Genomic DNA, 72089 nt, shown 5'->3' with positions numbered 1-72089 from the left:
AGGATTATGAAAATGGCTTTTATTGTCCGGAGAGAGCAAAACTGTGTGCTTTTCATAGAATCATAGAATCACCAGGTTGGAGAAGACCCATTGGATCATCGAGTCCAACCATACCTATCAGTCACTAAGCCATGCCTCTTAGCACCTCATCTACCATTATCATTACCATTTTGGCTGCCATTATCAGCCAAAACTATTTGCAAGTTGGTAAATATAGTGGATTTTTAAAATCCGAACTGCCTAAATTAAAACATTTGTGGCAGGAATAGAGGGGTAAGCTATCTTTAAAGGCATTAGTTCCAGTGTAAGAATATCTGTGTGACCATTGGGAGACAAAGAGATTAGGAATTTATTTTATTCAAATGTCCTTGACTGGTTTTAAGTTCCAGTGCTGCACACATGTTCTGAATCTGGAGTTTAACAGTTGTAAATAGCCTTGAACTCAGTTGATTTAGTTGTTTTATGCCAAATGGCTCTTAGAAATGTCTCTGCTTGACAGCAGGGTTAGCTGTCTTACTGTTCAGAAAATTTTCAGACTTGTAGCCCAAATAAATTTTTGAGTTATATGGCATGCTTAGTGAAAAGCAGGGAGTTGATTGGAGCAAGCAGTCTGTGAAAGTAGTTTTCTGCATGCATGAGGGAGAGATTTATGGTTCCTGTGGTATATTTTGTGTGTTTGTAAACTGGAGGGCAGCACCTTGCTGCATTAGAATGTAGGAATGAAAGAACCTTTGAGGTGATGAAATAAAAAAACCAAATAACTTCCTTGTCCAAACTTTTTGGGTTCGGATCCTGGCGCCACTGTATTTCATGGAAGTAGTAGGAGATGGTTTAAAACTGACAGTCATTTTCATCGTGACTCATTATGCACAGCAGTATATTACATACTAAGTTGTTTGGAACCAATACAGCTTTTGAGCTTTTCATTTTTATCTGCATTTTGGCCCCTAAAAACTATGGACTTAACAGTATTAGTTTAAAAGTCTTTCTTTCTGGAAACCTGCAGGACTACTAGAACTACCCTGACAGTTTTAGTCCACAAGATGCAATCCTTACCAGTTCCTGTAATGTCACAGTGGCATAAAACTAGACAATCTGACACAGTGCTTTGGAAGTGTGAAATATACAGCAGACTTATTTTGTTTCTTTTTTTTGACTGGATTTCCAAGGAGAAATAAAAATCAGTAATGGATTCAATGAGATGGATTGTAAAATCTAACAGTCTTTGATAGAATTGTGTGCATGTATGCTTAATAATTATCTAAACAAAGGTTGGAGGCCAGGGGGAAATCCAGTAAATGCAATTTAAACACTACTGTCTGACCCTTATTTGAACTGCAGGGTCAGATCCATCACGACAGAATTGGTTTATCCTCTTGCATCTAAGATGCTGTATAGTAAACCGAGTATTTTTATATCCTAGAGAGCTTATATTAAAAGTGAAAACTTTTCTGAGTCTACTAGATATGATTAATACACGTTAAACAATGTGTGTGGCCAAAGATGCTCTGTTAGCATTTTGGAAAGTCATGCTAGATCCCTGTGTAAAATAAACCCTTGTTTGAAGTGCAGGGTCAGAGCAATCACAGTCTAATTGGTTTATCCTCGTATGTCTAAGGTGCTCTGTAGTAAACAGAGTATTCTTATGTCCTGGAAAGCTTAAATCTGGCCACTTCTATTTTTGGATTCTTGTAATGGGAAGCATAGTAAATACTCATTCCATGTTAACATTGAATGTGCAAGTAATATTCTACATCTTTAGGAAAATTTTCTGGGGCTGGAAAAGGCTGTTCAATTATATGTAATCATCTTTGGTCATCCAAGTAGCCATCATTTGTACCTTTGTTAGCTCTACTATATCTGTTCTGCAAAGGAGGAATAGTTTTTTTTTAATCTGGTGTAATTGCAAAATACAGTCACTCTAGTGTTAATCTACTAGCAAGTAAGATACCTAAGTTGAATCAATTCATTTTTATTATTAGGATATGATTTTTAAAAAGCCAGTTCAGTAGTACAGACAACTGAACTTAAATTTCAGTGAAACCACTTGCTTGGTGTTTTAGTGTGAAGCATGGATCCTGTCTTTGAAAACTTTTTGCGGGGTGAGGTGCTAACAGAAGGCTAAACTCTGAAGTAATGTATGCCTCGAGTTAACTCTTCTGCTGCTGCTTCCCCAGCTCCCAGATGCCTGCACACCTGAGGCTAGGCTTGGGAATCTATCTAAACATTTATACAAGATGTTCTGGGAATCCAGTTCTATTGATACATTTAACACATATGAAAAACCCAGTGAACTTGGCAGGGGGAACACCTCACCAGCAATAAAGGCTTTCTGAGTGGTTTTGTGGTTAGTTTTTTTTGTTTGTTTCTGGTTTTTTTTTTTTTAATTTTTGGGTTTTTTTGTGTGTGTGCATTTTAATAAACAACAAGATTTAACAGAATCTTCAAATTAGCTTGAAATACACCGTTAAGCTTCCTGTCAGTAAATGCTTCTGAATACAAAGGAAAGAGTCGTGTATTTCAGATTTAGTTGTAGGCATCACTTGGGACAGCGTAAAAGATTGTTATGGATGCGCTGGTGACAGCAGTTTTGTCATGCCCTCTCAAATTAGCTTTGTTCATTACTTTTCTTGCCTATGCACTGCACTGGGGGAGGAGAACAGCCTTAAAATTCTTCATATATGAGTACTGTAACGGAAGATAGAGGAGTTGGTCTTCCTACAGCTACTCTAGAAGCAGGGGAAGCTGTATAGACAACTAGATAATCAAGAGCACAGTCTGTGATTGCAGAGTTGTTTCACATTCAACTTACACTTTCTATCTTTATTATATGGTTATGTTATATTGTACTCATCTTAAAATTATGCAATTTGTCTCTGAATGCTGGAAAGTGAACAGTGAGGATTTTGTTCAAGTATATAGCATATATAAACAGCAGGATCTAACTGTAACGGAAGATGACACACACTAACTATGTGCTAGACATTGATGTGTTGAGGGGGAGTTGTGTTTCTATTGAAGGTGATGAACACTTCCAAGTAAGGAGAACTGAATATAACTTTGTAGTTTAACTTTAAATATAAGTGTTCCTAATAGAGTTCTAAAGCTTTTGTCTGGCGAAATCAATTTCTGTCCCTTTCTCCTTGCTTCATTTAAGACAATGGATATCTCATATTGTCAGAGTCGGATTCCCAGAGGGACATATAATGTCCCTCACACTCCTTTTGTCACAAGTAATGCACATGTGCATGCACAAATAATGTTGTGATAAAGATAGTGGAGAGCTAACCAGCATCTTCTCTGTTCTGAAGTTCTCTGCAGCCCCAGTTATGCTCTGTTTTGGAATGAGTGAGACTTCACAAAGGATTCATGGACTTCATTTATCTTTCTAGAAAGTTACTGGGTGTGTTTGAAGTTGGTTAGCTGGGGTATCTCTTTAATTGGTTTAAGGATAGACAGCCCCAGAGTGATGATTGTTTAAGAGAGGAAGAGTTCTCATCTGTGAGAGGTTCTTATTTATTATTAGCCAGATTTAATAATTCTACTTTATGTGTTCATATCCAGATCTGTTGGTAGAAATGACTAGGAAATTACGTTATGCAGAACATAGTGAAATTACACTACTATTACAGATCTGTATTTGTGTTTAATGATGGGAAGCATAACGGCACTTTGTTCTGGGAAATACATATATCTAAGACTTGTATAATTTAACTAAAGTCATTGTCCTCAGAGAGAGGCAATAGCTTTGCTGTAGTACTTGCAGAATATTTCTTCAGTGGTATTGTGCATGTCTACAATGTACATGTATAATTTTGATGCATTTAAAGAAACTTGCCTCTTGGGAAAATTTTCAAAATGATTGCAATTAGATTCCTTATAAGCTAAGCTCACAAAGATCAAAATCAGTTTTCACATATAGCCAGTAACCTCTTCTTTTGGCCAAGAAACTTAATTGGTTTCTATTCTTACCTAAATCTGCTGCTTCTTCGGCAGCACCCAGCAGCAGGACGGTGAGTTCTGTGGTGGGGTGGACTCTTTGAGGCGGTGGGAGCTTCCCTGAGCAGGGAAAATACCAGAAAAAAACAGGCGGGGGCGGGGGTCCTGACAGCCCCCACACGCTGGTCCCGCGTGGTGCCTGACAGGAGGGGGCGGTCCCAGCCGCTACCGCGGGAGATTTAAACAGTCCCCCTGGGAGCACCGCGAAGAGGTGTGGGGCAGTTTGAGTGGCAGTTTGAGCGGGCAGGGTGCAGAGAGGACCTAGAGACTAGACAGAAGACACTGAGGACCATGGTGGCCACCTGGCAGAAGATTAAAGCTGCTCTGTGTGCTGCAGCAGGCAGGATGGATGCTGCCACCCAGACAGAGCCACAGTGGGTGCATGCAGCTACCCAGACCCTGGGCTGCAGGCAGTGCCCCCCTCCCACACCGGCTCGTGCCTCTGGTCCTGGCCCCACTTGTGAAAGCTGCGCTCGAGTGGGGGAACTCCTTCTCATGGTGAAGGAGCTAAGAGAGGAGGTGAAGAGACTGAGGACCATCAGGGAGTGTGAGAGGGAGATAGACCAGTGGAGTAGTGCCCTCTCACTAGCTCAGCAGCCTGCTGGAGCTGGTGTGTCCAAACACCATCCACCTGCAAACTGCAAGGTTGGGGTTACAAGAGATGGGGAATGGCAGCAAGTTCCTGCCAGACGAAAGAAACCTGCTCCCCTCACCCAGACACCAAAACCCCAGATCCCCCTGGTGAACGAGTACTGGGTGCTGCAGGTGGAATCCAATCCTGAGGATGAGGATGATGGCTCCCACAGCCTAGAATCCTTTCCTAGGCCGCACCATCCTCAGAAAAAGATAAAAACATCCTCCATCAAGAAGAAGAGGAGGGTGATTGTTGTAGGGGACTCCCTCCTAAAAGGAATGGAGGGACCCATTTGCAGATGGAACCCGCTCCACAGAGAGGTCTGCTGCTTACCGGGGACATCAGTGAAGGAGGTAGCTAGAAAACTTCCTTCCCTGGTCCACGAGACAGACTACTATCCTCTGATAGTAGTCCAAACTGGTAACGACGATCTAGTAAACAAAAAGACCAAAACCATCAAGAATGACTTCAGGGCCATTGGGAAAATGATGGAGGGCTCTGGGGCACAAATAGTATTCTGCTCCATCCCAAGGCTAAATAGAGAGGAGCAGGAAGTCAGGAAGAAGAATTCAATTAATGCCTGGCTCCGAGCCTGGTGTGAGGAGAGGGGCTTTGGCTTCTTTGATCATGGGGTGGCTCACACACCCTCAAGCTTTCTTGCTAAGGATGGGACACGTGTGTCTCCTAGGGGGACTAAAGCCCTTGCTAAAAACCTAGCTAAGCTCATAAATTGAGCTTTAAACTAGATGTGAAGGGGGAGGGGGTTGAGCTCAGGCTAGACAGGAATGAGCCTGGACGTGGGGCAGTGGTGATTGGGAGAGGGTGTGCTGGTGTGGACCACCAGTACCTCACCACACAGAAAGTGGGGGAGAACACACCTGAGGGTGCTAAGGGAGATACAGGCACTCTGGAGCTAGCTACTCCAGTTACCAGGCAATTGGGAGTGGACTCTGTTCCCTCTAAGAGGGCTGAAGGCTTGGCAGCTCAGCTGAAGTGCATTTACACCAATGCACGCAGCATGGGAAATAAGAAGGAAGAGCTGGAAGCTGTCATAGGGCAAGGAGCCTATGATGTCGTTGCCATCATGGAAACTTGGTGGGACAACTCATATAACTGGAGTACAGCTATGGTGGGGTACAAACTCTTCAGGCGGGATAGGAAGGGTGGGAGAGGAGGTGGGGTAGCCCTCTTTGTAAGGGAGGACTTGGACACCATTGAGATGGATTGTGGCGATGAGGAGGTTGAGTACCAGTGGGTTAAAATCAGAGGAGCCCACCAGAAGGTAGATTTTGTGATGGGAGTCTGTTACAGACCACCCAGCCAAGGAGAAGCAGCTGATGAGGTCTTCTATAAACAGCTGGGGTTAATCTCTAGATCAATGCCTCTCGTTCTTGTGGGAGACTTCAATCTTCCTGATATCTGCTGGAAGTATAATAGAGCAGAAAGGAAGCAGTCTAGGAGGTTCCTGGAGTGCGTGGGAGACAACTTCCTTGCACAGCTGGTGGATGAGCCAACAAAGGAGGGTTCCCTCCTGGACTTGCTGTTTGTGAACAGAGAAGGCCTTGTGGGGGATGTGGCAGTAGGTGGACGCCTAGGACAAAGTGATCATGAGATGGTAGGGTTTTCTGTTCTAGGTGAAGTGAAGAGGGTGGTTAGTAGGACAGTAGCATTAAATTTCCAGAGGGCAGACTTTGAACTCTTCAGAAGGCTGGTTGGCAAAGTCTCATGGGAGACAGTACTTAAGGGCAAGGGAGCCCATGAGGGCTGGGAGCTCTTCAAAAAGGAAATCCTAGCAGCCTAGGAGAAAGCCATCCCCATGTTCCGGAAAAAAATCCAGCAGGGGAGAAAACCAGCTTGATTGAACAGAGAGATCTTGAGTGATATCAAGAAGAAGAGAAATGTTTATGGGCTCTGGAAGAGGGGACAGGCCTCTTGGGTGGACTACAGGAGGGAAGTGAGATTGTGTAGAGAAAAAATCAGAAGGGCTAAGGCTCAGCTAGAAATCAGATTGGCAAAGTCTGTGAAAGATAACAAAAAATCCTTCTATAAATATATAAATAATAAAAGGAGGACTAGGGAGACCATACAGTCCCTGTTGGATGCAGAAGGAACGAGTGACACGGGATGAGGAAAAGGCTGAGGTACTTAATGCCTTCTTTGCCTCAGTCTTTAATTGTAAAGAAAGTCATTCCATCTGTGTACAAACCCAGGAGCTAGAGGAGCAAAATGAGGCTCCCATGATCCAAGAGGAGGTGGTCAGAGCTTTGCTAGCCTGACTAGACACCCACAAGTCTCTGGGGTCGGATGGGATTCATCCAAGGGTATTGAAGGAGCTGGCGGATGTGCTGGCCAAACCCCTTTCCATCATCTTCCAACAGTCCTGGAAGACTGGGGAAGTTCCACTGGACTGGAGGCTGGCTGATGTTGTGCCCATCTACAAGAAGGGTCGCAGGGAGGACCCAGGGAACTACAGGCCTGTCAGTCTGACCTCAGTGCCAGGGAAAGTCATGGAGCAGGTGATCTTGAGCGCTATCATGAAGCACATGCAAGAGAACCGGGTGATCAGGCCCAGTCAACATGGGTTCACAAAAGGCAGGCCTTGCCAAACTAACCTGATCGCCTTCTATGACAAAGTGACTCAGCTGCTGGATGAGGGAAAGGCTGTGGATGTGGTCTTCCTGGACTTCAGTAAAGCCTTTGACACAGATTCTCACAGCATTCTGCTTCAGAAATTGTCAGCCTCTGGCCTGGACAGGCGCACACTCTCCTGGGTGGAAAACTGGTTGGATGGCCGGGCCCAGAGAGTGGTGGTAAACGGTGTGAAATCCAGCTGGAGGCCAGTGACAAGTGGGGTTCCCCAGGGCTCAGTGCTGGGTCCAGCCCTGTTCAATGTCTTTATCAATGACCTGGATGAAGGCATTGAGTGCACCCTTAGCAAGTTTGCGGACGACACTAATCTGGGTGGAAGTGTTGATCTGCTGGAGGGTCGGGAGGCTCTGCAAAGGGATCTGAACAGGCTGGACTGCTGGGCAGAGTCCAATGGCATGAGGTTTAACAAGGCCGAATGCTGGGTCCTGCACTTGGGGCACAACAACCCTATGCAGTGCTGCAGACTAGGAGAAGTCTGTCTAGAAAGCTGCCTGGAGGAGAGGGACCTGGGGGTGTTGGTTGACAGCCGACGGAACATGAGGCAGCAGTGTGCCCAGATGGCCAAGAAGGCCAATGGCATCTTGGCTTGTATCAGAAACGGTGTGACCAGCAGGTCCAGGGAGGTTATTCTCCCTCTGTACTTGGCACTGGTGAGACCGCTCCTTGAATACTGTGTTCATTTCTGGGCCCCTCACCACAAGAAGGATGTTGAGGCTCTGGAGCATGTCCAGAGAAGAGCAACGAAGCTGGTGAAGGGGCTGGAGAACAAGTCTTATGAGGAGCGGCTGAGAGAGCTGGGGTTGTTTAGCCTGGAGAAGAGGAGGCTGAGGGGAGACCTCATTGCTCTCTATAACTACCTGAAAGGAGGTTGTAGAGAGGAGGGTGCTGGCCTCTTCTCCCAAGTGACGGGGGAAGGGACAAGAGGGAATGGCCTCAAGCTCCGCCAGGGGAGATTTGGGCTGGACATTAGGAAAAAATTCTTCACAGAAAGGGTCATTGGGCACTGGCAGAGGCTGCCCAGGGAGGTGGTTGAGTCACCTTCCCTGGAGGTGTTTAAGGTGCAGGTGGACGAGGTGCTAACGGGGCATGATTTAGTGTTTGATAGGAATAGTTGGACTCGATGATCCGGTGGGTCTCTTCCAACCTGGTTATTCTATGATTCTATGAAAAATAGGTAAGCATATTGGACTGTGTTCATAAAGAAATGACACAAATACTGCAGGCTTACCATAAGATCCTGTTATTTTTTTTTATATTTGCAGATATCCTGTTTTCATCATGATTTACAAGGAAAACTCAGTGTTGAGCCAACTGAAGACTGGGATGTGCTGGGCTTATACAAATTTAACTGAAGCCAAGAATGCCCCTGGTTTGGCTCTGAAAATAGTACTAAGCAGCCAAGCGTATTTGGAAGGCTGTATCCAAGCAAATATGGTGAGCTTCCTATATTGGACTACCTACAGTAGTAATTATATATGTAAATTCTGTTCCATCTATCCTGTTTTAACAGAGGTTAGTCTGCATTTTAAGTACCAGAGCAGGGAACTTGATATATTCTGATATATATATATATATATATACACACACCCACCCCTAAAATGTTGAGGTTTTGTTAACAGGTCTGTCTATCATTTATTTTTCTTGTAAAATGCCACAGCATCCTTTCTATACTTAGTATCCAAGAAAAGTTGAGACATGTTGAAAGATCTCATTAGAACCTAATTTTTATAGAAAATCACTGGTTTGATCACGATTTTTTTTGTGTATATATATAAAGGTTTTTACCTCCTTTGGAGAGTTAGCATTTCATTACACCTTTGAAAGGGAAGGAAAATTAGATTTTATGGAATTTCAAAGCCTGAAATTGAGAAAATGAAAAATTGGAAGTATTTTTAATGATTACAATTGGAATTACCATACTGCCCTCCTTGCATGCATTTTGCCAGCAAATCCTGAAGGGCCAAACGCACACATAAAAAGATGAAGGTTATGTACAGTAGATGAGAAAAACACATGCAATGTTAGCATGCATTAGCAGACCATTCTTCACTCAGCTGCAGCAGAAAACCCTGCAGAAATTTTGCATGTTACTACATGCTAGGAAGAAAATTCTGTGCTACCAAAACAAGATATGACTGAAGGAAAATGAATGCTAGTACTGCAGTCTAGCGAAGGGTCACCCCATTTATTCGTTATTTCTTGCCACTCTGTGTTGTGACCTGCCCAGAAAGAAGGGCAAAGAGTGTAGACTAAAGTATGAGCTTATCATAGGTCTAGTGTTACCACTTTAAAGTGGATTGTGCAAATGAGTAACCTCAGACTTTTGACACAGTTTGCAACAGTAAGGTGTCAATTCAAGTTAGTGCAAATGTTCTTCAAGCTAGAACAGTTGCTGTTGCAAAAATGAAATGGGTAAAACCAGGTATGAATGATAGACTTGAGGACTTTGCAGTTCATTTGCTGAATACCACCTGCTCAAATGAAAGGGAAATTGTTTTTCAGAAGTTACGTAGTTACTGATTCAGGCAGAGAGCCATTTAAGAATAATGGACAGTGATTTTGAAAATGTGGCTCTGTCTTTGCAAGTTTCCTCTGATTGTGCTAATGGACTGGAATGCAACTGCAGAACTGATTTTCCTGCACGTTTTGGGACAGCTTCACTGCAGCCTGAACTTTACACATCAGATGTGGTGTGTAATTAGAGTATTCATTATAGAATGAAGAAATTATGAGCACTGTTGATTCATGAGCAATAACAAAAAAACCTGGTACGATCAGGATAAGTACCCGTTCACATCTCATCCACTCCTTTCAGTTCATACTGAACTACTGTGGAACTGTAGAACCAATAAATGTCTGTGGCTCTGCCAAGGAGTGGCTGGCTCAATTTCCACTGGAAATTCCAGTAAGCATTAGCACTTAATTACTGTACCCTACCTTAAAGGCAGAAATTAAGTGATGTGCAGCATAGCTATGGCTTTCTACTATTTTCTACATGTCTTAATGAGTTGCACTACGACTGAAGTCAGGACTAGAGCTGCTTCACTTATAATCTGTGCTTGGCAAGATCTGCAAGTACATAACAAATAGCTGTCTGCAGTTATGCAACATAAATTGCCCCTGTTTTCTCAAGGAATAGTTGCATATTAATACATACTCATTAACAATATTGTAGGTACTGAAAAACGACCTAATTTCCTTTGCTTCATTTATAAAGCTCAATTTAACTATTTTTTGACATATTCTGCATACACAGAAGCTTATTCTGCCTTCAGTTTTCATAAATGACATTGTAATTCTCTTACACAAAAGACATTAAATGTCTGTCTTACTTAAAACTTCAATCTAGTTCTTGAGCTCTGACCACATAAGAATACAGGGTCAGACCTCAGGATTTTGGTGCTCAGTATGGTGCTATGTAGTGAGCATTTGGGTCCTCAGTAAGATCATCTCTGTATTAGTTTTTTGCTCGTGTTTAAAATCAGCCAGGCAAATAGCTTCTGCCATTTGACTTCTTGTAGGCAGAGTTGCACTGCTTTTAGTTAGCTCTCTCCTCTTCTTGTTCGCCCACCCCCAAGTCTCCTGCAGACCAGGAATGGTGTAGTGAGTAACGGGAATTTTCAAATAGTACAATAGCAAATTGATTCCAGGCTCTGCAGCAGTGTAGCAAATTTTGCCATGATCTTTTATTTTAAGATACCTGGTGTATTTATTTTCTGTATCTTTGCTACTTTTCCTTTTAAAAATAAAGCTTGTTGACAATTTACTGGCTGTGTAGAAGGGTGAGGAAAGATTTTTTAATACTGGAGTGTTGCTTGCCTTTGTAAAATGTAATTGAAGGTAAGTTTGAGATGGTGAATTTTGACATATGAGGACAGGCTTGAGAGTTGGGGTTGTTCAGACTGGAGAAGAGAAGGCTCCAAGGATATCATATACCAACCTTCCAATACCTGAAGGGGGCCTACAAGAAAGCTGAGGAGGGACTGTTTACAAAGGCTTGTAGTGATAGGACTAGGGGCAATGGGTATAAAATGGAGAGGGGCAGATTTAGACTAGACATAAGGAAGAATTTCTTCACGATGAAAGTGGTGAGGCACAGGCACAGGTTGCCCAGGGAAGCTGTGGATGCCCCATCCCTGGAGGTGTTTAAGGCCAGGTTGGATGGGGCCTTGGGCAGCCTGATCTAGTGGGAGATGTCTCTGCCTGTGGCAGGGGGGTTGGAACTGGGTGGTCTTTAAGGTCTCTTCCAACCCAAACCATTCTATGATTTTCAAAGGGTTGTATATATAGACAGCTCCTGCAATTACTTTGCATGGGAACTGTACAGATTATCATCCTGTGATATGCAGTGATAAGAAATTCAAGTTGTGTTTTGTAGTGTGTGCTTATGCTTGTGTGTAAGCACAATATGCATACATGTGACCTGTTAGAAAACTGAAGTAATAGGTCCCCACTGTGAGATTTTATGCAATTTGCACTTAATACATGTAAATGGCTTGACAATCATGCCAGTCACCATGGTATAACATGCAATGAGTCAAAACCAATTTTGTGGTAGCTACAGCCAGTGGTGGTTTGATGAAAAGTCTTGGTAAGAAATTGCTTTCACGTCAGAAAATTCTGTATCATCAGAAATCCCTGAAATGTCAGAAAGGGTGTAGCGCTTAAAATCTTTGAATACTCCAGGGTTACTTTTCCTTATTTTTCTTTATATCTTCTTTTATCTCCTTTCATCAGCTATACAGTCAGCAAAATATGAGTATTGTGCTGACTTACATGTTTATGTCGAGTGAGAATTGCTCATTGCTCTACTTAGATTTGGTTTTCAGAGCAGTTAACTCCTTTCAGAAGTAAAGTTTTCAGTGCAGAACTGGCACTGTGAGGCACTTTCTAACAGCTGCCTTATACAGAACCTTGTCAGCCCTTTGTATGTAAGCAAATATATACAGTCAGTTCAGTTTTCTGATTTCATAGAAGAGCCCTAGGGAACTCCATGATTAGCTTCCTTGAAAAACAAAATGGAAAAATATAAGCAGAAAATAGATGAGGTGATTGATTTTTTTTTTCCTCCAAAATTATGGCTAGAAAGGGTAAAAAATCCACCTTTCCTTTTTTTTTTCCAACTGAAAGCAACAAGAACTTAGAAAAATACCTATTAATCATCTCAGTATTTAGAGGAAGCTTTTTCCCTTTTGGGGAGCTCCATGCACCACAGGGTAACAGCAGACTGAAGCATGGGGTAGGAGTTGGCCAAAGCACCCTGTAAAGGTTGCAGAGCAGGGGGGTGGCTGAGCGACAGTATGGTGTGAAACAGCTAGGCTTCCCTCTTTCCAGTGTGCCCAGTGAACGTTTCTGTTCTGAGTTGGTTCAGTGCTTGATTTGGGATGTGAAGGGGAAAAAGAAGGAAGAGGAGCTTTCTCCTAGTTTTTTTTTATCTTTCCTTGTGTTTCTGCACTCACTTGAAGGTGTCTTCCCCTGATTACGTGGCTGTTTCAGTGGGTATAGTCAAAGTGTATACTATTTTAAAATCTAAAGATGAAAAATGTATGAATTGTCTTTTATAATGGTATATTCCTTTTACATAATCAAGTATAATTCAAAGGTGGCTGTCTTTTTCTCTACGAGTCTGTCAAACTATTAGACTTCCTTTGTCACTATTTCTTACAAGGGTCTAATCAAATGTATGGTTTTGAAAAGAGATGGAGATGTTTTATGCTTTATGGCTCAGCATACAGCTGAACAATAAAACCAGAACAATGAAGCTCTATTTTGATGATCCAAGTCAGCATTTGTTATCATAGCAACATATGTTTTTGTGAATTTAAAAAAAAAAAGACAAACTCGTTTCCTTTCAGATGTTAAGTAGATGATATACAGCACTTTTTCCCCTCCTTTTCTTGTAGGGTTATACTTTAACATGAACATACTTTGCTTTTGCTTGTGCTATGTGGAAATTAAAAACTGACACCCTCTTATTCTGACTATGCTTTTACTGTCAATTGTAACCACTTAAAGCAGTAGTCTAGTAAATAATGTTGTCTGCCAAGGAGCTAGCTTAGTTGGAGTTTTTCAGAACCACTCCCCAGCACTGTGATGAACTCCTTAAACTTCTGGTATCTGTTGCTGACAGTTAAAAGAAAAAAAAAGAAAGGAATTTTCTGCCCTCACATTCTCATTGTATAGTAGTTCTTGAGAGTGTAATACTAAATTTTTAACGGTCTAATGTAGCAAACCTGAGCTTGGAGGCATCATTTTGGATACTGGTCATCTTAATGAGCTGTGGAGGGACAAAATTAGCATTATGCCCATATTCTAATATGTTTATGTATGTGTGTATAAAAGTACTTTCTCATATACGTGTCTTAAATAAGAATTAGAGGTATTGTCTTCTCTAATCCAGAAGTAGTATCTATATGACTTTTGGATTTATGTGTATTAATGATGCCTCAAAAATGATATTCTGCATATAGAACTAAAATAAATAATTGATTGTTTTGAAAGTGGTGTTTTCTGAAAATTCCTTCACCGTGTTGGTTGTACTTGTGATGGAGAGACGTCAGAGTTCAGTAAGACATTGAAAAAGTTTCATATGTGAAAATTTATTTTACTGCATGAGGAATCATATTGTTTCATAATGTTATGTGTATTATGTGTACATAAAAAGAGTACAAACCTCAAACAGAGGCTAGCTGTAACTGCCATCAAGTATAGCAAGGATTTAATGTCCATGCAAACCTCAAACTGAAACAAACCATTTAAACTACAAATTAGTGTCATTCATCCATGCCACTTTTAATCAGCGACTTAGAGTAAAACTGAGCAAGTTCAGCCAAACAGCATAGAATATTCACAGATTTTACTATTGGGGACAGGTATAAGAAGCTTTCTCGTCACGGAGTTCCTGCATAATAAGGTGGCCTCCAAAATACTCTGCAAATTTCAACCAGTTGCTACAAGATTACGAAAGCCCTAAGGCAGAGACCTAGTTATAAGTGAGCACTTTGTTACTCTTATGTGAATCCAGCTTGATTCACTCAAACCCTGTATTTAACTGCTAACTGCCTTGTCTGGAAAAGGATATCATGTTCTGTATATCCTGTGATAGCTCATCTATCATCAGCAGAAAGAGATTTAACAACACAGGGGAAAAAACTCCTATTTGACTAATGTGTTCATACGCAAGGAAAGGGGAGGAGATGGTTTTCAGTAAGATTCTCTTTCCATAGCCAAATAAATACATTTATTGTTTTTAATAAGAGGCAGCAGTTTTTATTTTGATTATGTTTTGTAAATTTTTGCATTTCATATATTGCATAGTAACCAACGGAACCTGCCATGTTCCAGGGTTTACTTTGTTCAAAACCTGAGTTCTCCTCTTTTTGGGAGTGCAATTGCATGAATGACCCTGAAGTGAGTAAGTGACTTTAAAGTTCCTAATTTAGTGCCTTTGTTCAGGAAGACTGATTGGTCTGTTAATAACAGGCAGTGGTGCAGATGGCCGATGAAATATTATTTGTTTTAGTCTTTTGTTGACCTATTACTAATCCTAAATCATCAAAGACAAAGAATGCAATGGCTGCTATCTAGAAAATACAAACTGCTGCAAATACAAGCTGAACTGCAAAGACAAGACAAAGGCATAGTTACCTAAACTATGGAAAATCTTATAATGGGAGAAGACATGTTTGCCTAACTGAAACTATCTCGTTTCAGCCAGTAGGTTTATATCAGCTAAAACATCACACATCCATTGCAAAGTTAGCAAGGTCAAATGTCTTCCTTCTGCCTTTGACAAAATTACTGTGACTGATGTGTATTATTGCTACAAAGTCTTAAGTCATGTCTCATGACCAAATCACACGAAAAAGAATATTCCCATTGATTAGTAATTGGTCTGATTGTCTAACTTGTACTAAGCATCAAAGGAATTGGCTTGAGGAGAATAATTCAGTTGTGGAATGAATGTTCCATGTTTGAGCCTTACTTTACCAAACATCATCTCTAGTGCAGCATATGGGAACTTAACACGTTGAATAAACCTGGACAGTATATTCTGGGAGAGGGAAAGGGGGTTCTTTGGATTTCACTAAATAATCCAGTTTTACACTCTGGCTGATGTGGTACGAAGATGACTTGATTTTACAAACTAGAAAGAATTAGTCTGTACTGAGTTAATTTCCTTAACTATTTTGAAATAGTAACAGAGAATCAAAAATTATTATGATTCAGTACAACCTACACATTTTGGGGAGATATGCCAAGTTCTATAGGACATCTGATTTCCTTTAGCTGGTCCTTTTGTTGTTTGTGCTTGTTTACATTTGATGTGCAAAGCCACAGATAAATATGGGTAGAAATGCCTGGTTTTGTTTGTCTTTTTAAGGTCTTTCAGTTAGTTGCTTTGCAGAGAAGGTAACTTTCTGCTTATGTATCTGAAGAACTATGTGCTGTTTGGAGTCTGCCTCTTAAAGGATATGTGTGACAGTTTAGAGTGAGAGTAAATAAGACAGAAATATATCAACAGGGAGATAAGGAAAAGCAGGTAAGAAGAGCAGTGCCAAGGCTGAATTTATAAGCCATTCATTACTGGTGTACAGACAACTGTCATTGCTGTGAAAGTACCCTGGAGGGTCAAGCAGCATGGGCAGAAAGCTTTGAGTTGGTCTGGGAGCACATGGGATAAATCATGCTATTTCTTTGTCTCCTTGGCACCCATTGCTGTGAGACTCTTTCCAGTCAGATGATTTCTGGAATTGCAGATATCTTCATGTGTAAAGCATGTTTGCTGATCACTGAGAAGCAGCACACAGATAAGGAATTGCCTGTCTACTGTTTCTGTGTAGTTTGTGCTGCGAAGTGTTTCACGTGAACACAGCAGGATAACACGTTCTCTGTCTGCTCTGAATACACACATATTATTTTGACTTGTTTTACTGTATACTGTATACTGTTTGACTTGTTTTACTGTATACTGTTTACCTGTATAAAGTAAGAAAACTCAACATATGTGGAAGTTACAGAAAGATAAAGCTAGACATCTGATTGTTTAGTGTCACAAATGCAATTTATGTGATACAAACTGATACAGATCCACCTTGAAAAGTCATCAGTTTCTCCAGACAGTTTTGGGGCAGGTGTCTTAAAGACAAATTCTTCTTTTCGTTAGAAATGTATTTCTAGTTTGTATCCTGAGTATTTATATGGCTGTTCTTTATCCATTTATTCTGGTGTTGTTTTCCCTTACCTTAGACAACTTTTTTTCTTTCCTGGCTTGTCTCTTTCCCCACAATGAATTTATAGGTTGCAATCCTATCTCTTCCAAGCCTCTTCCATAAAATTTTGTTGCTTTCTGGAGGGTCATGAAATCTTTCTCTAAAATAATCCTGTACCAAAGCAGTCTCTGAATGTGACTGGTCATTGTTGTGTGTATTTAGCTACCCACATGGGTGTCATGAATGTCTTGTAAACTATGAATGTTTTCTGTTTCTGTTCAGAAACATTCAGATCCTTGTGTTTCCTGAAGCTGATATTGATGCACATAGATGCCTGTCATAAACACTTTCTAATCCTGCCATCTAATAGGATGGCATCAGATTTTTTAAGATACAGACATTTATGTGTAACTCTACCTTTAATTCTGAACTACTGAGGTCAATCTATCTGCTCCTGTTTTGTGACAACTGGTTATTTCTCTGTGCAGCCTTTGTCTCTTATATGCTACCAATGTCTTCTAATTTTGCATCAGCAGCATATTTTGTTGGCACTTTCCTTGTCTTTGGGGTTGGGACTTTAGGAAATTTGGGAGTTTAAGGAACTCCACCAGTGATTCTGTTCATTACTTTCCTTCTTGCATCCACCTATTGTGTTTCATCTTAGCCTTTTTCTAAAGCTGGACTGTTATCAAGGTGTTTAGCAGTTGAAATCGCTTCTGCCCTTCTCCAAATATGAGTATTGCATTTTTATTCTCTCACTCTAAAAATGGAGATTATAATGAAAACCTTTTTATTCACTGTCCTTAAGTTAGAAAATTAATCTTAAAGGCCACATCTGAGCCTTTCTTGACCTGATATGTTCCTGTTTCTTACAGATATACATTTAAATTATTACATGAACTGCACTTTTCCTTCTGTCATATGTATAAAATATATGTGTGGATAGCAGTCTGTATTTTGACTTCTTTGTTGTTGTTATTGTTTTTAGCATTGCTGAAATCAAATTAGGTTATGTGTAAATCTCGTCTTGCATTCCTGCTGCAGTATGTCAGTTGTGTATATGATCCTGTTGATAGATCCACAATGTCATGTGGGTAGAATGATGTTCTTCCATAATTACTTCATCAATGCTTTTAATTTTGATGGTGAGCCTTCTTTTTGCATCACAACCTTTGTTTTTGTTTGTGTTTCTTTTTTTTTCTTTAAAATTGAAGTTCCTCTTTTACAAAGATTCACAACTTTGCCTTTTGACCATTTGCTGCATTGAACAAGTTGGCTGAGCTATGGAATATAGCTATAGCATTTGTGCAAGCTTAACCACAGTCTTTAACTTCTGTTTTTGTTTTCCTTTGGAGAGACAAACTGCTTTCCTCAGTGAATGGAGTTTTCTACTGTAGCCTGTCTCTCTGCTTTTACAAGTGGTGCAGTGTTTCTTATTTTTGCTTTAAGGAGGAGGGGAGTGCAGGCTGAAAGATAAGCAAGCTGTGTTGTAGCATACTGGTTCCAAAAATGATAAAATGTGAAAAATAACAGATTTGTTCCAGGGCCATACAAACAAAATAGATTTTGCACTGGAGATATAAAAAGGGACTATGCCAAACATTCCTGAAATAATTTATGCTGAGTTGAAGTTGAATGCCAGAGATATAATAGTATATTATGTGTTCTTCTGGTATTCTGTTTTTAAGTCAACAAAATTACCTCGACTTTTGCACTCTGCTCAGTGCACTGAATCCCTTAATATTGTGCTGTCAGAGCTATGGATCTACCAGTCTTTCAAAGGGCTCATTTTTAAAATTGGAAGGCTTTATTGCTTTTTACTATCATCTGTGTTTCTATGACAGTGATACAGTGTGGCTTATTAGTTTTCATGGACTGGGCTATCAATTTCTTTAGTTAAGTGTATTTCACTGTATTCTGGGCTCTCTTGGTGTTACGCTCACAAAAGGAAGCATTCATACGTCTCTTTGCTTGGCAGTTACTGCTTTTTCTGGTTGTGACTATTTATGCCAATCACCTGTATAACTTATCTGCTGGTAACACAGCTAAGCTGGTAATATTTGCCAGTCCTAGGCAAGGGCTGAGTCCTGTTTGTGGGCAAGGTAGCTTGCCTGTTGCAATCCTAGCTTAGAGTCTAAAAGATGTTATAGTATGTGTGTGGCCTGGCTGCGCCAGTTGGCCCTTAAGGCTAAAAAATATGCCCTTGTTTTGCTTAGCTTGCTAACACAGATATAGATAGAGCCGAATGGTCTATCGGGGCATCTCCGAAGACTGAATATTTTTATGTTATGAAGATAGTTATTTTCCTCACTCTTTCTCCACTATATAATTTTCCTCATTGCTTCCAGATATTTTATCATCTAATTTAAAGGATTGAGGTTTTCTTTTTGTTTGTTTGTTTGTTTTACAGCTAATCATGTATTTTTAACTCTACTTGATCAGGTAAACACACAGGAGAGAACTGTGGCTAGATGGCCTTGAACATGAGCTAACTAACTTGAACATGTGTGAAACCGTCTGCCAAAGGCTTCAGATAATGAGTTTAAATTCCTATAGTAATAATAACACTTACTAATTGGCAAAGTTAATGAAATCTCTGAAGAGCATGCAAAAAAATATTTTGAAGTCTAGTCTTTTAGTTAGAAAAAAATTTTTCATTTGAATTTGAAGTGTAGTCCAAAGCCTGCTGAAACAATTGGGAGTTTTGCCAGTACTCTCTCTTGGGGCTACACTTGACCTCAAAGCATGAGCACTTTTAGGGCGAAAGCTTTATAGTGAAGTGGAAGTTAAATTTTCCAATCAAAATAATCTCTCTGTTCTTAGAGGTCAGGCCCTGAAAATATCTTGGAAATGGGACTTCAACAAAGATTTGTAGAATTTGCCAGTGATGCTGCATGCACTTTGTTAACAAAGTGAAATGAAAAATGTGAGGGAAACACACGAAGCAAACAGCTAAATGATTTTTTCGTAGATTATATAATACTCGTAGTTCTACAGAGATCAAATGTAGAATAAGATATCTCCATTCATATTACAGAATGCCTTCAGTGTCTATGTACGTGCCTTCATATTTCTGGTGTAAATTCTCTAGATTTTAAAACTCATTGACTGCCGTACTGCTAAAGGACGTGTCACCTGGAAAGCAACAGCTATTGCTAAGGCTAGTCCTCCCCATCAGACTGCCTGCAGTTTTACTGCCAGCTGAAACTCAGTGTGGATTTCCATCAAGGCCTCTACTGACCAAAGACACAATTACAATTATTTTTAGTTCCAAGTGCCTGCATAATGGAAAGCGTACCTTGCATTTTGAAAAAATTGTGGCTTTTTAACGTGTCAAGGAGGATTTGTGTTGCATACTATAAGTGACTTGTGAGTGTTTCAAGGGGCAAGACTACACAGGAACTGTTGAATAACTGACCCAGATATGGGACTGAAACATAGTGTAGTCTAGCTCCAGACTTTGCTTTGAGGAGAGTGAACCACCTTACCAGGTCCCAGGTATCAGGAGTCTTGAGTGAACCATGTTAGCAGCTTCCAGGTTTTCTTCTTTATGCTTACCATAGAAGGGAGCTTAGGGACAATCAGTGTTACATGCACTGTGAAATAAAACAGGAGCTCAAGGAGCTCAAGCATGAATGAAGGAGTTAAATTTTTTGACACTATAGGGATATAGTCTCCAGAGGTCAAAAGGAAACTGAATCAACTATTAGCCTAAAATGAAGCTGCTTGGGACTTTTTAAAATTCAGATCTGCTGTCCTTTAAAGAAGTGATAACAGAAAGTGTGTATTTGTACATTTTTATGTATAGGAAGGAAGGGCAGAGACTGAAATCTGATGTTTGAAAAACTTTGGTGCCACCGTCCTAAGCATAGACTTAGGCTGATTGAACTCTAAATAGGGAGAAGCAAGTAAGTAATTATTGCTGTGGTAACACTGAGTTGAGGCTTTCTTTACTTATTTAAGATTGAGACATGTTAGTGACATGAGAATGGGCAAATTAAAATTACTGTGTTGAATTCCTCCTACATTTATTTTTACTGAATTTCATTGTTTAATTATGCTGCAGCAGCGAATAATTTAACTTGTCTGAAAAAATAATCAGCTTACTGCCAACTTCACATATTTATACTCTAGACTGAACTAGAGCTGTCTTTTGCAAAGAAGTAAATTGATATTTTGCACTGGAGGTGTATACTTTTTAGGATGTGAGGTTAGATAAAAGAGTAGCTAGGTTACTTCAGTTAGAATGAATGATTTAGTGATTTATAAGATACTTATAGATAATACGCTCTTTTTTTTGTGTAGCACCCCCCGAAAGTACTTAAATTCACTTATTACATTATTACAGTATTATTGCTATTTACATATGTCCTTTTAAAGGAAGACTGCCTGTTTCTACCCTTTATTCTGATACTTTCCCTTTAAATTCATGCAGTTGTTCTATGTGTGATAGCAGGAGGTTGCTTAAGGCAAACAGTGGGGGAACCAGGGTTATTGAATAGCAGGAAAATGTTCACCCTGCTTTAAGGAAAATAAAAAAGCAAGCGCGTTCCATTTGTTTTCTTGTAAAGACCTAATATTTGTTAGGAATGGCTGAATATTTTTTTTTGTTTATATTTTTGAAAGAACTGTTGTAATCAGAACTATAGAAAATATACAACATCTTGTTTATATTATATACTTCTCAGGTATTACTCACTAGCAGAATAATTCTTCATAGCCAAATGTTCCTCCATCCAGCATTAATTGTTTATTGTTTTACTACCCTAACTCATTACAGTTTGCTGGTATCACAGCTTAAAAATGCCCAGAATGTATTTCAGTCGAAGCAATGCGTAACCTACAGTTCATTAATGAGAAAAGTAAACTCTTGATGAATGCATAGGTTTGCTTCTTTCTGGGGAAAAGTTACATGTTTTGTGGGGCAAAATAATATTTTTCTGTCTTTACTAGGTTTGAAAAAGCTTTCCTCACACTAGCCATGAAGGCTTTCTGAATAGTAGACTTTTGCAGGATGTTAGGTATTTGCCTGAGTGGGCAGCTCTCTAAACAGAGATGACATGAGTTCTTCTATGGAGAATTATTGGAAAATGAGGACCTCTCGTATTTTAAATACGCGTTGCGTATTCTTGGTCCTAACTTCCTAACACCTACTTTCCTTATTCTTGTCTGTCCAGCAGTTTTCTCAAGCTAGTTATTCATTAGCAATACGCAAAACAGACTTACACTTGTACAATAAATAAAAAGCAATTTAGTGAAGATAGAATATAGATTTGGCTGAAGCTGGGAGACCTAAAATCCATGAAAGGGGCTTGGGAGAGTATCTCAGTTGATAGTTCACTCAAATAAGTAGAAAAGTATGATAGTTCTGATTCTAAATATGTATGAAAATATGCTTATTTCCAAATAAGCTAGCATATTTTTAAAGTGTAACTCTGTTGTTGTCAGTTTACGTTAGGGGTTGTTATTTGGCAGAATTGGCAATCCTTTTATCTTTCATTAGTGAAGACTTGGCAAGCTGAGATCTTCATTAATAGCTGATACTCTTAGGCTTTGCTACAGTACAGTTACACTGCTCCTGACAGAGAAGGTGCTAACATTGGCTTTCTAAGATAAACTCCCAATTAATTTCATAAGCATTACTGGCCTCAGTCTCATACCATGGAATTTACAGTATTTCATTTTCCAAAAGTTTACTATCAACAAAATGGTAGGACAATAACCAGCATTGCTGCTAAAGACTAGGCAATATTCAAAGAGATAATACATTGCAATACTTGCAAAACTTTACTTATAAGATAATTTCAAATATACCGTTTATATCTTTTATGTAACAATAGTGAGTATAGGTCTCAAATCTGTAAATAGCTTGTAAGCATTACTAAGGAAAAGAACAAACTTATTTGACAGGATGACTGTAGTTCATCACTGCAGTGTATCATTCAAATAATGCTGTGAGGTTAATATGGATATGAATATTACAATAGCTTGTTCAAAATGCGTGTAATTTCACCCAAATATATCTCTACAGTATTTATAATGAAAACTGTGTACCTAGTACTTAAACTTGGCTTGGTTTTGTGGTTTTATACTTAAGAAGAGGTAGTAACATCCATATTTTCTAGGCCTGTTTGTTTACTTACAATTGAATCCTACTTAAATTTGTTAGTACACCTTAACATCAAAGTGCATTCATGGTCTTAGGAATTCAGTACCCACCGTGGCTGAAAAGTTTGCTTTGTCTTGGAAGTAACGTTAAGTAAGTTTGCAGTGGAAATTTTAGACATAGCCTTGGCCTGTGTTGTGATTGGATACTGCTGTAATGTGCCAGCTTTCTTTTTTTTTTTTTTGAAGTGCCAAATTTTGCTTTCACAGTGAAATATGTCAATGCAATTAATTCTGTCTTTACCACGCAGCCTTTCTCTGAGGTCTTGAATGGTGAGGACAGAATTAAGTCCAAGGTACAACTTTTGTCATAAAATCCTGGTCTCTGTATTGAGTTGTATCTCAGCTCAGTGGTGGTACTTGAAATGATGAGACCAGAAGAATTTGTCCTTGTCTCTTCTCTGTAAGAAATACTGTCAGTGGAGGTAGGTGGTGTGTTGTGATCTGCTTTACAATACGTTGGGGCTGGGAGAGGTGGGAACCCTACCCGTCACATCTGCCTTGGGAATCTTGCCAAGGTAAAAAGGAGGAGAATGGCATGTATGAGGGAGGACAACCCCAATGAGTAATAAAAACAGCCAATAAATACACATCAAGGATGCCATCTGTGAGATGAACTTATACTTAAGTCTGTTATGTGAATGTACTGCAGTACACTTAAAACAAAATCATCCTTGAATAATTGAGAATAACTAATTGAAATGCCAAGAAAGGGGTCAAATGGTTACAGGGAGAGAAGGGAGAAGGAATTAATAATAAAAATGTAGCAACTGTAGAAGAAAGAGATACAGGAAAAAGAAACCTTTTCATGCAAGATTGTCAGAAAACATTGCTCAGCACACATTATGTAACCATATCCTTTAGAATGATTTGCTTCTTCCTTTAGATGTCTTTCAATAGCTCTCTCCTGTAATTGTAATTTGTGACAACTGCTCTAAGGCAAATACTATTTTATTTAAAGTTCTTTGTGGATATTTGAATGGAATTCGATTAGAATCTTGGATTTAACAGGGAAGAAGTATTGGATACTATTTTTATGAATGCAAATTTGGGCTGAAAAGGTGACCATAACTTTCATGAAAAATAAGTCAATCTGTAAGTTTTAGTTTGTTTGATATAAAAGCTCAATCAGTTACAGCACTGTTATTGTTTGGAGTTAATATGTTGGAGAATTTGCTTTTTTTCCTCCTCCTGTCAACCTCCTCCCCCCCAAAAAGAAGAAGTAACTGATGCTAAGTCAGAGTAGAAATAACAGCATGTGATTTACCTTCTAATATGCACAATGTGAAAGAAAAAACAATAAATACATTAAACTAATAATTCGTAAGCATTTTGATGGTCAAAAATTCATTTATTTTGTAGTGATTTCTTAAAAAAAAAAAGAAAAATCATTCTCAGGAGGCAGTCTAATTTTTTTTCTTCTTTGGTCAAAGTTGTGAAGAAAAGGTATGCTTTCCTAATGTCTTGTTGCTTCTTTCTTGTGAAAAATATTACCTTTAAAAGTGCTGGTAGTTTGAATTAATTGACTGCTGTATTGTTTCACCAGGCATATTGTGATTACCCACAGAAACATCTGAGAATTCTGAAACATTCTTGAATCCTTACAATGAATCAGAAACTTGCTGGTTTTTGTGAATCTCTTATTCGAAGGTACTGGATTAGCCTATCTCAAGCATGTAGCTGATGCATGTCCTTGTATATCCTGTTTGAATCAGGATAAGTAATATTGCTTCAAATGTGTAATATTGAACAATGTAAACTGTTTTAGGTCCCTGTTTAAGTATTGGATGTGACATGATGTTATATCCCAATATTGGAATTGCTGATAAAGTCATACAGTGAGGAAAAATGAGTGGGGAAAATACTGAGTTAAATACTGCTTTGAATGTATTTAGGTCATAAGATGATGGATAATTAGAACAACTAGTCATGTATGTCACAGGAATTTAATGACATTGAACAATCTTGTTAAAGATTCAGCTGATATCAACGTTACAACCACAGTTCCTAACATTCCCAAAGTGTCTAATTTAAGAGAAACCTCTGATAAGATCAGAGAGTTAGCAGATATTGCTAGAAGCATCCTGTTTGGATGGAGAGTTTTAGAAGAAATACTGTATTAATTTGATTGTCAAATCTGATTATTCCATTACAATCCAGTACAATTGGTTATGATCTTCTTACAGAACAAGGAAGAGATCGTAGTTATAAAATAGTCCTAAAACAAAATGTAAAAAAAGACGTCTTGTGAAACTGAACCCAAACACAGAGTAAAAGCAGATTAACTACATTCAAAGATACTGATGGCTTTTTCTATCTTTTTCTGAAAATCTCTGTTTCTTTTCATTATTTGCATGTATGTTTGCCGAGGAAAATTTATCTCAGATCCCATAAGTGATTTAACTTGTACATGTCTAAAGTTTGATATCCCCAGTATTAAGTGGGGATTCAGTTTTTATTGTATAGATGCTCAGCACCTTATAAAAATGAAAGTGTTTTCTTTCTGTGGTATCTCAGACAGGGCAAATAAAAGCTGATGCACTTGCAATTACGATTGCCCCCTGTAAATTTAATCTTATAAATGTATAGATAGGAAAATTATTGGCCTGGGGTAAAGTGATGTGCCTGAACTGAAACTGCTTGGTGCTACAAGAGGGAATTTAGATGAGTAGGTAAGATATTGACCGAGGTTTCTGGTTTATTAGCAGAATAATTCGCATGTTGGAATAGTGATCTTGTTCTTAATTGAGGATGTTGATAACTTGTTGCATATATTACTCCCTCTCTCCTATTTATAGAAGCCCAATAGCACAAAGTTTTAACTGCCTTTAAAAATTATTTCAAAGGAACTGATGTGGTTTAGGTACTGACTTTCATTGAGTGCCTTTAGAAGTTTGTATCATATCATTAGATCAGTCAAATAAGTCTAAATTATGAAGAATGCCACTGGTGTTTTAAGTCTATACTAAGAAACACAGAAATCTGATTTTTTTTCTTTTTTTAAATTAAAGAGAGATACGTTCTCCATTTTATGTGTTAAAACAAGGACCAAACAGGTATTAATAGTCCTAAAATAAAAATGAAAATAAACTATACTGATCTTTTTTGAATCAACTAAGAAATATGTAGAGTAATGAAAATAAAACAAATTATTCTTTGATCTTTGTTTTCTTTCTCTTCATACTCTTTTGAGTTACAGACATGCTTGAATGGTGTATTATTCAAGAATATTTTAATTCTAAATTGCTTTTCCTGTACTTCATAGCTCATATAATTAAAGTAGTTGTTCAGAATATGCAGATGACTTGCAGTTTATGTGAGATCACGTCTTCAGGAGATAGTGGTTGATAGAAACAGCCGTATCCTTTTGACACAATTCCATTTCATTGATTTTCCTGTTTACCCTCAGGTGTGTCTCTAGCTACCTGGCAGTGTCTTAACCAGGATCGAATCACAGAGTTTTATTTTATAATTTCCAACTGTATACTATGTTTTCTTTTGTCAAACACATGCATAGTGCTGAAATAGAACAGAAAAAACAACCCCACAACAAAAAAATGTAAAAATTTGGAAAGGTGAGCTACAAGATACCGTTTTCTTTTTTTAAAATTAAAAAAAAGCTTAAAATCTGCTAGAGTCTAGAACAAAATGACAGTTTAAAAAGACAGGGTGGTTCTTGGTAAAGTACGTACTTAAAGCAGTATGTGGAAAACTCAGATTTGGAGTCTGACATATTTTTGGAGATCTGATCTGCAGCAAGCTTTATAAATGGTAAATGCACATTGCAATGGTGGAATGATCAGTTGTTGGCCTATGCTGAATGATACTTATTTAACGTTAGTATAGCCTATATACATCTTTAAGAGTTTTTGGCTTGCAGATTGTTGTTACTGCATTTAACCATTCTAGCTATAAATGCAAAAAGGCTGTTTCTGATTTTAAAAAGTTTCATAACTTAGCAACAGAGAAACAAACACAGTTGGAGCATACAAAACAAAGAAGGCAACTGAAATAGTTCAGATGGCTGTGAATACTTCCCTTTTAGATAAGAAACTACTCCAGATACCAGATTTTGAAGTATTTTGTCTGAGTTTTGTTTTTTATAAATGTGTGTGCTTCTGACCCATAATTTTTAATCTGTTTTTTATAACCAGAAATGACTTTTCTTTTAAAACCAAAATGTTACTTAGTAGTTAAACCACAGAGATTTGTTTTGGGTTTTTTTTTAACCTTTTGTGCTTCTTATATATACTTATAGAACAATTCCTAAACTTAACCATAACATTATTCATTTACAACTTTTTAATTAATTTATTTCAATTCTTTGGACAATAAGAAAAAAGTTCAAGAACATTAACTAATGATAAATGGAGCTTATGGCTTCAACCTGAAGGATCTAAACACTGTAAGTACTGACCATTGCATTTTAGGGATGACATTTAGGAGCTGGCAAAATAAGTCAAAATATTGGGAATATTTATTCAAACTCTGGCACCGTCTTTGCTTAAATGACTTGGAATTTCACAGTATTTATATAGTCAAGTAAATATCCTTTAATTTTTGATCTGTCATTTGACTTTGTACCTGTCTGAATTTTCAGACCAGTTTTTTTTGGAGGGAGTTAGGTGGTTTAAAGAGTGTCCAAAAACTGTCAGTTGTCTTTAATATGGTGTAAGTCATGGTTCATGCCACCAGCTCTGAAGTATACAATACATTGTGTTTCAAACTAATATTTCACTCTACAGTCAGTTTTGCCTCTGAAGCAGAAATCAAAGCTCAAGCTGGTGAGCATCTCAGGGTAGGCTTTCTTTGAAAAGGCTGACCTGTCAGGCTCCTCATCTGCCAAATATGAACAAATCTGCCTGACTCTGTAGGACTCTTCCTATTATTCAGTGTGTCCATGACTGTATGCTTCTCATCCAGCACAATTTGTATGAACAAGTAGCAGTGGTATTACACTTTTTTTTTTTAACTTATGCCATGATTGCAGCTACACTGTGTATTCTCTTGTTTACATGCCTTTGGTGAAGTATGGCCTTCCTTCATGGAAATAGTTTTATGACCCCTGTTGTGCTACAATGCATGAAACTGCAAACACCTGGAAAGATTTTCCATGGTGCAAGCATTGGTGCATCAGCAGCCAAACATCTGGAACTCATCAGGAGATTCCCAATAGTCCCTTCAAATGCTGACTGAGACTTCTTTATTTTATAAGACACACATTTCTCTCTTGGCATTGATTGTGAAAACTGGTGGGGAGGAAGAAAAGTCTCTGATTGGTAAATGAAATAGTTTACCACCAGGAACAAAAATATCACCATACGTGCACATAATGTTTTGAAATAAAATATTCACCTAAAAGAAAACTTCATTTGTTGTTATTACCAAATAACAGGATTCTGGGTATCAAGATGTCTGTAAATACTTTGCTTGTGAAATATGGAGTTTGACCTGAAGTGAAATGCTTTCCAAAGAAGCATTAAAACCAACACAGGTCTCAACATATTAAGAAGAAAATTCTCTGACTTAGATAGATTCTCATAATGTACATTCTTGCCTTACGTCCTATCCTTTTTTTTTTTTCTTTTTTTTTCCCTTTTTTTTTTTTCATGTGTTTAATGATGTGGGTAAAGTAGAGGTGAAAAGTAAAGAGAGATGGAGCAGCTGCAGTTATGTCTGCTGTTTCCAATTTTGTACAGTTACCCCCTTCCTGATCTTTCACACAAGTCCTTACTGTGAGCTGTTTCTAATACCTGCTGATATTGCTGCTTTGTATTACAACCTTCTGGAGACATCTGGCACACTGCAACTTTGCTGCATCTGGGAGATGGTACAAATTATTTTCTGCTTAACGTCAAGTCACTTTTGAATGGCCACAGTGGCATAATTTTCAGGTCTCTATGATGAGATATGTGGAAACTGCCTGAATGCTTTTTTTTCTCTTTAAGTGATCTTCCTTTTATTTTGGCTTTTCCCATGCCAAAACAGGAATCCATCCTGGGATGTTGCGGTGCTGCTCAGCTTAGGACATTTATTGATTTCTCCTATGTTAGATTGGACATTCAGTCAGTTATTGGAGGGGGAAAAAAGACCTCTTTATCATACACATTTTTCTCCAGCAACATGCTGTCTGTGGAGAAATTGTGAGGTATAAGCAATATTTTGATGACTGTATGCTGCTCAGAAATGCCTCTTAGATAGAGATATTTGATAGGTCTAGCAACTGCTTCGACATCCTACTGGAGAAACCAGCTAAAGACAGTAGCAGGATTCAATCTTCATTATTAGAAACGTAAGTTTTACATTATTTTTAAATCACAGGAAGATACTGATTTGTTTGGGGGTTTCCTAATATTATTAGTATCCTGGCTCCACTGTTAGCAGTGGCTCTTTGGGAGAATGAAAGGTTTGAAGGTCTATGGGACCTGATGAGATGCATCCCAGAGTCCTGAGGGAATTGGCTGATGTGGTTGCCAGGCCACTGTCCATGATATTTGAAAAGTCATGGCAGACAGGAGAAGTTGCCCCTCTTTGAGTCACCAGGGACATTGTGCCCATTTTTAAAAAGAGTAGAAACGATGACCCTGGGAACTACCAGCCTGTCAGCTTCACCTGGGGAGATCATGGAATAGATCCTCTTAGAAGCTATGCTAAAGCACATGGAGGACAGGGAGGTGATTCAAGACAGCCAGCATGGCTTCACCGAAGGAAAGTCCTATCTGACCAACCTAGTGGCTTTCTGTGATGGGGTGACCACATCTGTGAACATGGGAAAAGCAATGGATGTAATCTATGTGGACTTCTGTAAAGCCTTTGACAGTCTGTATTGGAGAAATGTAGATTTGATGGTTGGACTGCTTGGTGAATAAGGAATTGGTCATATTCAGAGAGTAGTGGTCAATGGCTCAGTATCTAGATGGAGACCATGACAAATGGTATCCCCTTAGGGTCTGTACTGGGACCAGTGCTGTTTAATGTTTTTATCAGTGCTATAGACAGTAAGATTGAGTGCACCTTCAGCAAGTCTGCAGATGACACCAACCTGAGTAGTGCAGTTGTCACACCAGAAGGACGGGATGTCATCCAGAGGGACCTGGACAAGTTGGAGAAGCGGGCCTGTGTGAACCTCATAAGGTTCAACAAGGCTGAGTGCAAGGTCCTACACCAGGGTTGGGGCAATCCATGGTTCCAATGCAGGATGGGGGATGATGTGATTGAGAGCAGCCCTGTGGAGAAGGACTACCTGAATGGGGCATACAAGAAAGATGGGGAGGGACTTTTTACAGGGACAGGTAGTGATAGGACTAGGGGGAATGGCTTTAAATTCCAGGGAGGAGGAAGATTTAGATTAGACATTGGGAATAAATCCTTTGCGGTGTTGGTGTTGAGGTTCTGGCACAGGTTGCTCAGTGAAGTTGTGGACGCCCCCTCCCTGGGAGTGTCCAAGGCCAGGTTGGATGGGGCCTTGAGCAGCCTGATATAATGGGAGGTGTCCCTACTCATGGCAGGGATGCTGGAACTAGATTGTCTTTAAGGTCCCTTCCATCTCAAACTCTTCTATGATGATCAATTTACTGGACTGCAAAATTTTCTGAACTGCATACCTCCAGATATTTGGTATATAGAAAAATATAACTAGAATATGTTTGGTGAAAAAAATAAATAAGAATGCAGCAGTAACTTTGGGGATATTTTGATCATAGAACTGGGTACTGATTTACTAATAACAGAGAAAATGTCCAGTGTAATTCTGGATGGAAAACAAAGCTTGATTATTATTAAAAATACATATATGTATATATAACAGAAAGAACACCTCTGTTGTCTTTTCTGAGGTAAAAGAAAACTTCATTCTAGTGGCAAGAGTAACGGGAAAATTTTCAGTAGATTTAGGATGTCACATACAATTCATGTGTTCCCAGAGACTGCAGTCAGTGGGATGTGCTGAGTATATTTCTGGCTTAGGATCTAAGAGACCTTTCCAAACACACAAGACCTCTGTGGTGAATGGGGAAGCTGTATCTGGATTTTCTGACTCTTAGTCCAGTCTTCAAATTGCAGGAATATCCACCCTATCTCTCTTCTTTATCTTTCTGTTCTAAGTTTTCTTGTATGTGAAGCAAGAATAACAACAGGTTTGTAGGTCAGAGATGAGTCCTTGATAGATTTAGGTTTTGCATCCAATATCCAAAAACTCTGCTTCAATAAGCAGTTGAATTACTTTGTAGAGATAACTCTCTCTCATGAAAGTGGTAATACTGGGTTCTTCAACTCTATTGTGCACTCTTTCTGGCCACCTCTGAGATTTGTTGATCCTGTCAATATGCGTACTGCATTAGGTCTTGTAGAGAAATGTAAACTTTTAGTGCACTGAGCCATACCAACTGTAGTGCAATTTGATGATAAAAGAGCCATTGAAATATTTTGCTGGAAAGCCAGAGTACATTTTTCAAGCATGTGTTTGTAAACTTCTGGTTCTTAGCACAATGGTTGCATTATAAATGAGAGCTCGGGAAAAGGCAGTGTTCCAAGTGGAGTCAGGAGTGGAAAAGGAGTAACAGCTGACTTCTGTTTATCACACCAGCTTGAGCAGGATGTGCTTTCACAGATCTGAATATTTATGTAAACAGATGCACATTAAACCACTTGGAAATAAATAAAGCTTTCTGAAAATAGAACTCCACAATGTCATCAGGATCTGTTTATTTTCAAGAACTGTGGGAATGGGCTTGAATATCCAAATATTTCATTGAAAAAAAAGGCAATGAAACTAGCTTCAGATGTAATTTCTTAAATTTATATGACACAGGCCATCTGACTGTGCTGTGTGTATGGATTGACTAGTAGTATTTTTCTAAAACCAGCCACCTTTACCTTCTTTCACAGCCTCAGACAACAGTTGATCATCTGTATTTGTTGCTGGTATAGCCTTTAGGTGAGAGCTGCTCTTGTCTGCCCTTCTGCATACTAAGCCTTGTTGGTTGTGGTACTCCGCTAGACGAAGTGTTGACTATCTCTCACCCACACAGTGCAAACGTGCTAGATCTGCATAGCTTTTCTCCCATGATATTGTATGTTCCTATTCAATTATGTCTCAGCTGACAATGGTTGATTTTAGTATGATTTTATATGAATGCTGAATCAAAAGACACTGTCACCTACCAGTGATTTTTCTGCAGTGTGCTGCTTTCTCTGACTCATTTCTGTAACTTGAAAGATGGTATACTGCAGTCACAGTTTAATAGCTATTTTATCCCTATGCTTTTGTAAGTAATTTTTTGCTGGGGTCAGCTTGTGTGGTGGGTTGTTTGGGTGTTTTTTTTTAAAAAACTCTTCTCTTGGCAGATCTGTGAATGTGGGTTTTTTTGTTTCATGTTTTTTTGTTTGTTTGTTTGTTTTTTTAATAAAGTGCTGCATACCCTTAATGCTCCTCCAATTTCTTTGTCTGGTGTACAACTTCAAATAAGCTGTTACTTTTTAAATTAAGTTTACCAGACTCCTAAATTTCAAACCTTACCATGGACTTTTCTGTGACATCTTGTATCCCTATGTCCTCTGCAAATGCATCACAACCTGTATTCAGGTTTCTTTTCCCTTGGACATGAATCCAGGTTTTCAGATAAAGTATTAGGATGTAGCATAAATACATTATTTTAGACTATATAAATGAAACAGCTCCATCACACTTCAAAGTTATATGAGAGGAGAAAGTTCAGCATTCTGCAGATTTTAATTGTATTTTCTGTATGTAATAACTTCTATTTGACAACATTAGTGAAGATTTTTTGATAGGTTTCTATTTTATAACCAGGTTTGGACGGTTAGACATCTATGGCTTCTTGACCAGTTTTATCTCTAAAAGAGCCATGTAACAGAAATTAGTAAAAGGAGCATTCAAACAAACTGTAGTAAATTTGGTACAAATTAACTTTAAGAGATATAAGAGCCATCAAGATGTATTAACAGATTTTTATGATCAGTTTACATCAGTAAATGCCAGTACTTGTTCCATGTGTTCTTACTGTGAGAATATTGCAGCTGGTCAAATGGTTGGAGAGTTTGTGGTAAAATAAATAATAAATAATAAATAATAAAATAAATAATAAAATTAGTTCTGCTCAGTCTTGAGTTGATGTAGACAAAAGCAATATTTTTGTTTGGTTTTTTTTCATCAAGCACCATGTGAAACTTACTGAATCTATATCTTGTGTCTGTTCTTGCTTCCATTAAAAGTGAAGATGCTGGTGCTGCAAACAGATCAAGCATTTGGGTTCTGTGATTATGGAATCCTTGTGGTTGCTTGATTCTACAGAAGTTTTGTGAATGTGACAAACCTGACAATAGCTCTTTTGATCAGAACACTCATGGCCATAAAGATTGATCAAATGCCCCCTTATTTATACCACGGCCTTTGTCTACAGCTAAAAATCTCTCTGTTTTAACACCACAAGATGTATGAAAAAAATGAACAGTCACTGATTTTGACCAGTTAGACTTCATAGATCCAAAAAGTCAAACCCACTATTCTTTCTGATACCTATCCAAGGAGTTATCCACCTTTTATTTCTCATCCCTGAAACAGTTCCCCTAATTGTGGAAAGAATTTGTTTCTGATTTTTTCCCCCATGTATTCTAAACCTTTTCTATGTTTCTTCTACTAACTTATTTGTGTTGAAGAATGGTAAAAAGAAAAAATGCAGGTAAAAAATCTGGGATATTTTTTCTTTAAGTTTGGGTTTCACCAAGTTTGGTCAATTACATCATTTGGACAGAATAATTACTTGCAGAATAAAGCAATGCTTGAGCGGTATCAGAGTGTGAATACCTTGGCTGCATGTGACTGGAACAGAAGTGTCCTATGTCCCTCCAAGTGCACATTAGTAATCAGTAGAATTGAATTAACATAATGATTTTTAAATTTTTGGAGGGAGGAGCATTTTGTAGGATTATTGTCTTAAACGTATTATGATTTAAAATTTCTCAAAAATCCAGCCAATTGATCTGCTCTATGTACTCAGTTCTCAATTAGCTGAAAGTTTCTGCTTAGAAGTGCACACAGTGCACTCTGTAGTGCGTGCACGCATGCACACATCATTAGAGTACATGCAGGGACTTCATGCTTCTTGGGAGTTTTTAATTTTTTATTACTTTTGGGGTTTCATTATGGATAGTGTGTGAATGGATGATATGTTTTGTTGAGGATGACATGTTCGTTATTGATCATCTGCACCCTATAGAACAGCACACTTAGGCACTGAGTTTTTCTCAGGAATACCGATTTCAAATAATAACCTGTTCTTACGAGTTGATTTGCTGTTACAGAGGTATATTCCAGTTTTTCCAAGATGCCCATTATTCAGTAGTCGTATGCTTGGCTTTGTTGTTGTTGCTGCTGTTCTTTGCCTGCATGCTTCATGTTCTCTAATCACAAGCTGAGAGAGGAATAAATTATCATGGTCATAGATTTGTTGGTTTCCTGGGCCCTTTGAAGATCATCCAATCCAGCTTCTTTCTCAAAACATAAACATCAGATCAGTCATTGCTTTGATTAGCTTCAGTCTTAAATCTTCACAAGTGATGGCCATAGAGTTTCCCTGGGTAACCTATTTCAATGCCAAACTATCACCCAGTGTCTGTTTTTTCCCCCTTAATGGCCAGGCTGCTCTCCCAAAATGCTGGCTTCAGTGTGTGGCCATTATACCTTGTTATGTTGTCTGCTGCTACTGAGTGTAATTTGGCTCTATCACCTTTGTGAGTCTCCTTCATGTCTTTGAGGGATGCTATTGGATCATGCACTAACTATGTGGGGGTTTTTTTGGTTTTTTTTTTTTTCCCTTACTGCTCTTGTAGGCCTCATGTTATAGGCTTCTAACCATTTTAGCAAATTGTTACTGGTCCTTCTTCCAAAATCTCCTTCTTCTTGGAGCAGGGGTCCAAAGCTGGGTGAAATTTGCCACTTCACCAGTGCTGTGCCGAAGAAGATATTGTCTTCCCCTGCTTTGCTGCCTGTGTTCCTCCTAATGTACCCAGTTATGTGGTTTGCCTTAGTTGTGATGGAAGTACAGTATTGCCTACAAGGCAAGGTTGGCATTTGCTTTAACTGCCAAGCCATTTTCAGCCGGTGCGCATACAGCCTGTGCTGCTTCCCCAGCAGCAGAACTTTTCCCTTCCTGTTAAACTTCAGAAGTTTTCTGATGGCCAATCCTCAGTTTGCACCAAGTTCCTCTGACTTGGCGATCCACCCTGTAATTTCTATAAGTGTTTGAATTCCTGACAAAAGTTCTAGGTTTGCCATATACTGAGTATTTGTAGCTTGAGGGAGTTAGAGCAGTTACCCTGCCTCATGCAGTGTTTCTGTTCTAGAAAAAAACATCAGGACAGTCTTCCATGTTGATAACCAAATGAGAATTTTTCATTCATTAAACTTTCTTTAAGAAATTTAGTTTATAACAAAGGCATTTTGAGTACAAATTTCCATATGGAGAATTTCTCAGGAGATAGCAATTACACTTGATGCATGCAACACTGGGGGCCTTGAGAAAGAAACATGCATTCTTTCTTGATGAAGTTTTGTTTCTGTTGCAAGTGTCTTGTATGTATTTTGTAAAGTTATGCTCCTAGCTTATGTTTATTAGCATTCATAATGGTCATGTCATACTACTTAACAACGAGATTAAAATCCTTAACTGTTACTTGTTTGTTTTGAAAGCTTGCTATTAGGATAGCCAAATCTTTCTGACCATCCTTCATGATAGCTACACAAGGACCTTGTGTAGCAGGAGTTTGAACTACCAAATTCAAAGAGTAAATAGATAACTTTTACTCTGCAGTATTAAGAATGTGGAAGTCAAGATGACCATTCACTTTTCATGGTAGTTTAGGAAACCAAAACCTAAAATGTATTCTGTAATCTCCTTTCTGAAATCCTCCTCTCCCATTATGTTGACATATTTGTTTATCTTCTGATCTTTATCTTTCCGAACTGTTTGTGTCTGCCAATACTTTGGGCAGATACATGGCTTTGTCATGTGGGGCTCTTACCTGCCAAAAGGCATACAAACTTGTGGGGAAAAATAAATTGTGAGTTTTTGTTGAATGTTTTAGACTGTGGGTAAAGAAACCTCTGAGGGAGACTTTTCTAAGGTGATACTGCTTTTGTTGATATTTTTTTTTCCCATTTTAACAGAGACCATTTTGATTGTTTTTTCTGTCAGTTATTTAACTCTAAGATGTCTGTAGAAAGACTGTTAATCTGGTGTTTTAGTTCCTTCACAAAAATTTCACCACAGATCGGATTTCTACATGGTGCTACAAGAAAAGACCTAAAAGTGTTTAGTAACGTTCTTGTAATGACAACATCACTGTCCTTTTAAGTTTCCTTTCTTTAGGAAAAGCTAGAATGATGCGTTTCTGCAAAATATATTCCTTCTATACTACTCTTGATGAAGTTAATTTTGGTACTGGAGAGAAAAGAGGTGTGCTTGCCTATTGTTTTCCTCATGCTGCTCCTCTCCTTCATGTAAGGATCTGTTACCTTCAGCAATCACTGAGGAATCCAGAATGAGATGTGGACAGTGTGGGGAGATGATCCTATCTTCTGGCAAGAGAAAACAGTCCTTATGCAGATTGCTAGAGTATGTTATATCTGATAGATCTGGCTGTTTTGGACTGTTGAAATGTTTTTGAAAGGAGGGAAAAAAGCAACAAATATTGTATTGGAATGTAGTACTTATGGAAATACCTGCTGATTTTCCTAGACTGCAGACAGTAGTCATGGAACGTAATCCATCCTGTTATCCAGATCATTTAAGTAGTGTATATCTGCAGTCTTGGAATGCTTAAGAAAGGAAATCATGATACCAGAATGAATTTATGCATTCTGAAGATTTTTTTTGCCTAAGTGGATTTAGAAATTACTACACCAATTTCTTATAAATGCTTAATGTGGCGTAACTTAAATGAACTTCTGAATCTGTTACTGCTGGCTTATCTGTCTTTGTGTGGAGACTTCTGTATTTGAAGTTAATGCATTAAAAAACTTGAAAGCCATTTCAAAATTCTTAAGTTGTTTCTAAGAAACAGTTGGGGGAAAATAATTTTTCACTGTCTCATTCATGCTGCCAGGTGCTACTCATATAGTTTGGTTAGGTTCTGTGGGCTTGTGGATTCTTTTTTTTTCGATTACTGCCCTAGTTTCTAGGGTTATATAACACTTGGCTGTGGAACTTCAGTCCTTCATGTAAATCTGAAGGTGTCAGTATCGTTTTTGGAGACCAGATTGTTTCATCACAAGGGAAATTCTTGTGAAATATTTTTTAAAAAATGGATGGAGATTTATTACTCTATTAATTTTTATAGTTTCTTAATCTGGCTTGAGTCACTGGGAAGAAAGCCACATATTCTTTGGTACAGAGCCTTTGAGCAGCCTATGGGTTACTGTGCTGAATCACAGCATCTGCACTAGCCTAAACAAACCATTCTTCTTGAGCCCTTTGGAGATTCTAGAGTTATGAATAGCAATTTTCTAGTCCAACTAATATAATTATATTAAAAGTTTAAATATTTTGAAATAGATAAATATTCACCTGCTTATGCTTGGTCTGAGCATAATTAAATTACACTTGATATTTATGATTCATTCTATGAAGAGTTACAAATGATATTTTTGTGGTATGAGAAATATTCTGAATGTTGAATTGCTTTGTGTGATATACTTTTGTTATTATTTCCATATGCACAAACCCTGGGAGTTTTAATATCCACTTAAGTTCCGTAAATCTTTATGAATCACAGAAAAACATTTGCTTAGGTCAGATTACATTTTCCATAGTTTCATTAAAATATATTTTGACGAGATATTTTTGTCATCTTTCCCATTCCAATTGCCCTGTATATGTTTTGTATGTATGATTTTCATCACTATTATTTGACAATTAATAAAATGAAACAGAGCAAGAGAAGAAAGATGAGGCACCAGTTCTTTCTCTTAAACTGACTCACATTTCCTGTGTGAATTTGGACCAATCACTTAACTTTTTCAGGTCTGTTTCCACATCTGCAGAGCAGGAAAAGATTTCCCATGGGCTTCATAAAATATAATTAATTTTTGGAAAGTACCTAGAGATTCTCAAATAGAAAGGCCTGTAAATTCCAGCATCTTATAAATTACATCATGATGGCATTGATTAACTTAGGACTTGGTCAAAAAAAATGTGCAGATGATTTGTACATTTGTGTCAATAGCTGTAAGTGGTGTTAATTCATGTTTCACAGGGACTCTTTAGATTATCACAAGCCCTCTGCATTGTTCTCTGTTGTTATATACTGTCAACAGTAAACCTGAGAAATGTTAGCTCAAGCAGGTTTACATTACTGCTAGAGACTTCAGCTCTCAGTAAAAAAATTGGAGTAGGATAGAAAAGTCTGGGCTTAAAATAAGAACTCTTTAATAAAAATAAAAAAGAAAAAAGGTAGTATTTGTCATTAAGGTAAGTACTCTTAAAACTCTTTGCTTGTGTTGTTGTCACTGTGGCTCTTTGTTTTTTTCATAACTTCCCTTGCCTGTTATTGCTCAACATTGAACCATTCCCTTTTGTGCCGTAAGAATAAAAAGGATTGGATATTTTCAAAGCAATGCTACAGCCATCTGGAGAGCTGTGCTTTTGGCCTTTTCCTGTATGTTTTTATGGTGATTGTACTGGTTTCCCTGGTTGACCTTGTGATCAATAGTGTCCATGCATATCAACTCTTTATTATTTTAGATCTGGTTAGGAATAGCAATTTAGAGCAACAAAATGCATTTCAGATTCCTTTCAGATGGATTTGGGAGAGTTAGTTGACTCCACACTGAGCAAGAAGCCTCGAAAAGGACTAAGCAGCTTTTCATTATCTAGAGTGTGGCAAAGCAGTAGTCTGACAGTGTCATCAGTGTCTTTCTGCATCCAGTCAACTGAAGTTGTCAGTCTGACCCAGCTTCTGCTAAAAAAGTAAGACATTCAGGTTCTGGAGACTTTTCAGAGCTGTAATGCGTTATCATTCTGGGTACTATTATATGAGATTTACTAAATAGCAAGAACTGTCACCTGAGGCCCCATGAACATAAAGCAATATATAATTCTTGGTGGACTGAAGTAGTAATAAGGAAAAAGCCCATTAATAATTAGCTGCATAATTACTTTAGGGCAGACCTCTGGAAGAGCTATTTTCCCTACACCCCTTTCTTCTTCTTCCTCTTTGCAAATCGGCCCTTGCCAAATCCTAACTTAAAGCATTTGGCAGGCATAGCTAGTAATCTCTAACTGTCTAAAGTACCCTCCATGTGAAGCACACATATAGAGAAAGTCTGGATCATGGTTGGCTTTGCAAAGAGATGTTTTTGGACGAATAAAAATTTCCAAGGCCTCTGTTTATTTATATAGTTCTTGGAATAACCCTGTTTTCAAAAGGCTGCTGGCCAGCTGCTGAGACAGCATTCCAAATAATATATCCCCAACACAATCACTACACATTGCTTTTCCCATCGTGATATCCCCAAGACTGTTTTTCGTTAAATCTCATGACTGGAATATAGGAAAGTTTGCCTTAAGTCAAAGCTCACAATGCCACAATATTTCTTTTTTCCTTTTTTTTTTTTCATTTCCTCCTCCCTCTACATTTCTTTTAACCAAGGCACTTTAAATGGAAAGGTACTTATTTCATCTGCTTTAGCCCAGCGTATTTCTCTGTCTGTGGGTAGAATAAGGCATCTGTAATGTACTGTATGGCTGCATATATAATGCAAAGAATAAGCAGATCACCATGGCAGATCTCAAAAACTGTGTATGAAGAGGTTCCTTTTAGCAGGTCGATCAAACATTCTGTTTCATAACATAAAAGCAGAGTCAGTGCTAAGGATCACTGTGGTATAAATGCCCTTTCAGCATTTCATTATTTTTAGCAACCAAACCACTAAGGCAATGATCCAGGACAACAAACTACACTTTTTCAGTTTGTTTTTATTTGAACTTTTTTTTTTATTATTATTTTAAAGTCAGAAAATTGAAGAGCAGGACTCGTAAGTCTCATGGTCATGGTGCACAGGCAGGCCACAGGACTTAGAAAAGTTTACAACAAGTTTTTGGTTTGTGACTAGGTGAACTGCTGTAACTGAAGTAAATACTTGCCCATTTCTTTGCTTCCTATTCATGGAAATTCTTGCATTTCTTCCACAGGTGTGAAAATAGAAGTAAATAACACCTAATCATTGCCTCATTTTTCTGTTTTGTTTAATTTAGATCCATGATGCCAATCTGTCCATGTGATAAAGGCAGAACTAAAGGTTCCCCAGGCAAAACCAATTTATATATGCTTTCACATCTCAAACTTGACCATATGAATGAGGGTCATTATATGCTTGTGTGTGAGATGTATAGTGTTGGACTAAACCTTATGGAAGACATCACATTTTTAGGAGAGGTTGAATACAGGCAGAGAGTTGGCCTAGCAAACCTGTCTTGTAATATAACTTTAATCAAGATATTTGAAGAGTCTGCTGTTCTGCTGCCACAGCTTGACTACACCAAGCAGACAGTATGAGTGTTCTGCTATTTTGTTTGTTTTTCTACATAGCTACGCTTCTTGATTCTTGCATCCAGGATAAAGCAACTTTTCACCACTGATTTAGCTGCTTTCTGTACTTTCAGGGAGTACCACTACTTTCTTTACTTGTCACAGCAATCTTACCAAATTAAATACTTAACCCTTCCTCCACCTCAAACCCATAAGCTTGTGGTCCACAGAATTTAAAGTGTGGGCAGTCCTTCTCTAAATGTGTTCCATTTTCCTCTTTCCTAGAGCATATTGTGCTTAATGTTAACCACAGCTCACCCTTGCTGTGATCAGCAGTGCCACAGATGTCTCCTGCTTCCAGTGGCTTCTTTGTGCTGTGGGAGAGTCTGTTACAGACATTTGCTAAGACAGTAGATCTAAGTAGAAATAGATTAACCACCGTAAGCAGGGCACTAGAAGAAGGAGGTTCAGAAGGCAGGATGTTACACTTAGTGATGGGTAAAAAAGAATACAGAACAAATGGTTGATGTCATCTCTGGCTTTGTTGGCTATATTGCTCAATTTAAATAGTTAGTAGGTAATAAGCTCTGTCTTGGTAGACAACTTCATGTCTACAGAGTTCTATTAGTTTCAGTTAGACTCCAAAAACATACACAGATAATGGAAAAAGAGATAAAACCATCTTCGAGAGACACACAGGGATGGGGTCCTGGAGGACAAATATGTATTTTCAGTTTCTGTCTAGGAAAATTAAGAGAAACTAAATGGAATCAGTCAGAGGTCAGTCATACATGTAAATGATTGGTATTTCATGTTCAACATTTTAGGCCATTTCTCTGCTTCCACTTCACTCCTCCCTGCCTTCCCCCACAAAGCCTTGTAGTAATGTTGACAAATGCTATACCTTATTTGGGGAATAATACAGACAACACAGCTGTGTCTGGTGTGCCTGAACTGGGTTACTGGCTTGTTTGCTGCAATATGTTGAAACTTTTAGATGAAGAAATTCTGGAAAATGAAAAAGAAAGATATATTTAGAAAATACAACAATTTTTTGTCACCATATTTATCCACAGAAACTAAAATTGCTAAAGTGGGAGCAATGGCTAGCAGATACCATAGCAAAAAAAAAAAAAAAAAAATATTGAATTGAGCTCTGCAGTTCAGAGAGGCTTCCAAACCCTGTAGTTGAGAAGTAGCTGTAGAAAGCAGGAGGACTTCAGTTTCCATAGAGGTCACTCTACAAAGACTGTTACTTGAACTATTTTTTTTTTTGTACTTTGAGAAAAGAAAGGTTCTTTGCTTCTTGGAAGTCATTATGAACATTGTTCCTTCAAGTCCCACTTCATTAAATGTTAGTTTAGAGCTATTTAACTAATCCCTTCTAAGGGGAGATAAGTCTTCTGAGCAACCAGAGAAGTGGATTTGATTTTTGCAGAAGGCTGGATATAAACCCAAGGACACTGTAGATGGCTTGTCACAGGAGGAAGGTAGTAAGATCACTGTAGGTCTTCTTCACTGAAGGTCTTAGCAGCAGAACTCCAGGGAAACAACATTTTTCTTGAGAGTCCCACTGTGTGGGACTTTATAGATGGCAATATTAAAAAGCCTGAATGTTTTTCTTGATGTTCCATTAAGTATACATGGGAAAGCAATATTTTATGAGTAGAGGAGCCCAGTTTATATTCACAGTCTAGTTTTTAAATCATCAACTTATATCTTCTGTGCTAAGAAATTGTGTTGTTTGAAAAATCTTTTATTTGCAACTTCATATTATGTCTACTATCTATACCACCTGGGTTAGTGGACAATAAAAATATTCCATCTTCATTTGCAATATGTTATTTGGGATTTACCCAAGCTAAAAGATAACGTAGATTATGCTAGAGTCTTTAAGAAATCGGAAATCATGGCAGTGTAAGGTAGATTAGGAAAAACCACCAAAGCAATCATTATGACTGTGAATAATTTTCCATTGCTGAAAAAAAAATATTGCCCTGTTGCTTTGATTAACTTATGAATAGGAATGTATGTACCTGAGGTTATAGCCACATGTATATATATGTGTGTGCGTGCTTAATGAAGCAGATATGAACACTAGTTGCTTATATGTACATAATTCTATGGATCAAAAATTTAGTCTTAAAAATTCTGTTATATTGATTCTTTTTTCAAAAATACATGGAAAAATTATAACCTTTCATAGTGTAAGTTGTGTGTAAAGAGATCCTGTTTCTTTCCGCTGCATATTTATATTTATACACACACATATACCTAGCCTAAATGTTTCAGTATGAATAGCTGGTGAAGGATGGAAGGTTCAGTCAGGCATGATATAGATAGATGTCATATTTCGTTTCAAAGCTACTGGCTGGGCTACTTAAATAGCTAGGTTTGGTCAGTTATATCTGGTTTCCACGTGTGTTTCCTGGTTTTCTTCTAAGTTCTATACTGTTCAGGGACCTGGGGAATGCAGGTCCAGGATTTTCCTGAAAGGAAAGACTGCTTTGTTCATTACTGCCATGGGAATGTGTTAAATTTAAGCATGTGTCATACAGGTCTTAACTGTGTTTCTCCAACAGCAGATACAAGCTTAACTCATTGGAAGTGTAAGAGTAGAAAGAAAGCAATGGTGGGTTACTACTGGGTTTTTTTTTATATTTGAGTGGGTAGGAAAGAGTTCGGGATGTGTGTGTGTGCACTGTTTAGTCATCTTTTGTTGTCTGCTGAAGTCAGATCAAGTAAATTAAAATAGTGACTTTGAAGTATGCAAACTAAAGTAGCTCTGGGTCTTAGCCTAGCATAAAAAATAAAAATGCAGCAGTAGTCTTGAACATTCGGGAAGAGATAAAACATCCCAAGCACAAAACCTGGGAACATATAAAAAATATGTTTGTTTGAAATTTGTGACAAGACACAATTGTATTTTTTCCTTCTCAGACAGCACTATTTTAATTATGAGTGGATCTGATAAGCCTCTAGAAATTAAGTTTTTGACTGTCCGGCAAAGAGGAATAAAATCTGTTACTGCCAGGTCCGTATCAACATAATTTTCTAAATGTTGTGTGTACGCTTGTAGTGGAATTACAGTAGTAAAATGTAGGATTTTCCTGACTGCTTTGTCATGAGGATGATGTATAAAATGTATTCCAGTCTTAAGTACCATAATACACACAAAAGAATTAATTTCTGCAGTTTATTCTAGGCCTCTGATTTTAGGCCTGTATAAGTCAGGTAAATCACACTCTAAATTCCTTTTACATGTGATAGAAAAGGTGCTGGTCCTGCAGAAAGAAACTTTGCAATATACAGTTGTTGCAAGAAAGGTCATCTCCATTGAATCATCAAACGTCATCATGTTCAAAATTAGCCATCTCTAGCTTTGTGGCCTCTAACTCTCTACAGCCAAGCTCTCCTGCTTTCAGAGCTTTTTACAGTCCAAGGACCATCTCACCGGGATGAAGCACAGCCCTAGATTTCTTTCTGGTTTGTAGCCCTCAGATAGTTAGGTTTGGAATAATTAATTTTGCTGGTTTCCTACTGACTACCCAAGACAACAGAAGAGGAACTAATAGCCTCCTAGCACACCCTTCTTCAACTGTCAACTCCAAATTAACTTATTTCATCAAATAGGGTAGAAGTATATAGGTGATCTGATTTTCAACTCCATGCCCAGTTAGTGATCAACTTGTAATGGCAGCTCAGTTCCTTCTGTCTGGCCTAACTCGAGACTGCCTTGGTACTGAGGTTCAGTGAATTTACATGATATCTAGGGAGGTGGGGGGACTCGCTCAAACCAAAGAGATAAGTCTTAATGGAGCCCCAGGTATTGCTTTTTCTTAAAGCTTCATCTTTCACACTCAAAGCCTGATAGTGAGTTCCTATGTGTGTGTAAAGGGGCAACAGCCGTTTGATTCCAGGCTAGAGAAAAGAGAGGCTGGTGCTGGAGCCTCTATGTGTTTTGCAGGTATTATAAGGAGAAGAACCAAAAGTGACAATCAGGGGTGTGTTAGTTAATTATGGTCTATAGGGAGAGGGAATGGAAGCATTCTTAATCACATATTAAACACACTGTATTTTTGTTCAGCTGGTTATGGAAAATGTTGCCCAATATACTGTTATATCAAGTCCTAAGGAAATAGGTTAAGAACTTAGGCAAGATAAAAGCTAAACCCATATTTCAAAATGTGAATAACTGGTTTGGGATATCCAGTAAGTCTTTTAAAAAAGTATTGAAGAAAATTGACCTTGTTATTTTTAAATGAAAAACGTAAATTTAGGGGAAAAAAGGGACAAAAGACTAACTGTATGAGAATATAGTTAATCAGCCCTTCCACTCAGAAGATTATGCAGAGGGCAAAAAACTTGCTTGGAAATCCTTATGTATATTTTACAAGAATTCCTAGAAAGATTTTTAAATAAAGAAATATGGTCAAGATGTGTGACATAAAGGATGAGAAGCAAAACTAATCCTCTTGATAAATGAGAAAACAGCGTTTTGCTCCTCACTTTTTGAAGAAGGAATGGTGCACAGAAATGCTATAGGAAAAGATTATGTTTTTAGAATAGTTTAAAAAGAGTATTTGGTGTTTGCAGATAAGCATAAGTTAGGTGCTGTTAAGACAGGATACATTTTATAAAAAAGTAATATAAAACCTAAGTTTGTGAAGGAAACTAGTGTTGTTTTCCGATGATGTCCCAGATCTAAAGCAGCAGGAAGAGGAAAATTCTGCCACTACTCAAGACGAAAAAAGAACTCACGTAAGTTGCTACAGTAACATTTAAGTTGTTATTCTGCTACCCACTATGGAGGAAATAGTAAAAGTACATATGACTAGATTAGCCTTGCAAAATTGTAGCATGAAAGAAAACAGTGCAACAGGTGAGCTATTTTGGCAACTGTGTGTAACAATCTTAGTCAGAAATTTTCCTTTTGATTTTTCCACAATGGTCTTGACTTTGCTTTGGGTAGTAGAAATTTTTGTTCAATTCTAGTGGTGGTGATTTTTTTGATATTGATAGAATTTAAATCTCTTTAGAAGAAAGTTTTTCTCAGACAGTGCCAATTCTCCTTTATCTCTGTCACATAAGATGGATCTCTGCACCTAAACACGTTTTGGGGGCACAGTACTCCTGCTGGTATGCAGTTGCCCTCACTAGTATCAATACTCCAAATGAGTAATTTGGATAGAAATGCATTTCTTTTTCATTTCAAAAAAGTTTTGTAGAGCTCCGGTTAGGAATACATTCTTGAGTTCCTCTCCTCTGTAAAGAAATCTTGACTTGGTATAAATCCTCAGATAAAAAGATCAAATGTGACAATTTCTCTTTTGAGGTCTGAAGCTGCCAGGTTTTATTCCCATTTGTGTTGGCTGGAATGTTGTATGGGTTTTTCGGTCTCAAACTAGTTGATACAGTTTCATGGGAAAAATTTTCTTTGATCTGAACGAAAGTATAGATTACTAGTAAATTTATGTAACGGTTCATGCTGTGTGTCACTGTTCCTGCTTTCATAGCTGTCTGTATTTCAATATGCCATTTCTCAAAATTGTCTTTGTCATATTGATGTATGAGAACAGGTGTTAAGTCAGAATAATAGTCGTGAACTTAAACTACTGTCATAAGCCATAATGAAGACACAAGTAACAAATCTGAATGTTTTGTATGAGTACTGAATTCCTGACTCCTACCATGACTTGAAATGAAGGGACAAACAGTGTCCTAACGACTGCTGCTACCATAGAGATGGCTTCCACAAAATTCCTGTTCCTGTGGAGTAGGAACTGGGACCTACTGGGAACTCCCTACTGGGAGTAGGGAACTGTCTCGTGTTTAGCTGCCACCTAGGCCAGTGGGGAGGGGTCTAAACTGGAACAATAATCTAGGTTTGAAATTCTAAAGTTTCTCAGAAGCATTACAATAGGCTTTCATGTTGATCACTTTCATGTTGTCACTTGACCTGTTTTACTGGACCTGTTTCAGAATATCTTCAAGATCAGACTGTCATAAATCAATGAATATTGCTTTTTATTCTTTTAATTTATATTGATACATATGGAAATATATAGGGGATTTTTTAAAATTGGGAACAGGGCACATATCTGCAAGTCTAAAGCCATTCTGCCCATTCAGAGGGTCAAAATGGTGATGGAGTGGTTTTGCTATTGGTGCAATTAACTGTTCCTGTTTCAGTCTCAGTCTGGACTGGAACCTGCTGCACATGGCAGCCTTGCATGCAAGAATTGTTTCTGGCCGAACAAAGCATGGTCCTTAATGTAACACCAGGCTAGTGTTATCGTTGCAAATTATTCTTTGTAACTCACCCCAAAATCACCTTTTAAGACAAGTGACAGAAGAAAGTATGGGAAAACTAGAAGAAGAAATGCCATTAACATGTTCAAGCTGTATTACTCTTGGTGACAGTTAAACAGCTTTTAATTAATTTGACCACAATGTCAAGATCATCCTTCAAAGTCTTTTGTACTACTGAAAGCATCTTCCTTTGAAAATGAAGACTGAGATGGAAAAGAAAGAGATACTAGTGCCAGCTGAGTAGCTTTTTGAACAGTTCTTGAGGTGAAACTAACTCTTGGACAGCTAAAGTGTGCCTGCTAGCTCAGAGCTGCTGTGGGGTAGAAGCACACTATGGACTGAGCTGCTGGGTATCCTGGACTCAGTGTCTGAGGAAGTGTGCACCCTGCTGCTCAGGATGATAGATCTCTTAAGTGTTCCTTGAATCTACTGGTGCTTTAGCTCATTCCCATCTCACAGTGAAATGTAAGAATTACAGGCGAAGCATTTTTGTTTCTTGCCATAAATAGCTCCTTGAGCTCCCATTCCACTGAGTTCTTCATGGTACGAAGTATGTATTATGTAAAGTTCTTGCATTTATGATGTGTCATGTAGGATTAATAAGTCTGGACATTCCTAATCTAGGGTGTTTTTAGGGATTTGAAGGTTTCTCTTTACTGATACATGCTTTTTCAATAAGAATACAGTCATCAGATCAGAAACTTGGTTTCTGCTTTGTTTATTGATCCAGAAATAGATTGTAAAGACATAACTATGTCTTTATGAAGGAAACCTAAAACTAATGACAATATTGCAAATGCAATTTACTTGACCTGTCTTATATTACTGTTGCACATTTTATTCAGTTATGTCCAGACCAAAACCACACTAGAGGATTTTTTTACTTTATTATTTCTAAACCAGCAAACCCAAATAATTGTTTGTTATTTAAAGCCATCACTTTGACTTCCTCAAGACTTCTTGTTATATACTGTATGATCCTTAAACTTAGCAACGGAATTCTATAGTCTGGATTTATTTTTTAATTTTTTTTTCTCCCTCTGTCTAAACCCAAACAACACATTCTTTTTCTGTGCCAAATAATAAGACTTGAGGAAGTTCAGAGTTTTAATCTGACCAGAAAACAATTCTGTTGGTTTTTTTCTACTTCTTGATCTAGTCTAAAAAGTGTCTTATAAGATGTTATCTTTGACAGTGATGTGAAATATTTGATGTAATCAAAGGTATAAAATTGTTGTGTAAGTTTGTGACTTATGACTCAATGACTTAGTACAATTTTTGATTCTTCAGGAAATTCTACAAGCTCCTGTGTTTAATTCAACCTACCCTCATGTTCATCAGCTAGCAATAGCTTCGTAATGCACTAAATGGGGCAACTGTGTCAATGTAGTAAGATTCAGGATAGACGCTCGGTTTCGTGATATAACCATGTAAACTAAGAGTTCTGGCAAGCATTCCAAGTCTCAGGAGATACGAAATATTTCAGTCCTGCTTAATGACGGGTCTGTCATTTATGATGGGCTTGTCCAGGAGAGTTGCCCTGTATATAAGAATATATACAAACCTAAATTTCAGATGTTTCTTTCACAATCCTATTAGTAGATCATGCTTGGATTTTTTTGTTTTTAAGTGGGACAGACTTTATAAACATGGACATACTTTCTGTGAAATCTTACAGATTACTTTAGTGTAATTATTTCTGACAGCTCACCTGTCACTTTAATAGGCTTCTCATAAGTAAGGAAAACCAAATTTTTCCTCTTTGACTGCCAGAGGAGAGGCCAGGAACAGAAAAATTGATGTTTTATGATGTGATATTTTTTAGGGTTTTGTTGTAACAAAGACAAAAAACATCTGTAGTTGCAGAACAAAGTATAAAAAGTCAATTCTTGTATAAACTCTGATGATCTACTCATACTTGGTCTGTTGCAGGGACTAGAAAGCAGAAAATAATACCAGCAATAAAAATAATGACACAAAAAGAAAGAAAAAAATTTCTTGGCAGTAAGTTTTCTTAGGCAGCTTGCCAGTATCCTTATTCAGTGTTTATGGGAACATCTTGAAATGACTCCCAAATTAATGACTATATCTTCCATCACTCCAGTCTGATGTCTGAACATGAGGAGAAATAAACAATAGTTAATGATCTGGAAGCTGCTGGCAGTGACTGTATTAGTTCTGGTTCTTATTTTCACTTACTAACAGCAAGCCAGCAAACTGTTCTGATCAGATGTTTATCTTTGAAAAACATATGCAATGGAAAATTGCACCCCAGATTGCTATCTATTTCACAGTCTCCTTCACTGGGACAGTTTCACTGTGAACAAAATTATTTCATTTTATTTCACAGCTAGCTGCTTTTAAGATTAAAAGGTCTGCTTTTAAATAGTGGTTTCCCTTCTTCCCCTCCTCCCCACTTTTTTTCTTTTTTCTTTTTAAGAAAAAAGGCACCTGAGCAGACTCTGCTGTAGGATTACCTTGTGAACTCAACAAGGCTATGTGCACAACTGTGCGAAAAAGGTTCTTCCTGCACAATAACATTGGCCAGGCCAAACTGCTGGGGAGAGGCAACTAGTTTTTTTATGCAAAGCAGTCAGAAGATAAATTGCTGCAAGATCCTTACTCTGTCATTATACATTGGGTGTGCATATGTAATGCAAAATGTCTTTAACTTTTTTCCCATCCAATTATTTTGGAATGAATTTATTGTTTTGTGAGACAGTGGCATAATTTTTTTTTCACAAGCTTTTACAGTCCGATATAGTACGTAATTTTATGCACAGTTAAGATCCATGTGATAGATGTCACAATCGTGATAAATATTTTCAATGTTCTAGATTACCTAATTCTGACATTGGAAGCAAGACTATCTTGGTCCCTTAGCAGCTTCATAGGATCATATGTTTATGCACAATGCTTTTATTTTTGCAAAGGAATATTCAATATCAGCTGGGAACATAGGACTGGAAGGATGCCTTCATTTGTCAAGCCCAGGCCCCTGGTGTTACAGGCACCCTGTTAAATAACTCCTTTCCCATATTTACAGTGCTGTGTTTTAAGAGTGCTTTCTCCATTCCTGCCTCCCTAAATGTGGAACTCTTATCCTTCCTCAGAGATCAAGAAAAATAATTCATTACCCTATGTGTAAAGGCTGCAACTTTTTCTAGTATCCTTTTGACCAAGTGGAGAAAGAAAAAGAGCGAGTAGGTGTGCTTTACATTTTCCTCCCTCTTCAAAATACTTATTTCTAGTCTTTGAAGAAAGACCTAGGATGATGCAAATTTGTGTTATAATATTCTGCATGTTTTAGTTAAAAAGTCTGTCTGACCCAGAGGTATCACATATTAAATTTAGTATTTCTCATCTACTGAACACACTTCATTTGGACATGTGTTAGAGACTAGAGCATATAGTCACATTGTATTGAGAAATACAATACTACTTTTTTTTCATGTTGTCGTGCTATTGATGTGAATTTGTTGTCTTAGAGAAGTTCTGAAAGTCCTCATTTGGGACGATTTTTAAAATGCATCATTGCTATGTGTAATTTAAACTTCTGCAGCTAAGACTGATGAAAATCTTTGTTGCACTTCTATATATTATCTTCTTACATAATTTTGAATCCTAAATCTGTTTGTTGGCTTACGCTAATTGTTCTCATTGCAGCTTGTCTTTATTGCTTCCCTTACTTCTCTATGTAGAACTGTTACTGTTTTTCTAGTTTACATATGAGGAGCTACGTCTCTGATAACATTCTTCAAACACTGTTGGAGTTGTTGAAGAAACTGCTAAGTTACTTAGAGAAATGTGATTTTTTTTTTTGTCTTGATTATTGCTTTTGCTTCTTTGAATTCTGTTTCCTGAAATATACATGTCAGATGTCATCTTCAATTTCTTATTTCTTAGTTTGAGACCCCTTGCAGGGATCTTGCTTACAAACATTGCCAAAGGCCTTCTAATCCATTTTAATTTCTGAGTTTCAGAACTGTGGTATGTGGTGTATCCAACAAGAAAATAAAGACTACAGGAAGCTTCTGGAGTACCAAAGTTGTTTTTGTAATGGTGGTTGATGAATTTCAGTTGAGCATACATTATTAAACTTTAGACAAAATGTAGTCTAGGACATAAAAATAAGAGTTCCACTGGTGAGGAAAGCTTGACCCTTGTTTGCTGAGTATGGGTAAAAGTTTAACCTATGTGAATTCATTGAATTGCAACTATTTTCTCAGTTGAATTAATGTAACCCTGACATGAAAGAAATCAGCCTGGACCTACACGTGGATGAAAAATGTCCTTTTAAGAAAGGTCTCTTACAAGTACTTTAACAAAAAAATTAAATTACATTTTCAAGAGTCAGCAATCAAAGTTTCAGGTATAGAGGAATGCTCATGAAATTGGGGCAACTTGCCAGACTGCAAAGACTTTTCCCATTCTACAGTTCTTGTCTGTATTAGACATAGGAGAAGCAGAAGATGTAGCCAGACCAGTAGGTGAATTTAAAAGATAAATCCTTTTGAGGTTTGGAAAATTTAAATTAGCTGTAATCACATCAGTCACATTTGGCACTTCTGTACTTTCTTGTATCTTGTGGTTTAAACCAATAAAGTAGATACTCTATAGATGGTCTCTATAGCAGAAATACTGTATTTTGTATCCATAAGTACATCCCAGTCTGCAATTCTGTTCTTTCATCTAGGCTGCTTTTATCAACTTTATCCATTTATGCTTGGGACTGTATCTGGCAATAATCTCAAAGACAAGTGGGAAACTGCAGTTTTCTGCTTGCCTCCTGTAAGTCTGCCACGGAAGTGAAAGAAGAATTTCTTATAAAATCACTTTCCAGGCACAGACATGTTCCTTTTGCCCTGTATAGGAAGTTTATAGTAAAGAGTATTCAAGGCATCAGAGTTTGTATTCTGCTCTGGAGCTACTGGTGTGCATTTACACTTTCACCTGGTTTTGCAACAGTGGTTGTTTTCAATTGATCCAGCTGCTAAGAGATATAAGTAGGTATTTAGTGATTAACAGGCAAGGGAAGAAGAGGCAAGGGTGTCTGAATATAATGCTATATTTTATATTAATAGCTCCAGAAACAGGTCTGTCTTAGCCGATCTAGTCCCATTTCTTGTATTGAGTACATCTTTCACCTTTTTTTCTTTATGGATGATTATGTGCAGTGCTCAAAGCTAGCTTGAAAACATGAACTGGTGTCCCATATGAAGAGTTGATTTCGTAATGCAGGTGCCATAGATTTAATCTGATTATGGCCAGAGATGATTTATCATTTACAATTCAAATCAGTGCAATCTTTCATAAGCATAATGGAAGTGAACAACAGATTTTTATTTTTTTTTATTCAGAGTAAAGATGACTTACATGGAAGTATCTGTAGACAAAAAATACGCATTCAATTTTAAAGCCTGACAAGAATTGAAAAGGGCAAATCATGACCTATTGAAAGGGAAATTTATTTTCATTTCCTGAGAACTAGAAAACCATACTTGGATATGGGAACAGTAGGCAAATGTAGGCTAACGCCTTTCCACCCATTTCACAGTATGGCTCTAGAAATGGTATCTAAGTTGGACAAATTCTTGCAGATTTTGGAACTGAAGGAAGTGGTATGTACAATATACTTAGATCTGCGTAACACAAGTGAAACAAACTTACTTAGTATCTGACATAAGGAGCCTAGACTTTCTTTTTAAGCTGTAGCACATCTATCTATCATAAACCTGAATTTAAAATGATGGTTGTGAATGTTCTGCTCTGTGGTTTTAGATAGATTTTTAAATAGCCATATTTTTGAAATGTCTACTTCATAGTTGGTTTTGGTTTGACTGTTGGGTTTATTAGCCCTTTCTCTGCTGGCTGGTGAGCTGTGGACTATTAGAAATTTCCTCTCCATAGATATTAGTCTCATGAATGCTTTTGGATTTTGGCTTTGTGTATTCTTTGCAATTCTGACGGTACCAGAGTGCCCCCCACTGCTTCACTGCTCTGAATACTCAGGAGGTGTTCACCAGTCACTCCTATGCTCTTTGCCGATCAGCACCTTTAAAGAAAACCTTGAATACTACTAGTAAGTATCTTGAATTTCAACAAGATCTACTTAAATTTGGCCATAAATACCCCATTCTGTATTAGAACAGCACAAGAAACTGGAAACACTTTTTTTTTTTTCCACATCAAACAATTTTCCCAGTGTATAATTATTCAATTATTTAAGTAAGAAAGTTTTAAGCGGATACATGCCTGTAACTTCCTTATACTACTTCTATGCAAACAAGCTGCCCTTAAGCATTTTATTTTTGTTTTATATTCACTTCATTTCCCGGAATAGTTAAAGCTTAGTCACTCTTCATAATGTCATACAGGTGGGAACAGAGGCCTGGTTTACAACCACAAAGGTAGAGCCAGAGAGTGTTTTCAGTCTGCTTTTGTAAGAGTAACAGTTTTTCAACAAAGTTCTTAACACTCTGCATTGCATAATACAAGAAACTAGAATATTCAGTGTCAGAACATGCAAGGTCACATTTCTAGTTGGATAAAGAAGCAGAACCCCCTTCATTTGAGTAAAAAAAAAAAAGATTACTCCAGCTAAGCATCTGAGTCTATACATTGGAGTTAACTGTCTATTGTGTAAGCAGTCCTATACTGTTTAAAATTAAGAAAGGCTGAGACAGATTTACAGGGTTACTGTTCTTTATTTACCTGTTTTGTATGATGAGAATTTTAAAACTTTAGTGTCTGCAGGCAATGAATGAGTGCCCAGTGTAGGGTTTGTACTGATAAGGGTTTATAAGCTTAATCACATAAATCACAGTGCCGGGCTTTGGTTCATGGAAGTCCCAAAGGCAGTGTTCCAGTTTCATTTTCCGTTTTTTCTCTAGACTGAAAACATTCTTTCAGGGTTCCCTCTTACATGGTATAACTATCTTGAAGCTTATCTAGTACTGATCTGTGTTATTTATGAAATGTTACTTTTATCTGAGAACTCATAATATTCAGTCAATGTGTGCCATTCACAACTAAATAGCCTTTGCTCTTCATTGTTCTTTTAATTAATAATTGTTGATTGGTTTGACTTGCTGCACATTGTTGCTAGGCACGATCAAAGAAAAATCCAAGATTAATGTGCTAAACTAGATGTCAGATTAGTAAATTCCTCTGTGCTATTACAAGATTTTTCTTCCTTGGAAAAGGCCTGTCAGAGATTGATGGCTTGTCTGTACCTCTGACAGGTCAGTCCAAAGGTCAGTCCCTGAAAACATGCACACGTTAATGCAATAAAGTGTGATGACTCATTTATATCCAGTTTATAACTCCAAGCACTCCTTTCGTGAATGTTAGTCAGGTACTGCTGAGAAAAAGATAATTTACTTTGACTGCTTTTGAGTACAGCTGCAGAAAGAATTTATACCCTATCATGTTGTGAATACATACGGGTTTTTCTCAGGTCAGTGGTGGAATCAGTCAGTGTAAGCCAGAGAATAGTGTGTTGTGAGTGTCTTTTCATCAGCTATCATATCTCCATTATTTCTCTGTAACCCCTTTAGACAGAACTTGATAGTAAGTAAGGAGGACCAAGCTTCAATTTAAGAGAGTAACTAGTGAACAGTGGGGTGGAACCCCCAAACATGAACTTTCATATATTTCACGAAACTCCCTGGTATTCAATAATCTAATTTTCTCCATTTATAACTGTCCTTAATGAAATGCATCTCCAAAACCACCTGAAACCAAATAAATCCCAAACAAAAATAAGTGCCCCTAAAACACCCACTAACAAAAGACATAAACACAGTAACGTGCATATAACTATTGTATATCCCTATCCTTTGTTGCAGCTTTCCTGAAGACCCTTAGCTGCTCCTTGTCTTCTATAAGGACAACAGGCAGTCTGGAGTTATCAGACCCTGATAGATAGCAAGGCTAGATTTCAGCTGCTACTGATCTTGTGGCTCAAGCTGCTTTCATCTGCCTAGGCATGCTACAAATCCTTCCTTTCTCTGTCTGACACTTCATTAGCCACTGCAGTTATGGTGTTTAGCTCTTAGCCAGGAAGCAGAGCATTTGAGATTTTACACAGTCCTGCTTAATAGCCAGAAGACGTTGAAATGAATCTCCTGTTTTCATCTTTTCTTTCATTGATAACATCTGCATCCCAGTGCTGGAAGTTATTGGTTTGGATAAAGGATTGAAATAATTCTCCCCAGTGATATAGGTGCAGTCGGTTGACTGGCCTCCTTTCTTCCACTTCATGAAATGCTTCCTTATCTCCAGAAAAACCTTGCCAGCAGAGAAAAATAGATGGACATATTTCAGGTCTGCCCAGTGGGTCCTTTAATTTGTCTCATTTTGACCATGTATCTACAGAATGATTCTCCATTTTGGCCTCTTCCCCACTGCAGAATGGCTTTCATGGTGCTGGCAGCTTTGAAGTGTATGGCTGCTTTTGCTGTAGAGCTCTGCCACAAACCTTATACTTTATCTCATTTTGCTTAAGCTTAGGGTTGCTTTTTTTCTTTTTCTTCCTCCTCCTTCCTTCCCCCTCCTTTTCCTTTCAAATATGAGTGCTTGTATTTCATACCATTACTGTCTCCAGTAGTAAGGATAAACGGTGATCTCCCAGATATTTTTATTTAAGAGATCCTGGACTAATAAATACAGGCAGATATCAATGTTTTCAGAATGTTTTCAAAGTTCATTTTTGACCACAATGTATTTTGAGTTGGTTTATGTTTAGTTAGGGAAGGCTTTTACTGATTCCGCGTATAGTTGAGTGTTTGAAATGCCATAGTGTTCTTCCTTAATTGCTTTTGCTATTAGTTCATCACAAATGGTCAACAGATTAAATATTAGTGTTTCTATTAAGCAATCATAAAATGTTTACTTTTAATTTTAAAAGTCAAGGAAGAAAACCTGTTAGCTCAGGATCTCTCAAGTTGCACACTTCACTTACTTACCTTTTGAGCTTCTAGACTGTTATTCATTTTTTCCACCTACTCATTGAAGAATTTCTGGATATGTTCAATTTTGCAGCCTAATTAGCTTTCTACCATGAATAAAAGATGTTTTCCAAAACATCAGAGTAGGCAATGGGTTTATGAAGTGGGAAAATCTGCCTAAACCAGACTTTTTGTAAGGGAATGAATGGCTCAAGCTGATATTGAAGGAACATCATAGTTGGAAAAAATGGAAAAGAAATTACTACTGCTTTCATGTTTTTAATTCATGACAAAGTTACTTAATTAGAAGTGTTGTTTCTGCAGACCAATATTGTTTCTGTGCTGGCAGAGCACTGTTGTTTGGGTTTGTTTTGTTTTCTGTCAGTTTATAATGTGCAACACAAGTAGAAGATTTAGCTCATTCTAAAACTGGGAAAAGAGCAATATCATCTCCTGATGTATTTTTTTTTGCAGGTCAAAGTATTTCCACAGGCTGCAATACTTAAATGTTCCAAGGATAGTATATGGTTTCCTGTAAATCTGCAAACTGAACTGGGGTCATTTTGCACCTGAACTTTTTCAAGCGTGTCAGCAGATTGCTATAGTTTCCTTAAGACAAAAGAAAAAGCAAAGCAGCTGAATATAATTAATATTGAACTTGACACATCAAAAATGTAGTTTGTCACTTGTGATTAAAGCCTTTATCTTTAGTTCTATTTTTATATTCATCATGGGTCTCCCTTAGCTATCATTAGGCTCCACATGGTTGGAGTTAGTCTGACCTTTGATCCATCACCACAGACAAAAAGCTCTGCTGCTGCTAAATTGGAGACCAAACTAGTCAGCAACAGGATAGATCAACAACTGTAAGCTTGGTTAGTAATAATTATGATTGGCTTAGCTATTCCAATTAATTTGTAAGTCCATATGGCTAATGTAGATGCTGATCTGGAAAAGAAAGATTAGATTCATAACAAAATCTAACATTAGGAATTATGTAACTAGTAATTTGATCTGATGTGAAAAGTAAAGATGGTGGAAATAATACATATTTTCAGTATACTCATATGCTATTCAGTTGAGAAAATAAAGAGTGACAGTTTTGAAAACTTTCTATTGTTTTCCCCTTTCTCTGAAGGCTTCTAGAAGTTTGCTGACTGCCACAGATATCGTCGTTGCTCATTTTCTATGTGTAAGGAGCTGAAATGTTTGGCACATCACTGTCCTACTACATCATTGCCTCACTACCACATTTTGTAAACCCATTCTGTCATACTGTACAGAAGCAAGGAGTAAAATATATCATGAATGAATATTCTCATTATCAACTATGTCTTTTTTTACTACAGGCATGTGTAGATCGAAGCGAGCAATATTTGTGTGGGTGACCATAAGTGGTGTCTTTTCAAAATCAAACCCTTATTTAAATTACTGTATAGTCATGCAGAAAGGCTCAGACTGCAGTAGTAAGTCACGCTGTCTGTTATTTAAACTAATTATCAGTATCTAAACTAATCTATCAGTATCAGTATTAAACCCATACTGTGTGTTCGGGGGTGCAGTTTATTATGGATGTGAATTAAAACTATTCTAACCTGTATGTACTTACTGAATGTGTCCTGTCGCTTTCCACAATAATAAAATCCTAAGCCAAATCCTAGCTTTGGCTCTGTTAAGTAGAGCTCCCCTGTGAATAGAGTGAGGACTATTAGATTTGTAGTTCTATTATTGAGTGTTTTTGTGGTAACAACTTCATTATTCTAAGGTCATTAGCACACTTCCTCTTTTACTGCAAGTGCTTATGGATTAAAATAATTATTTTAGGCTTCTACATTTTGTTTATCAACATCTAATCATAAATAGCTTGTAATTTATGGAAGTCAGAACAATAGCCAGGAAAGAATTGTAATCCAGAAGACTAGTGTGTGTGTTCCCCCCCACCCCCTACTGGCTTCAGCGAACACCATCATGCATGAACCATGCATGAAACTGTTTAGTGTGGAAGTGCTGATGAATAGACCTTTAAATCTGAGCATTTAAAGACTGAAAGCACCAAAGCACCATTGTGTTTCCTTGATGTGTGTAAACACAGGTGCTGTTTTTTTCAGCACTTACGCCTGCACTAATCCTTATAGCTTGCGCTTTGCTACAAGACACCAGCAAGCATCTAAGGAGGTTAGGCTATGCCACCCTGTCTTTTGGCTCCAACAGATTTTTTTAAATAAATAGTTTACTTTGGTTTAGGTTTGTTTTGGTAATTTGTAAATAGGTTTCAGTGGCAAATTTACTTAACTGATGTGAATTTCCAAATCTTTTTGTTTAAAAGGGAGACATATAGCACTGATACTTGAAAAAAGTGAGTAATATTTCTTCTCTGTGATCTCTAGACTTTTGTTTGTTTCATAACTTCTTGAATCTGTATTTGTATGGCAGCACCTTTTCACTTTACTTATCTATCAGTTTCTTTCAGAAACTCTAAGCAAATCAGTGCATAAGTATTTCCGCCATCATTTCTTGTATGCAGCCAAATAACTTGGAATGACTCGGTAAGGTCTAGTTTGATCTTCAGACATCCTAAAGATGGCCAGTGAGAATTTAGAGTGAGGTGAAGGAGTACAGGCTTCTGACACATAATACTGTGACAGCATTTGAAACCACTACTATTAATTTTGATCAAAATCCTGTAGGACTTCTGTCATCCACTTCAATAGGCCACTTCTGACTTCTTTCTTCCCTATTTTTTCCTCCTTTTTCTTTTCTTTAATTATTTTTTTTTTTAATTTTAAATATGGTAGAACTCTCTTTTCATAGCTTGGTCCCACAGCACTTACAAAACCGCAGGACTTCTTCAGTGATGGGCCTGCAGTTTCTTGCTTGCAGAAGTGCTGTTGGAATGTTTTAGCCATCTCTGGACAATATCATGCCATAAGATAGTAATGGAAAAGTATTACAACATGAGAAAATTTCTCATTCTGTGATGAAAAAATTGTCCATCTGGAAGCTGAATGAGTTTAAGACTTCAGTATCAAAGCCTAATCCCATCCTACTTCTTTCTCATGCTGCTACTCTCCTGGTTTTTGGTTTGTGATTTTTATATTTTTTCATGAAAAATCAGTAGTGTTAATGGCTATTTGAGAAAATGTAATTGATCATCCCAGAGTTATTTAAGCTTTTATTAATGAGATGTGAAAGATCAGGTGATTTTATAAATCTTCTTTCCTCTGTACATTCCCTCCCTCCCCCACAAAAAAAAACCCAATAAACAAGTAAATAGAAAAGACTTAGTGTCACACTTGTGTCTCCTGCATTTTGGATAATTTAATGTTTTGTTCTTGTGGGCCCAACGTAATAGTGTTTTTACACTCTGATGTATAATAGTGCCAAAGAGACCAGATGTATCTCCACTTCACCATTTGTTTCACATAGACTTCCAGTAAAGTTGAGAAGGAGACTTCCAGTTAGTTGTTTTTTTTTTTTACTCTAAGTTTTAAGCTTATTGCATGTTAACAATAAACTTAATTTTTTCAATATATTTATTTAATTAATTTCTTTTAGGTCTTCTGCTAAGCCTGTCCTGTGAGGTGAGTGCTAACACCAGTGAAACAATTGGAGAAATAAGGTATGATTTGATATGTTGTTGCTCTTTAAAAGATGGTGTACTTTAAGTATTCATTATTTTATATTTCCTAGCAAATCAGACTTAGGCAAGTTATTAATGAGAAAAGGATCCAAGTAAAAAGGGAAAGTTTAGAGGATACAATTCTTATCCATTCTAATTTTACCAATGTAAGGCTATATACAAACAAAATATTTGCAACATTTTCAGTGATCAAACTATGGTTGCCAAAGATGTGCAGCAAAGAACATAATGAAGAGTAAAGCTGGCTAAGCAATTTGTTTTACAATTTTCATCATATTCTTATTATTCAGGTGCAATAAGAAGTCAAAGCGAACCTAAAATTTCCATTTATAAACCCTGTTGTCCTTTCTCTCCTCTCCCTGCCCCAGTGGTAACAATTTTCCCTAGGAGAAAAAAGTAAGTCATATGTTCTAAACAATAAAGTATGACATTTTCTCTCATAACCAGCATAGTTTGTTTGAAGTCACACATGGCTACGTTTAATTTGTGTAAATGTACTAAGCATTTATTCAGCTTTGTAAGTGCGGTTCCAGTTTCATACCCATAAAACTGATCATTGCCCACTGGTGATTTTTAAAATGGGTACATTTCAGTTCAATACATCTTGTTCTCTCCTTACTGCAATAAGAATTTCTCCAGTTTGCTCTTTCTACTCCTGAAAAGGACATTAACATGCTGCTTTGGCAACTGGTGTTGCTAGCTAAATATAATCTCTGGTTTTTTCAGTGATTTTGCATGTCAGTCTGGAAGTAGTTAAACAGCCCGTATACTGGTGTTCAGCTTTGAACTAAAGCAGAATCAGTTTTCTAGCATTTCAGCTAAGCCTCATCTAAGTAACTTAATTTTCTGAAAGTTAACCGCACTTTTTCCAACAATGTTACTCTGCAAAAGTGATAACAAGGCATTGGTTAAAAGAAAAGACATTCCTTCTGCTTATTCCTATAGAATCGAGGTCATCCTCAAACTGGTGGAATGCCATATGAGAAAGGGGCAAAAAAGGGGTCACACTTGCAGGGAGGAACGGGCAGGACAAATGGCACAAAACTGAACATTACATTACTGGGTATTACATCCCATATACATCATAGTCTGTAGAAATATGAGGGAACCCAAGGGTCAAGCTCTCTTCTTTAATGGCTGGCATCCAATATGGACGTTTTCTGTTTTTTAGCCCCTGATCCCAGATCCATGTGTTCCTGAATACAGTTCGTGAGTCCAACTCCTTTTTGGGGGGACCATGTGTCTGCTCTACAGCATCAGTGGTGATGTAGTCTTTGAGGTGGGGGATGTTGATTTTGTATATTTGAATATTTTTTATTATTTTCTTATTAATAGCGTTTTCATTATAGTTGTTATTATTGTTTCGTTAAAGCTGGTTTAGTTTTAGCTTCCAACCCACGAGTCTCTTTCCCTTTCGTCTTTTGCTGGGCAATGGGAAGAAGATGGGGCATTGGCTCAGAACTGTTTGCCTTTAGTTGCAAATCAGGCAGGGCTGGGGCTAAACCTTGACAACTGGAATGCTTCATTGTGGGATGTAAAATGTGGTTTTCCAAGGCAGGTGGTGGTAGTCTCACTGCTGACTTCAATGCAGCAGGGCTGAATTCCTCATTTTGGGAATGATGGTGAGCTGGAGGCTGCCGGCTTAGGTGCACCTGTGCTGTGATGCAGGTCTTGGGACATCATCTCTATCTGTGATGGGGTCTTTTAGGCATCCATTTAGAATGTATTGTTACTCTTCTGAGCCCTCTGCTAGCAAAGGTGCTCCTCAGCACCCTCCCACCTTTGGTAGCTCTGCCACTGACTTTAACAAGATTTTCACATTGTATGAAGGGTGGATCTGGCTTTTGGATCCTGAGTCAAATTTTGAGTGCTCTTAATTGATGATAGTGAGGAGACAAGCAGAATTTGAAGTGTACTAGGAAATTTAGTCGCCTCAAAGATTTCTGCTGCATCTTACAAAAATACTGATTGTGAGTGCTGGTTTTTGTGCTCTTTCTGGAAAAGGCTGAACAGGGCTTATGGTTGAATATCAGCATGAATGAAAAAATGCAACAAAACACGGCCTTTTATTTTTTTTCCTGTCCCTTCTCTTTTGATTTAATTCTGTTTGATTTTCTGGATAACAAAGTTTTGTTTGTTTTCATTACCAAATTACAGAATAAAACTTTAATTATACAGTTTGTACAGAAAGCAATTAAGAGAGTAAATGTTTTTCCCTTGCTAGATGGATAGTTATTTCTTGTCTGGAGAAACAGCAATTGCAGTGTGTATTTGTGTAGGAGGTTAAATCTGATGTCAGTGGTTTGCAACTGATGGTTACAATATGTTCCTACAACAGCTACAGTGCTGTTAAGCAAAAAACAAAAGATTTTGCTGCAAAAGTCTCGGTACATTCAGGAGTATTTTTAAAACCTCCTCGTATCCAAAATACCAGGTACTAAAACTTTGTGTTAAATTTGCGAAAGCTCCTCAGGAAAGCAGTAACAATTAATTCCAAAGACTGTTATAAAGTGATTAAAAATCTTTAACTTATTCTTATACAAACTAGCTCCAGTCAGAAAACCTCAGAGTTGAATCGGACTGACTCAAGGGGCCAAATACTCCAAAAGTATAAGTCACAGTAAGAGCAGGGGGTTGCTTGGGCCCCCGTTATCTTTTTATGGGTCCTTCACAGTTTCATGGAAGCTTTTTGGTTGTGATTGGTCCTGATTTCTCTGGAGGGAAAAAGATTCTTTCTCATTTACACGTTTGTTGTTATTTGTAGGAAACATTCAGGAACAAAGTTTTACAGTTGTAAATGGAGGGTAAAAAAGCAGAAAAAAATTGCACCTCTGAGTGCTTCTTACATGAAAATAAAATGTATCGCTGCTAGTAGGCACCTGTATTACAGCAAGTTCTGACCTGAATGAACTGTGCTGGCATTAAAACGCATAAGAGGATCCAATGCTCTTTCAGGCTGGGAATTGTAATTATGTATTCTTTATAGGCCCTTTTAATATGGAAATCTCTCCTTTGTATGAACAATTACTGAAGTTGAGCCTCCTTCCAGAGTTCCCAGGTGGCAGTGGAGTAGCTGTTATGGGGCTGAGTCCACAACAGTGAGCATGCTGTGTGTACTTAACTTTGTCTTGGCTTCTGGTAGGATGATTGCATCCCTAAGCTTCCCGAAGAAAGCATGAGGAAAATGAAGAGGCTAAACAAAATCCATAGGAACTAAATGAACAGCTATATAAACTGGCATTAGGAAAGCTGAGGGAGGTGTGTCTGTCTTTTACCTTCCTCTTTTTAGAGCTTTGTTACCTACTTCTAGGCTGCATAGGCATCTTCATCAGATAAAGTCCATCATGTGAAACTGATAAATGTATTTTTCTCCTATTTGGGGTCCATTTTATTTCTGTAGTAGTTAAGGATCTTGCTCATAATCTTGAAAGAGCACAGTCCAGGTTAAATTTCTAACAAGAACGTTGTTACCGTGAGACAAATTGTCCAGTGCTTAGGAATGTGTAGTAATTATAATTACTGCTGCTGCTTAGGAGTGAGATTAAAAGCTGGAGGTAGGGTAGAAGGAACACACATAGGGCATAGAGAATGCATTCTGTCATAGTAAATCGAAATTTCTGCCCTGGAACCTCTTAATAAGCTGTTCTTCATGCTAAGTTAGTCCATATTATACAAGGCTTGATCAAGAATTTCAGCTTCCTATAAAGCCTACACTGAACTCCCCAAAATTCATTTGTCTTTTAAAGAGAGCACAAGAACATGGTTTGTATCACCTCCAGATGAGGAAAAGAATGAAGTAAAAGTAATGCTTTCTACTCGTAATGGGAAAAATCTTGGTAACTGTCATGTAAATGTGATTTTTTTTGATGCACGGACATTGCAAATTACAGTGGTTTCATTTGTAGAAGGATATTGTTTAAGGTGGTATAGATCATTGCCTTTTGAATAGAGCTTTTTTTTCCTGGTTTGACAGTAAATTAGAGCAATAGGGATATTTGCCTTCAACTCTATAAATCAGCATTTCTCTAAAGATATTTTTCAAGTGTCATTGATTCATATTTTCAGACAAATAATGGAAGCAACACCACAAGAAAACAAACACGTATACTAAGTACATGATAGTTTTGCTGAGAATTGCAGAATAGGTAAGGTAAAATAGAAAGCAAAATAGGAAATAAAACATAGAAATCCCCAAACTTGAAGATGAGAATTCAGAAAAGTGTAAGCACCTACTTTCATGTTCACATGAAAACATAATGTATCCAACCATGTTAGTGCTTAACATCTACAGTCGTAGGAACAATAAATGTCTCTCTAGAGCTTTTATTTATGATTCTGTATTTTATTCAATTGTGCGCTATGGTGTTTGCTAGGAACACAGGTGAAACAGATAAAAAGGTGAGATTTTCTCAGTAACTGGCTTTTTCCAGTAAGTCAGAAGTAGTGGAAACAGTTAAGGTCTTCTGATTGGAGGCAGTTCTGTCCTTTTAGAAGGAATGTAGAGAGGAAATCCTCACCTCATTAATGTCAATGACAAAATTGCCACTGACTTCATTAGGATAAGGATAGCACCTTGTAGTTGGTACCAAAGAATCACGGGGAAGGGGGGAAGAGACAAGAGAATGGGAGATCTTATATGCCCAGAGAGAATGAAAGACTGTATGAGACAGAAGTAGCCTTCATGGGGCCAGTAATTAACTCTAATGAGATGAAAGTGGGAAGCATTTGAGTCACTACAAGTTTTCTATGATATTCAGATTGAAAATCTATATTCAGAAGGTATTACTGTTTTCTCGTAAGTAAATAGTTCTTAAAAAAATACAGAACAACCAATCAACTGATGAAACAAGCAACAAAGGCTGAGCATTTTAGTTCAACTTTTGTCCTTGTAACCCTCATCCAGGAGACAGTATAATTGCCATCCATAACAAGTGTAATTGTTAGACATACTTTATTCATGCTTTGGTTCAAATTTATTTTCCTAAAAAAAAGGAAATGAAGGTTTATTTACCAAGACTTGATAAAGATGTGGAGAGAGTGACATTAATTATATTCAATCTTTAACTTGTAGCTTCAGGAATCAGACCATCCAGGATGAATGATAGGTCAGCTTAGAATTACCTGGTAACAAGTCAGAATTTCTGTTTTTATAAAATTTCTGCAGATTCCCTATTGGAAACATTCCAAAATTTCTAAAAGTAAACATAAATGATCCAGAGAGCTTGCCACCTTAGTTTCTCAGGATTGTCACATACAGATTATGAGGATGTGCTGATTAAGGGCATTATGTCACTTGTTACCACTAATTTTCTAAATGTTTGTCTTGCATCAGAAACTCATTGCTAGAAGGGTATTCAGAGCAGTTACTGAAATTCAGTTATATTCCTTTTGCCTTCTACCAAATAAGAAAAGTCTGCTTAACATGTATGCAGACTTAAGAGTTTCTCATGTTTAGGCAAAGCACATGCCTTGGTTTTACTATGTGTTTTTCAGTATGTTTAGATCATGCTACCATGTCGTATAATTGAATGCTTCCCCTTGGGCCTTTGCTTAAGGTGAAGTACATTTTAATCTTTTCTCTAATTCTAATTTGTTCTTTATTTTTTCTGAACTATGAAAATAGAGGGTTTCATGGGGAATAGTTATGTTTTATTGCAATTAAGTTCTCATGATATAATTTATTTTTGTCTAAAGTTTAAGACACTGCCCTTTCCAGTCAAAAGGAACATATTTACAGCTTCTGCATGGCATGATATACAATGAAACTAAAAAGCCTATATATCATTATTATTTCCTCCAATAAATGTCTACATACACTGACATAGGTACTTTCTCAGCTTAAAATATGTGTCTTTGTGTTTTCTTAAGAAACGTTTCAGAAATCATGGCATACAGTAGCACAGATTGTTTTTCTTAGATAGTAAAGCTACAAGTAAGTAGCCTGTGAATCACAGAATCACTAAGTTGGAATAAACACACAGGATCATTGAGTCCAAAATCAATAGCAAGAAATTCTACTTCCCAGTATTTTTTAATTTCTATACAGGAAAAACAATTATGACTCAAACACACCAGCCTGCTGAGCTACTGTTACCCCTCATCCCATCCCTGCATTCCCTGATAAAGAGCCTCTCCCCGGCTTTCTTGCAGGCCCCTTTTAGGTACTGGAAGGCTGCTATCAGGTCTCTGTGGAGCCTTCTCTTCTCCAGCCTGAACAACCCCAACTCTCAACCTGTCCTTGTGTGGGAGATGTTCCGATTGCAACTTGCAGTTGCATTTCCATATGCTTTGTGATACAGAGAGGTATGACTTCTTTTTAGGACTGTGAAGGCTAGAACAATGAATAGCAACAATGCTTTTTAGGAACCATTTTTAAAGGGAGAAAATACTATGAGAGGCAGATAAGAAACAGTTTTCTTCCAATGGGGAGGGATTTGCAAATTTAGCTTCTAGACCTACTGTAAGTGAGTGCAAATCTACCCTTCAAGAACAACCAGGTGTGAATCTTACCCTTCCTTTCTTGTGGGTCTTACAAGTTTCTCTTTGCTGTTTGAACTTGCTCAATGGTTGTCATCAAACTATTACTCCTCATTATTTCAGAGATCAGTCACTGTCTGGACTGGAAAACTTCAGATTTGTAGCTTGCCTAACAATACAACTGAATGATAATATTACTGTCACGTAACAGTAGTGAAATTTATGTGGTCGTTCTCAGAGGTAACAGTAAACATCAACTTTTCTGTAGTTGCATACTTGTTTTCTCTTTTAAAAACAATAACACAGCCTTCAGGTACTTCTGAAGGAGCTGCATCAAGCATGGGGTGAGTTTAAGAGTTAGCAGTGTAACAGAAAACAAAGTCAATTAACCTATATTTTTATTTATTTATTTTTTAAAAAGCAGGTGAACTAATGAGCTTCTCTGGCTATGTGCTTTTCTCTGGAACATCATGGGAATAATTTATTAAAATATTGTGGGGGAAAAATTTAATACCTTTTTGTACTGTGCTAGAGGAAGACCCAAGACTTCGTTTTCCATCCCACTTCAGGACTTCAATCAGGATTTAACATTTGTGGTTTTGCTAGAACTTCCTTTATTAGACCTTCTATACAGTAATTTAACAGTATTACACTAATAGAGCTAACAGCTAGTAGGAATCTTTATCCTTATTCATGGTAACACAACATAGGTACTATATGACTACATAAAGAAATTAACCTCATAGTTTAGTTCCTAGACAGCCACAGGTTCATGATGGATTTCAGCATACCTGATTTAAATGAAATGAGAGATTTAGAATAAAATAACATAGTAATTTAAATACAAATCAACACAGTGCATCATGCGGTGTGCAAATAAACTTTCTCTTTTTTTTTTTTCCGAAGTTACCTTCCCTCTCCCTACCTCTCCTCATTGGATGTCTAAAGCTAATAACACATGAAAAATATTGTCTATATTCCTATCCTGGAATAGACAATTCCATAACTGACAGTGTTTTCCCAATTTCCAAGCACTTTTAAAAAAAACTGTGTCTATCTGAACAGCAGCTAGATTAAAAAAAAGGAAAAATGTACTTTATCTTGAATGAAATAGCTTTTATTGCATGAGAACAAAACCGTCACTGCTCTAACACATTCACTAGAAACTTTTTAACAGTTTTGCCTAATGTTTTAAATCTATGACTTACAAAACATTTTTGTTTCTAAAATTCAGTAGCCAAATGTCATTAAACTCTTGTTTTTGAACAATATGTTCTTGAAATTCTGCTGAAGGAAAGATGTGTAGCAGAGTTTTCCAACTAAGCTTGGGAGGTTGTTCCTTGTTAACTCTCATCACGGAATTTTATGAATATTATGAAATAACCTTATGTTTGTAAGAAGGCATTTGCTATTGCTGCACAATCTTCCCCTCTAGGTTTTTGTGTTGTTTAAAAATGACAGTAGATAGATTTTTCCTATGAAAAGTACATAACAGTCCTTTGTTCTTCATAAGAAGTAATTTCCTGGATTTATATTTAAAAATAAATAACCAGTGCAATGGCTCACAACTTCTGAGAGTTGAAAGCATTTTTGCTTTTCAAACTGTTTACAGTTACATCTCAGCTTTTAAAAATTCACAGTAGATTTACTGATTAGAAATATCTTGTCAGGTCAGAGAGTCTAAAAAATAGAGAGACATAATTCACTTTTTTTTTTAGCCCAGAGTTTTCCTTTAAGATTTTTAAACACTGCCAAAGATTCACCAAGGACAGCTTTCTCCTATCAGTTCCTTGGGAGCAGTCAGTACACTGAATGGTACGGGCTGTAATATGTGCTGCAGATTCATTTTAAGGTCAGTTTTGGTGTCAACCAATGCTGTGAAATGCAGTCCACAGCAGAATATCATCTGGTTCTGCAGAGGGTTTTGTTGTGCTTTTCTTGTTATCGTAGATTTGGGGTTTTGTGACTGCAAATCTCAGATTTTTTCCTATAGAATTATTATCTGCTGTGATAATTACCTTCTCTTTCAAATATACTGAGAGGGAAAGCTTCGAAGTGAGACTGGAATTGTGAGTAGGTAAGTTCCACATAACATCTGGATCTCATTTACATAAGACATAAAATATTATGAAGAGGTGGACTGAAAAAATAACCTGTTACATAACCAGAGACTGAAATTTTTGAAGGGGGATAAAGGAAGTACCGTATTTCAAGCTGATTAACTTTATCACTCTCATGGTAATTTACTCTGATAGGCATTCGGATTTTGTGGAACAAACACGTTCCTCTGCAACCTTTATGTATTCAAGAGATTCAGTAGAGTTGTTTCAGTATCTATGGCAATAATTAAGGGGTTTGACCTTAGCCATGGCATGCACAGCATGTTCTGCACTCCCTGTTGACTCAGCATCTTGCATTATCAGGCACTTTAATGAGATGCATTTGTATTTTGGCATAACCTCTTACGAAATGTAACCATCCAGAGGTACATTGGATGTCCCAGTTGTCAGCCAGTCAGCATGCCCTGACCACAGGGACTAAATACTGTCTAGCTGAAAATTTTTACTTCAAAACCATGTAGTTCCTAATGTTTCAGCCAAAGCATAATTTCAATTAGGGTGAATGCTCCCTACTATTCCACAGTTGAGTTACATCTTATTTTGCTTGTGAGTTGATGTAGAATACGCCTTACGGAAAAAAAAAAATAAAAATCCACATTCATAGACAAGCATTTGTTCTTTCAGAAAGCTATGTTTTACCATTGTAGTGTGTCATATCTAGTAATTACATTTACTACTTAAAGCAATTTAATTATAGTTGAACAGACAGAGGAAGTACCATTATCATGTTCTCATTCTTGAATTTAAAATTTCAAAATGATTGTGACGTTTTTAATGCAAATGTTAGCTCATTCTAAAGTTCTCCCACAAGCTAAGAATACTTAATTATTTCCTTGCTTCTCCTTTTAGAAGAAAATATTTTTAAAAAGATTAGAATTTGTAAAATATCAAATATCCATAGCTGCTAGTTGGTGACTAATGTTTATGTTCTCTCTATGCACTATTATCTTCATGTCATTTAGTGGATCTTCCTGTATAAATAACGTGGATCAAATAGCGTTCTGGACTTTATTTGCTTTAAACACATCTTATACTAAATGCCACTGGAGGAATTAAAGTCATGATGGTCAGTTTACTGAACTGTTAATATCACTAAAGCCTTTAAAATATTCCTGTATATTTGGAATTCACACGCAGAACTTCATTGAGCATTTGCGTAGAGCCATTCATGCTCCTTCTCTGCACAGTGCACACTAACTGCTTGAGACAAACTTCTGCTTGTTGTGAAGCTGCCTCTGTTCCCAAATAAATATTTATACTGGCAGTTACTCCATTTGTTTACCAGCCATTCACAAATTGGACTGCATTTAGAGAATTAATTGCCTTACATAAAGACGCTATTTATTCTTTGACAGCATGTTTCTACATTGCCCCTCTAGATGGCATTTCTAAAACAATTCCAGATGGAAACATGCAAGATATTTTTGTATTCCCCAATAGCTTTAAAAATGGATGCCTCTGCACATTACACAGGGGTGTCTGTGTGTACCTGTGAGTTAGCCCGGGCTATAAAGAAAGTTTGCTGAAACAGTAGGTAACCTTTTTTCTCCCAATTGTCATAGTAGTTTGCCTTTTTTTGTTTGTTTTTTTCTCCAAGACACTAAAAGAAAAAAGTACTTATGTATAATTAGATGATAAAGTACCTTCTGTGTTTTATTACTTTTTTTTTCATTTACGAGAAAGTTGTAATCTGAAGATGTTCGTGAATCAGTCCTCTGTTGACAACTTGCAAATCTCAATCCAGTGTACCTGAAGATTTGACTTTGTGGCTTAAGCTAAAATATCATCTTAGATACAGAACTGTGACTTGTTCAAACTTGCAGGAGCTGGAGAGTGGAAATGAAAGCTTTCTTGTGGTGTAGAACAATAGGGAAACACTCCAGCCATTACTGTAGCCTGCAGGCTACAGGAGATGACAACCCCTACTCCTATTCCTCTCTGTAGTACTAGATACAAGATACAACCCAGTCCTTTATGGCTTATCGCGTTCCTGGATCTTGATGCATTTCCCACCTGGATTTGAAGCATGCTGGAAAATCTCAAACAAAGACTTTCTCAAACAAAATGATCATAAGTTATAACATCACTTGTTTATAATTTCCTCAAATTTCCTGTTAAAAATAAGTTAATCTGAGTCAGCTTTGGCATCGATGCTCATAGCTTGTGCTTGTAATGAGTTTTTTTTAGATGGATATCCCATTCCTGTCAAGGTAACACGATCAGCCCCGGGAATTTGTTCTTGAAATGCTAGATAATCTTTGATGCTTTTCCTAATTTAGTAACACTCACAGAAGTGGCTGTTACTTACCAAAGTATTTTGTGCTGCTTGAATATCATAGTAGTGTTCTAGAGAGATTTTAATCAACAGTATCATAAAATGTAGAATATTTTCTCAGTTGAAGATAACAGTCTAATTTACAATATTGCCTAATAACACTACGAGCTGCTGGCAGTGCTTAGCTTCTCTGCTGGAATAAAGGAAATCTGAAATGCCATCTATTACAGTGTGAACCAAACTCCTTGCTTTAGCAGCCATGTAGTTAATGGAGTTGCTGATGCATGAATGCCTCTCAGCTGACCCAAGCTGAGAAGCACTGAATTAAAACTGATAGTGTGGGCTTCAGCCAAGCTTGAATTATGGCATTTCATGAAAAAGTGTCTTTCTACATAGCTGAATGAAAGAGAAGCAGAATAATGGGTTATGAGAAGAGTATGAGCATGCTTGGATTGCTTTTATAGTACAAATATTGCAGTCATGAAAGTCTTCTGTTTTGACTTGTTTGAGACTAAAGGAATCTTAGCACGCTAGCTGAGGATATTTTGTGGGAACTCATTCTTCCAACAAAGTTTTTTACCATTGGGACTTTTTGCTGTTTGAAAGCAGAACATGCCATAGGAAGACTTAAGCTACTTCCATTTAATTATTACCTTTGAGACTTCTGGGAGTAGAAGGGATCAGGGACCTACCTGTCAGACCCGGTCCATTTCTGAGATAAAGGTACTACACATTTTCTAAAGTCAACAACAAGCAAATTACTCCAAAAAATAGCAAGAAGGGGTCGTAAAACATTAGGTATTATTGGATTTTCTTATTGCATGTTTCTTGGGTGTCTTTGGATTTACCAGTGGGGGAAGAAAAGTTTTTAGAAAACAGACAATTTTAACATACAGTTCTGAATCAGTCTTCTGTGAGGGCTGGTTTATCATAAATCATCAGGCAGTAGGTTTTGACAGTTCTGTGACTTTTTCTCTTTATTCTTTTATAAAATAATTTAATTAAATTATCTAAATCTTTTCCTAAAATAAAATATCTAGTGAAATGATCACATAGCTTGCAAAGGGTGTGATACGTTTTGATTTGGTTTTGGTGTTTTTTGAAGGTGTGTGTGTATAACCTTTTTTTTCCAGAAAGAGTTACTGTTATCCTAACTATTCACAAAGTTTCGTGAAAGTTTGGCATTTGAGTCCTAAGCACTTTCTGCTTTTATTGAAGTTCTTCTTCATAGATGCAAAATTCCAGCATTACAGTGATGGTATATTTTTTTCTGCTGAATCTGATTTATTTTTTTTTCTAAATGGTTACTTCATTTTGAATATGAAGTATTTGTCAGAAAATTTTTCACAGTGCCAGACATCACGAAGATTTAAGAGGTGATGTTAGTTTTGTAAACATCCACTGCTTTATGTGTCTCTTGTTTTGCCCCGCACCCTGCCCTACAAGAAAGATACATGCAGTGTTACTTCCAGAGGAAGAAATATTTTTCCCTTATCTTTCCAAGCCTGTAAAAGTAACCCCAGAGGTACTTTGAAGATGTCCCACTGCAGACTTCAGATGCAGCTAACAGATGGCATGCTATCTGTTACAGCGGAATTGGCTGTACGGTGTTATACAATTTGAGCTTCATGCAAGTGGATCACTTTCGTGGACAGAGTAGGTAATAAAGGATAGCTCTGTGAATACATTTAGATCACTGGAATAACTTAATAGGAGGTGTAAAAGAAAGAAGCACTTCAAAGCAAAGTCACACCTGGTGTTTTTTTCACTATGGTAAATATTTGAGTCCAAAATTAAAGCCTCATTAGTAGGCTTCCTCTGTGTCCTCAGTATTTCCTGGTGAAAGCTGAAGGTGATATTTTTGTTCTGGTATGGTACTTGCAGCAGAAAATGAAGAAGGTGATAAGTCCTGTTTAGTTCATTACCAGTAACTGCTAATGATAGTGATTTAAAAATGATGCAAATCAGATATTTACTAAAAGGTAGAAAGAACAGAGATGAGCGAGTAGTGCACGCTAAATAACCTTTTTTGAGTAAGTTGCTGTTTAGTATCCAAGAAATATAAAGAATTTCGGTGTTGCTCAATGGGACTTAACCCACAGCCTGAG

The sequence above is a fragment of the Phaenicophaeus curvirostris genome, chromosome 2 (genome assembly GCF_032191515.1).
Source record: "Phaenicophaeus curvirostris isolate KB17595 chromosome 2, BPBGC_Pcur_1.0, whole genome shotgun sequence".
In the NCBI taxonomy this organism is placed as follows: domain Eukaryota; kingdom Metazoa; phylum Chordata; class Aves; order Cuculiformes; family Cuculidae; genus Phaenicophaeus; species Phaenicophaeus curvirostris.
This window is presented reverse-complemented; position numbering follows the sequence as displayed.